The sequence below is a fragment of the Zootoca vivipara genome, chromosome 2 (assembly GCF_963506605.1).
Source record: "Zootoca vivipara chromosome 2, rZooViv1.1, whole genome shotgun sequence".
Taxonomy (NCBI): Eukaryota; Metazoa; Chordata; class Lepidosauria; order Squamata; family Lacertidae; genus Zootoca; species Zootoca vivipara.
In genome coordinates, this window is record NC_083277.1 from 61829978 (window position 1) to 61902066 (window position 72089).

Consider the following 72089-nt stretch of genomic DNA (forward strand, 5'->3'; position numbering starts at 1 on the left):
AGCAGCAAAACAATAGGAGCACTTGGAAAGATGAGCATCATGTTTTGTTTGCTCTAGGAATCTGTCGTTCTGCCATGTTAAACATTTCACTATAACATTGATTACTGAAATTCAAGAATATTCCACAGAGTTCTCCCAAGAGCCAAAACACAAAAGCTTTTAGTTGCATGAGAAACGGAGGATACAAACATTGTCTGAGATTGGAGAAATGGATTATTTGGAATATGAGGATTTTCTTGAAATCAATGCCTTATTATATAGAACTATATTTAGCTTCTGCTTCCTGTTGAACTGACAACAGTCTTGTCACAGTAGCTAGTTTGAAAGGTCTTGTCTAACAAAATAATAAATGTCAGGAGCACCAGTTAATTGCAGTTTTAGAAGCAGATGAGAGCAGGAGGGAAGGAGGTAAAAGGTCGATGCTAAGAGTTCATATACTTTCATCAATGACGTGTTGTGCCATTATGAGATTGTGTTAGAGCTGCATTAAATAATAGAAACTTTCTAATTGGTTTTCTATAATCCCTTCTTTCTTATTTTTGGTTGGGTTCATATTGGAAATTTGCAGGTGAATGTCACATTTTCTCAAATGGTAAAGACACTGTGCATTGAGCCTTCTAACAGCACCCCAGGGAGTCGCCTTCCTATCCATACAATTACAGATATACTCGGTACCATTCCTTTGCATATATGTGGAGGATTTGGCAGAGTATCTTTGTGAAGTCACTTGTCAGGAACAGAGCCAAGATACAATTCTGAGTAGAAATGTTATCTAGAAGCTATGCTTCGAGGAAACCCATTTTTAAACCCATTTTTAAAAAAGAAACAAAAATTCAATGCATATAAAGTAACTATATGCACCTGTACTTCAACAAAACTCTTTGCGGTATAGTTAGTCCTAAAGAAAACTGTCAACTCATGTTTACAGTTAAACTCCAAATAACATCAATTCATTCTATTTTTTTCAATTTTAATTCTTTATTCAAAATTTAAAAGATTACAGAAATAAAAAATACAACAAAACACACACACACACACAAAGAAACCTAAAGAACACAAGAAATAAGGTTCAAAAGAAAAAGAGTATTTGCATTCACTCCCTTAATACAAATCATACAATACAAAATTAAGCAGAAAAAAAGAATTCCATTCAGTAAAAACAACAACATACAAAAAACAAGAATCACATCCTATTATTTACAGCATGCTTCCCTCTGTATATTTGCTTTCCCTTGCTATACCTCCTGCACACATCAATTCATTCTAATCTGAATTGTTGTTGTTGTTTTTAGCTTGTTCTTCCCTACCAGATTCAAAGCAACTAAAATATGTTATACGGTACATATATAGCAGGTTTAATATCAAAATATTTTATATTAGCTGTTTGATATTAAGATGCAGTGGGTTATATCCAATGATGCCCAAATGGAATTTCACATGTGCAGTTGGACCTGCTTTCCTTGCCTCTCCTTAAATGTGGTCCAGGGGGTGTCCCTAAGATTTTGATGCTCTAAGGGGGGCTGTTGGGGAGAGAAGGAGGAAGTAATCCAAGAGAAAGTCTGTAGCATGAGTGAAATGCCAGCATAGGATTCAACTCTTTATATTATATTATTAAGTCATGTGATTGAATAAATCATTCTATCTTGCACAAAAGTAATTGTTTAAGTGATTGATTGATTGATTGATTGATTGATTATAGTTCTCAGCACAATGGTGCTTTAGAGCTGCACTGAATTTCAAATCATTTCATGGGTGCCTGCAGTTTCTCAACTCCATTCTACTGGTCTTTGGAAATGTCCAATTCCTAAAGGGGTGAATGGAAAAGAGGTTAGATGGTTTTGAAGGAAATGATGGGAGAAAAAAAAAAGGTCCTAATTATGTCTGCCTAAAAAGAAGTGCTATGGAACCTAGGGGTGGGGGAGAAATTCAATCCAGTTTGCATTTCAAAGTGTAGCTATCAAATTTTCTCTTTCCAAAACAATATGAGAACAAAAAGTGTCTATTAGGGGAAAGTGGCACTACAACACTGATGAAGTTTCATGAGTTGTTGTTTTTTTAAAAAAATGCAAATTATTACAAAAATGTGGGGAACTGTCTCCAAGACTGGAAAACGGAGAAACGTAGGGAACCGAGATTGACAAGATCATTCAGTCTCTAATGGAATCCCACCCCATTTCAAGCACTATAAATATCCATAGGAATGAGATGAGTGATTTCATGCAGCTGTAATGCAATTCAGAACTTATGCTCATTTAGCCCACGGTTAGTATTCTTTTAACTGAATACATACTTCAGCCATTATGCTAAACAAAATCATATTTCTTAGGAAGCTCACATTTCAGCGCAAATTATCCTTATGATTAACCAAGTCTAGACTGCCATTAATGAACCCAATCTAACTGCCATTTACTGAAGTTCTACAAGATGGAAAATTTCTAGGCATACAAGGCCACTATAGCCTAAAGGACAACCGGACTCTGTGAGCTGGAGGCTTATCTGGCAAGAGAAAATTAATTAGGAGCATGACTTTACTGCTCTTGTTCTATGCAGTCCACATGAGGCAAACCCTGGAAAGGGCTCTGTTGGCCGATTCTTTCAGAGTAGACTTTTCTCTGTTTGTAAATAATAAAGTCCAACATTAGTTAGAATCATCTATCCATCCATCCATATGGAATTTAGGCAGGCATGCACAACATGTGAGCTTCTCAGCTGAATGCAGCCACCCACTCTTACTTTGGATACTCAAGTAGCCTCTGTAGGATGACACACCTGTTACAAACTCAGGATGCTCCAACAGTCATACCTAGACCGAAAATGCTGGAATTGCCCATGCTATAGTAACATTGAGGGTAGATTATTGCAATGTGTTGCCCATGGACTGGCTTTTAAGACTGTCCAGAAGTTGCAACTTGTTCAAGACATGATAGCAAGGGTCTTTGCTGAGGTTTGATTCACAAAATCTGCTTCAGCAGTAGGATATAGCCTAGTTTCCACTTCAATGGATCAATCTGAAGTGCTGGTTGTTAACATAGGAAGCTGTACAGAGCTTGGGACTAGAATATCATCATCATCATCATCATCATCATCATCATCATCATCATATTTGGCTTTTCTTCAGGGGGAACTCACAGGAACTCAGTTTCGGCACCTCAGGTGGGTGCCATTGCCATTCTAAGAGAAAGAGGGAGGCGTTCATGCTGAGTTCTGGCACCTCTTTTTCTAGAAAAATAACTTCTTCTTCTTCTTCTTCTTCTTCTTCTTCTTCTTCTTCTTCTTCTTCTTCTTCTTCTTCTTCTTCTCCTCCTCCTCCTCCTCCTCCTCCTCCTCCTCCTCCTCCATTGAATTTATATACCACAGAGGGTGGCGCTGTGGGTTAAAACCACAGAGCCTAGGGCTTGCCGATCAGAAGGTTGGCAGTTCAAATCCCCGCAACGGGGTAAGCTCCCATTGCTCGGTCCTAGCTCCTGCCAACCTAGCAGTTCAAAAGCATGTCAAAGTGCAAGTAGATAAATAGGTACCGCTCTGGCGGGAAGTTAAACGGTGTTTCTGTGTGCTGCTCTGGTTCACCAGAAGTGACTTTGTCTTGCTGGACACTTAACCCAGAAGCTGTATGCCGGCTCCCTCGGCTAATAACGTGAGAAGAACGGCGCAACCCCAGAGTCGGTCATAACTGGGCCTAATGGTCAGGGGTCCCTTTAGCTTTACCTTTTTCCTATATCCGCAGGTTTCCACAAGATATGAAGTATTTCTTTATGAACCTCTCCATCCAAGGCACTGCTCCCCAAATGTTCCACCTTCTAAATCATCCTCTCTCCACATTGTGCCTCCTTCCAGATGTTTTTGTCAGGGGACCACCAGGGGTCAGTGGAGAGCCTGGTAGATCGGAGTGAAGGCTCTCGGATGCTGCCAGAGCCCCAGCACCTAGCGCCTGGCAGCTTCCTCCAGAAGTTGGGACTGAGGCTCAGGAGGAGATGCAAATCCTTAGGGATGTTGTGGAGATGGGAGCTCCAGAGGGAGAGTTGCAGAGGGCGGACCCAAGCACTCAAGAGGAGGAGGCTCCAGGAGCCCCAGCGCTGGTCCCTCAACTGACCAGCTCTAGTGGAGAGGGTGCTCCACCAGCACCCTCACCCCAACAGAGGAGGGGGGGAAAGAGGTGGGACCAACGGAGGAGGTTCAGGGTTCCCTGGGGGTTATGCTGGCGAAAATCATGAAGGGAGGCGCTTCTGGATTCTGAATCGGATTTGCTGTCATTTCCCTCGCATTAACCATACATTTAATACTCTGCACAGGATTGAGTTTCAAAACTTCCTTACAACACTTACAAGGAAGCAAGTCGCCAACTGAATTCAAGCGGCGAGGGCTAACTTCCAGGTAAACATGCCTTGGGTCTGACTGCGAGGAGGGAATGCAAAGTTCATCACATCAAAAGCTGTGACTCAGTGGAACACATCTTAACATTCTCATCTTGAGAAGAAAGCCTACCACCAGATCAATGTGATCACCCCATGCTTTCCTGACTTATTTGCTCCCCTCTGGAAAAAGCAACTTTCTGGACACCAGCTGAAGAGGTATGGGGCACAGCAGTTCAAACAAGGCTTCGGTTTCCTTCTATAAATTATGGCAGTCCTTTTCCTTAAGGAAAATATGAGCAGAATTGTAAATAGAATCTTCTTCAGGACTTCCCTCCTTAGAGATTTGGGCTCTCTCTATTCAGATTGATTATCTCACTGCTTCTTGTGTTGTTTCTCACTTCCACTTACTGTGGCTTCAGAGGCTACCACTGTTTGATGTGCTTTACCTCAGACATACCTTTGATGCGTTTTAAAAGCAAACACAACTATCGAAGAGGCCAAGGGAGGATTAGGAACAAGCAAGCTCACTGGGAACTGGAAGTGTTTGAACATCTCTCAAATTATTATTTGTCATTTCTTGGGTTCAGAACGGTCTGATTGAGTTCACGCACCTTTTCTCAATCATTTAAGCCAGTTTTGTACCAAAGGAAATCCAATCCTAGCCAGAATAACAGGATTCTTCCTTGAGCCCAGGTGCTGGCATGCATAGCATCCTTAGAAAATACGATTTCCAGGAGGGTTGCCATGTTAGTCTGCAGCAGAAAAACAACAACAAAGAATCTTGTGGTGTATAGAAGTTGCTATCGAGGAGAAACACAAATCACTCTTAAACTGCATTTATTTCAGTGAAAATTAAGAGTATAAATTGTTAGAGAGTTTTTGTGCTCTCTCTCTCTCTTTAAAAAACACTATTAGTTTCTTTTCACTTTATAACTTTCCAAGGAAGCAGGACACAGTCCTGACAGTAAATCTGTTTCTCTGTTCCTGGGCAGCAGATGGTTGACATACCATAAGCATAAAGGGAAAGGGATAAAGAGATACTACTTGTGGTTTCCTTATTCTGCATTGGGGATTGGCAACCTGTGGCCCTCCAAATGTTGTTGGATTACAGTTTATATACCCAAGCGATCACTGTGCTCTACAGAAGAGGGCCTCCTGTAGGTTCTGTCTTATCAGGTGACCTGTTCTGACAATATAGGAATTGGGTCTCGAGTGTGGTGGCCCCTATCCCATTACACATCAGTTAGGCAGCATCTCTATTGTCTCTTCAGCACCTATCACAGTTCAGATTTTTATCTCTGTTGATATCTGTATTGAATTTGGAATTGTTGTGATGTATGAAATTGCTTTTGTTGTGAATGTGTGCCTGCATATATTTTTTCTTGTCCCCTCTTTTATTTACTGTGGCATATCTTTGAGATATTTTATAGGAAGTGATCATAAATAGAATAAAGGATGTCTTGGCCAATTGCCACGCTGCCTAGAAGTTAATGGGAACTAGAGTCCAATGATTTCTAGAGGGCCACAATATCCTTAGCTATTAATGGCTAAGTTTTAGCAAGAAATATTCACCAGGTTTCTTTTCAACAGAAATAAGGAAGTAGTTGTGGACAGAAATTTTTTTAAAACATATTTGGTATTGTTTTCACCTGAAGGTTGCAGCTGATACACATTACCTATATTGATTACTGCTGCTGCGTAGATATCATTATTGTTATTGAGTAGTGATTAATAATAATGGTGATGGTGTGTATGTGTGTTTATGGGTATATCACCTTGAGATTGTTTGGGTAAGGCAACAAATAAATATTAAATAAACATATCAATAAAAGCAGGCTTTTACTAAATGGGAAAAAACCCACCTTCGGAAAATTAGTTCATTTGACAGAGATTACAGTGTGCCACATGCGGAGAGAAAGACTGAACAAGGTTCACTATGCCAATGTTACCTACAGAGGAAATAACACATTTAGTAAAGCACTTTCAAATCCAAAATTGCTGGGTTAAATCTCTGTGCATGACCCTTTCGGGGGGGGTAGCTGGCGCAAAGGCAGCCTCTGAGAACCTCCACAGTTTTGAAAACTGTGCAAATCAAGCAGCAGCATTAGGCTCCCAGCTTCCCACACAGTTCTAGAAAATCAGCTCTGAAAGCCAGTTCTGAAAATGCTGCTTCTGCCTCCGCCTTTGCCTCCTACAGAAAGTCTGGGTGACATATTAAGAGGCCTTGCTCCCAATTCATTTGCAGACTCCTGCACTTTGCAAATCTAACTCCACTTTCCACCCGTTTGAGCTAAGTGTGTGTGTTTGTGTGTGTTTTGAAAAGTGATGCTTTGTATTATTTGCACCAAGCATCTTCCTCTCTGTAAGAGAGAAAGACTGAATCATCAATCCAGCTCAGATCAAGTTAAAATGTTTATTTTCTCTTCGGTAGTTAAGCCAGCAAAGCTTCAGGCAGGGAAAAAAAATAATGTATTAGAACTATCTCATTGGTTTGGATAGGGGGCCTGTACGCACAGTAAACGACCACCCCTGCTTTCTTTTTATATTTTGATTGTAATGGGAATGTCAGCAAATGTATTCCCCACCCCATTCCCAGAATTGGATGAACTCCTTACGAGCAGATGAAGCCCGCCAGATTTCAGACAAATATGCTAGTATGGGCATTTCTAGAAACAGCAAGAAGGAGGCAGAGGTAGATGCGTGGTGGACCAGGCATGTTGGTTGGTGGTTACGGACCTGCATATCTCTATATGCATCGACTTGTTCGCTTGCTATGCTGAACGTAACAAGCTTGTACTGAGATCTGAAGACTTTCCCACTTCCCAAGCAGGTTTATTTCAAAGCTATCAAACCTTCAACAAACCAAGGGGCTGTGTTCTGAAATTGCAGAAGCCTTATTCAAGGCCATGTTTTTCAAAATTGGCTGAAAAGAACCAGCCCATGAGCCCAATTCCTTAGAGACTAGGTCTCAAAGCTCTTTTGCTGAAATATGAAAGCATGAGATATTGGAGCTGTTTTCTCAATGTAAAGTAGCCAACCCTGTGAGCTCTGGAACGTGCCTTTCATATCATAGAATGTAGAGGTCAACTGTTTGGTGAAAAACAGGGGAGAAAGAGACAGGAGGAAAAAGAATTCACACCCAGGGTGGTTTTGCATATTAGCTGGAAGGATGTTATAAAGGCCAATTACTCTGATTGAATTCTTAGCAGCTAAAGCAATAGAGAGCCTCCAGTGCTTGCATTTCATGCTTTTGTGAGTTTGCATTTGGAACAGAGTGTGTGTTTGCTATACTAGTTGTTTTTTTTCTATCATTTAGACATCTCAAGCTCATGACAAAGAGGCTCAGTCAGGTACCCTATTCCGAAATGTTGACTCAGTATACCTAACAGTTCAACTCAGCAGGTGTTTACTCAGAAGTATGTCCCACAGTATGGGAAGCGGGTGGCACTGTGGTCTAAACCACTGAGCTTCTTAGTCTTGCCGATCGGAAGGTCAGCAGTTCGGATCACTGCGATGGAGTGAGCTCCCATTGCTCTGTCGCAGCTTCTGCCAACCTAGCAGTTCAAAATCATGCCAGTGCAAGTAGATAAATAGGTACTGCTGCAGCAGGAAGGTAAACAGCGTTTCCGTGCATTCTGGTTTCTATCACGGTGTTTTGTTGCGCCAGAAGCGGTTTAGTCATGCTGGCTACATGACCCAGAAAGCTGTCTGCAGACAAACGCCGGCTCCCTTGGCCTGAAAGCGAGATGAGCACCACAACCCCATAGTTGCCTTTTACTGGACTTAACCATCCAGGGGTCCTTTACCTTATTCCCCCCCCCCAGTATTCAGTGAGGCTTACTCCCTAGTAAGCGTGGCTTTAAGAAAGAAGGTTGCAGCCTTATTTTCTGCATTCCGTGGTTCTTGTATTGAACACAAGGGAGTGATAATTCCAGCACTAGCTATAATTGAAAACAGGTGCTGTGGAAAATTACTCTCATCGCTCTGGTAATACATTGCAGTTCTCCTGACCTGTAAGATCATTGAGGGTTTCCATTCTGCCCAGCTGCCATTCTGTCTGGTTTGTGCGTGTCCATTCTGATTTGCAATGTCGCTGTCAGCGCTCATCGGCACCTTTCCTTAATGCTACCTGAAGGCCTTGCCGCACTTCTGTGCTGAAGATTTTCCTCACCTCTCAGCTGGGGCTGTCGCAGATCAAATGTCAAGAACAACTGGTACCATTGCATTTGACTGTGGCTGACCCAGAAAATGAAAAATTACAAAATGTGAGTGTTGGATCAGCTTCTATTGGAATGGTTGTATGCAAGTTTTGCTGTTTCGCTTGGCGAATGAAAATCTAGCTAGATTTCAGAGAGAGAGCAAAGGATGAATTAATACAAATGAAAAGAATGGACTAACAAAACCTTTAGCATTTCAAAAACAAAGATATTTCTGCATCTAGCAATGAAAACTTGACTCCTCCGTAAGCATAATTATTATTTTAATTTGCATTCGACAGGTGATCTTTGCAGATGCAAACACAAGCCTTGCCCAGGTTTATTTGTTTAAAGAGGAGGACCCAAGGCACCTGACTCATCTGTTGTCTTTGATAATCACTAAAGTCATGCATTTCAATTGCTAGGCACATTGTAGCAATATTGTACAAGTTTAGTATAATATCAAAGAGCTCAGAGGTATATGTTGTCATGCATAGGAACACTGAGCACTATGTTCAACTATGTGTGACTTACGACTCCCGTCTTTTAAAAAATTCATTCATTCGATTTATCAGCCCAATCAGAAGAGAACTCTGGGTGACATTCTGATTTTAAAAAACCCCAAACGGAAAATCACAATTAAAATAAGGCAATTCAATAAGTGGCAAATGAATTACAATAAAGGAGATTCTGGCTGAACATCATGAAGAACTTACTGACAGTAAGAGCTGTTCCACAATGGAATGGACTCCACCAGGACTTTTTGGAATCTCCTTCCTTTGAGGTTTGAAAGCAGAGAGTGGATGGCCACCTGTCATGGGATCTTTAGTTGAGATTCCTGTATTTCAGGGTGTTTCTCCAGATGACCCTTTAGGTCCCCTCCAACTCTACGATTCCATGATTCTGTGACAGGGATGGGGAGCCTGTAGCCCTCCAGCTGTTTCTGGACTCCTGCTCCCATTTGAATCATTCACCATGGACAATGGCCAGGAAAAGGATGTTCAAAATAACCTTTGTAAGAAAGAAAAAAACCCAGAAACTTTACTTTTGGGAATTATAGGGATAGAACAAACTAAATTGTATAGAAATTTATTCATGTATGCAACTACAGCGGCAAGAATGTTACTCGCCCAAAAATGGAAAGAAGAAGTCCCAGCAAAGGAAGAATAGATACAAAAACTTATGGAATATGCAGAAATGGTGAAACTTACCACAAGAATAAAAAAAATCCAGATAACAAACTTTTTACAAAAGAATAGAAATGGTTTATTGAATATTTACAGACAAACTGTAAACGGATAAAAATCTCTGGCAGGATTATTGTAATAACCTGCAGTCACAGAAGAGTACTGTACTGTATATGTTTGAAGAAGATACAAAATGAGTACATTAAGTTAATTTGGATATTCAGGTGATATTAAAAATAAATTTAAGGAACTCCAGAAAGAGGGGGAAGGAAGTTAAGTTTTACAATGTCAAAATGACTGTAAAATCAATGAAATGTATATATCTGAAACTTTTTTGTGTGTGTGTGTGGACACACAAAATGGCCAGGGCTGATAGGAGCTATAGTCCAGCATCTTCTAGAGAGCCCCGGGTTTCCCCACTCCTGAAATAAGACAGCAATGAAATCAAAGTAAAGCACTTCAAAAGATGAATCAAGAATTCAAAACATTGCAACAATTATACTTTACAACAGTGGGGCAGGGGAGGGAACCCACAGAGCTAGATATTGTGCTGAACTGCAACATAATTTGTAGCATAATATAAATTGTATTATTTTTTCCTCTGCAATATAATTTTAAAAGTTTAACACTTTCAGTGCAATACTGAAAAGTAAAGTCTATTGACGTAGCAAGGCTTACTCCCAGGTAAGTAGGTTCAGTATTGCAACCTGATTTATTTTGCTGCTATTGCTTTCCAGTTGAACATGGTGGACCTCAAAAGCTTGTATTGTATGGCAGTTCTCCACTATAAAAAGCAAGTGTTTTTAAAAAATGAAATAAGAAAACTAAAATATAATTACTTTCTGCCTTCTGTGTCCATTCTGCTGTATCCAATGAAGGAGGCTGTTCTCTGCAAAAGCTGCTGCCACAATCACCCACTTAGCTGAGTTTCCAAAGAGCTACAGAAATCCTCCCAGCCTCTTTTTTTTTTTTTTTGCCACTGCCAGCTAACACCGCTGTTCTTCTGGAACAATATCATTATTAGTGCTGACACTGGCAGAGATTCAAAAGGCTCTCCTTATGCTGCAGTGATAAAATGACGAGAGAATCCTAGCAAGTTGAAAATTCAGAACATTGTGGGTCTTCTGTTGTGTCAATGGGACTGCTCTTCACCCTTTCCGTGACCAGAAACTTAGATGGACTAAGGACTTTGCATAAACCTTTGGCATCTATCCCTGCTTCTTCACTGTAGTCACTGGGGCATGCACACTGCATCCATACAGAACTATAAACCCCCATGTATATTCAGGGAAGCCACCCAGTTCAAAGAACAAACTATCCTCTGCTGGGCTTCCTTACTCTGAAGTTAATAAATGAACTTCTGAGGGGTCCTAAAAAGAAAGTGGCAAAAAAAGAATGTGGCAAAAACCAGCCTTTTCATATACAGTACTGTATTAGCAATGAATGATGCATGAATTCCCTCCAAGCAACCTCTCCAGGAAGAACCTTCAGCAGTGGAATGTAAAGGCATACCTAGGCTTCCTTGTACCCTTAGCAAGCAGATGTCTCTTGCAGCCCCCTGCACTGTCCCTTGCACCCTTGGCAAGGAGCTAACACTTCTAATAGTGTAGCTGGCCAACTGGGGAGGGGCCTCTACAGGGCTTCTGTGACGGCCCACACCAACGACTGGAATCCTCTGCTGGGTGACCAGAGGAGCATGATATTGGGATTACACTCCTCCCGAGCTGCAGATTATTCCATGTCACATGTCTGTTTACATTCCAGCACAGATTGCTGGAGTCCGTGAGTGGAACTTCCGCTCTGTATTGCTTTTGTTTTCTCTCTCTCTCCGAGAAGAACGACAAGGAGAGAGGCCATGTTTTCCTTTGTCCTGATTTATGTATAATAAATGCGTAGCTTAGTATCGTGTCCACGCCTCGGGCCTGATTCTGTTGTGTGATTACACTGCTGAGTAATGTGTGCTCAAGCATGCACTACAGCTTGAGTCACAGACGCACGTCGCAAGCATAGCTGCCAAGTCTCCTGTTTTCCCCGGGAAATCCCCATTTTCCCAGCTGTTCCTAGCTGAAAAAACAGATTTTTTTGTTTTTTCCCGGTTTATTCTGGCGCGGTGGCCATTTTGGAACTGGGCAGAGCATGCTCAGAAGCGACTTTTGATGCTGCTCTGACCAGTTCCAAAATGGCTGCAGTGCGACTTCTGGCGCGGTGGCCATTTTGGAACTGGGCAAAGCAGCATCAAAAGTCACTTCTGAGCATGCTCCGCCCAGTTCCAAAATGGCGGCAGCGCTACTTCCGGTCTGCTATTTCTGGTCCGGTCCCTTATTTCTCTGACAGCAACTTGGCAGGTATGGTCGGAAGAGGATGACTGATGGATCTCCACAGTGGCAAGGCTGAGAGGGGAGACGCTCCGGCTGGGGCCCAGCCAGCTGGCTTTTCATCCCCCAGTTCCGACACATGTGTGCCTCGCCCAGCTGCCCCAAACAGCAGAGGAGCAGCCCGGGGAATGCAGGCAGGTGGGCTCCTAGCCAGAGTGGAGAGGCACCATTTATGCGCCTGCCTGGGCCCGCATCCTTGGCAGGGGCCAACCTGACCAACCCCTAGGTATGCCCCTGGTAGAATGTACTCCCTCAGAAGGTGGTGGAGGCCCACCTTCCTTGGAGGCTTTTAAGCAGAGGTTGGACTCTACCAGGCTTCTTCAACCTCAGCCCTCCAGATGTTTTGAGACTACAATTCCCCACCATCCCTGACCACTGGTCCTGCTAGCTAGGGATCATGGGAGTTGTAGGCCAAAAACATCTGGAGGGCCGAGGTTGAGGAAGCCTGGACTCTACCATTCTATGATTCTAAGTGGAAGTCCTGCAGCATCTGTGTAACTGTGAGGTTTTACAAAATAAAAAAATTCCTTCAGTAGCACCTTAAAGACCAACTAAGTTTTTATTTTGGTATGAGCTTTCGTGTGCATGCACACTTCTTCAGATACACTTGAAACAGAAGAGTCAGACCCTTATGTATATACAGAGGGTGGTGGGGGTGGGGTGGGAATGGGTGATGGGCTGATGGGAGTGGTAAACCTGTAGATGGCTGTTAACAACTGCTGATGACTGCAATTGGTCCTGTGGGGGAAAAGCAAGGGCTGAGGTGCTAAAGAAAGCTTGATCATGCATAATGAGATAAGAATCCAATGTCTTTGTTCATCCCAGGTGGCTCCATGGTTTTACATGTGCTAGAGTTTCCTTTGTGGGATCTCTCCCCCCATCCCACCATGCTTTATGTTGATTGTAGCAGTCACAAGGTTAGTTACGCAAAAATAGTACCATATGCTCGAGATCTGGTGTGCTTATTTATTTGAAAATGAGAAAACTAACAAGCAGCTGAAACCCGAAGGGTTAGGGATGGAAGTTGAATCTGGTTTGCATTTTAATGAGTCCCTGCCCGATTTGCACTTCCTGAAACATTATGTGAACTAAAATGCAGCTCTCTTTTAAAAGGATCAGCACAGTGCAAATGCCCTGGTGGAGCTTACCTGACACTCCTGTCAGTGCATTTGCACCATGCCAACTTCCCCACTCTCTTTCCCTGTAAGTAGCAGTGACTCAGCTGTTGAGAGGTCAGGTGAGTGGTAGAAAACCACCATGCCCTCTCTTACTCCCCATAGGCATCTCTGTCATTGTGGGGACAGAATGCTGGACTAGACAGGTCTTTTTTTCTGACCTCGCAGCACTCTTATGTTCTGGTGTGAAAGGACAGTTGTCCTCCTTTAAGTGAAGAAATACATATGAATACAAAATTAGCACGCCAATTCCAATGGCAAGTTATACATTCCTAGCTTTTGATCAAGCAATGCTCCCTTTCTTCATAAACAGGAAGTGCTCATGAACACACCTACAAACACACACAACTGGAAATCACTTTGGGTTTTAAACTATCCAGACTGGAGAAGCTGAAGGGACACTCAGGCATTCACAATCATATAGGGCAAGATGCGTTTTGCTGCCACTGTGATACCTTTGACTTTTAAAGGGCATCAGAAAAACACACAAAATGCAATGAAACTGACAATTCAAATAAACTTCCCTCAAATGTCCTTCCTCTCTATTGCAATCCCTCATGCTTTATTAAATCCCCAAATATGAGCTATTCAGGGGAATCTGATTATGAACCGAGCTGGTTGAATATTTCAGAATTCCTGCCAGCTCTTTGTTTGTATGCACAATCAAGCCCAAGCTTGGACTTTTCTCATGTGCTGGTTTTCAGCAAACACTCCAGCCTCTGAGTTTTAAAGGGCTGGATGTTTGCAGAAGCTAATTTCAAAGTGTCATGCATATTTGCAGAAACCTCATTTGAGATTTGCATATGTTCGCATTAGTCATAGACATGCCTGCAGACTCATCCAAATAGGCAGCTGCAGCGGTATCATGTGACTTGTCCAGCCACCTATAACTAACAGACTGCTCTGAGCTAGTCAATGTGCTTCAGCATATGCAAACGTCTCACACTGTCTTGGAAAGCCTACCCCAACCTGGTACCTTCCAGATGTTTGGGACTGTGCACCAACCTTGCCATCATGGCCAATGATGGGAGTCCAAGCCACCTGGAGGACACCAGGTTGAGGAAGGCTGTGGTGATAGCATAAGCTTCAAGGATGGCTTCCAATAGCTACTGGGTTCACTCGTCCATCTGCAGGAAGTAGGTGATAATAGACAGAGATAAAGGGTACTGGTTGATTTCATGCTTCATCAGAACATGGATCTGCTGTACTTGTTAGGCAGAGAGATAAACCTCTTAGCTGGCTTCAGACAAGAGAAGGCACAGACAATACACATCTTGCACTGTGTAGCATCCCCACCAGCACAACTATATTATAAATAGTCATGGTTCCTCCAAAGAATCATGGGAGCTGTAGTTTGTTAAGGGTGCTGAGAGTTGCTAGGAAACTCCCTATTTCCCACACAGAGCTATAATTCGCAGAGTTCCCTGGGGAAAAGGATTGCTTTTGTCAAACCACTCTTGAAATTGTAGCTCTTTGAGCAAAATACGGGGTCTCCTAGTAACTCTCAGCACCCTTAACAAACTACAGCTCCAAGAATTCTGTAGGGGGACGACATGGCTGCTTAAAGTGGCACTATAGTGCAGATGGGGTCCATGTTGTCTGTTCTCTTTCTCACACTTTCTCTAAAACAAAAAATAAAAAAGGCAGTTATAGTCCCTTATTTGTTGTTGTTTAGTCATTTAGTCGTGTCCGACTCTTTGTGACCCCATGGACCATAGCACACCAGGCACTCCTGTCTTCCACTGCCTCCCGCAGTTTGGTCAAACTCATGTTCGTAGCTTTGAGAACACTGTCCAGCCATCTCATCCTCTGTCGTCCCCTTCTCCTAGTGCCCTCCATCTTTCCCAACATCAGGGTCTTTTCCAGGGAGTCTTCTCTTCTCATGAAGTGGCCAAAGTATTGGAGCCTCAGCTTCAGAATCTGTCCTTCCAGTGAGCACTCAGGGCTGATTTCCTTAAGAATGGATAGGTTTGATCTTCTTGCAGTCCATGGGACTCTCAAGAGTCTCCTCCAGCACCATAATTCAAAAGCATCAATTCTTCGGTGATCAGCCTTCTTTATGGTCCAGCTCTCACTTCCACACATCACTACTGGGAAAACCATAGCTTTAACTATACGGACCTTTGTCGGCAAGGTGATGTCTCTGCTTTTTAAGATGCTGTCTAGGTTTGTCATTGCTTTTCTCCCAAGAAGCAGGCGTCTTTTAATTTTGTGACTGCTGTCACCATCTGCAGTGATCAAGGAGCCCAAGAAAGTAAAATCTCTCACTGCCTCCATTTCTTCTTCTTCTATTTGCCAGGAGGTGATGGGACCAGTGGCCATGATCTTAGTTTTTTTGATGTTGAGCTTGAGACCATCTTGTGCGCTCTCCTCTTTCACCCTCATTAAAAGGTTCTTTAATTCCTCCTCACTTTCTGCCATCAAGGTTGTGTCATCTGCATATCTGAGGTTGTTGATATTTCTTCCGGCAATCTTAATTCCAGTTTGGGATTCATCTAGTCCAGCCTTTCGCATGATGAATTCTGCATAAATAAGCAGGGAGACAATATACAACCTTGTCTTACTCCTTTCCCAATTTTGAACCAATCAGTTGTTCCATATCCAGTTCTAACTGTAGCCTATTGTCACACATAGAGATTTCTCAGGAGACAGATGAGGTGATCAGGCACTCAAAATTACTGAGCTTTATTCAGGGCTGCTAACAGGAAGCCAAAAGCTATCTACAAACTGCAGGTAATATTTGGCTATTTTTAAAGTCTTGTTTTAAAGTCCACATAGAAGGGCTCAGATCCAATCCCTGGAATTACATGCAATGTTAGTTTTACTAAGAGCTAACACATTGAAACTAATGGACGTAAGTTAGTCACATTTGTTGATTTCAATCAGACTACTCTGAAAGGGACTAGCATTGGAAATACAATCTTTGGGGTCTCCAGCTAGAATTGGGAATGCCCCCTGTTTGAAACCCTAGAGAGCCATTCTCAGTCAATGTAGACAATAGTGAGCAACATGGGCCAATGATCTAGATCTTGCGTAAATGAGATGTCTTTTCGTTTGGCCACTGAAGGATGGAATCCAATATAGAGCTGAAGTTAAGCATGGACTTACTCTATAAGGAGGCCCTTAAGTAGATGCTATTGAGTTTCCTTTAGGGAGTTCTGTGTGAGTAATGCAGAGCTTTAAAAGCTTCGACGGTGGGTGGGGGCAATCTATTGAGTGCTTTGAAACACTGTAGGTATTTGAGTAAGTATGTACTTGTTGTCAGTTATCCTATAAAGCAATAAGGGAAACTTAATGCACTTATAAAATTGTTAGCTGTAAATTATTCCCTCAGCTCTTCTTACAAATAAGTAATTTTAAAACTTCAGAATGGTCTAAACTGGGGAGGGTGGGGAGAGAGAAATGAAGACAAGATTAAATGAATTAAATTGGAAACAATTATTAACAAGAGAGATTGCATCTGAAAATTGACTAAAATATAAAGATCTATGGGTGCTGCGTACTGAGAAGCTAAGTATCAGCTTCAAGGACACTTTTAGATCTAAATATCTATTTAATTCTCCATTAGTACATTGATTGCTCCAATCCCCATAGGAGTTGAAATGAGAAAAATTATAAGAAGAAATGCATGTAAGGTTATTTCTTTACTACATTGGTGTTCTATTTCGGCACCACCAATGCAGTGTGATACTTAGACTTAAAGATATGTTTTGTAAGAAGGAAGTCCTAATACAGTGGTGCCTCGCTAGACGAAATTAATTCGTTCCACGGGTCTTTTCTTATAGCGAAAAATTCGTCTAGCGAATCCCATAGGAATGCATTGAATTTCTTTTGAATTTTTTTTTGCCCATAGGAACACATTAATTGAATTTCAATGCATTCTTATGGGAAACCGCGATTCGCTAGACGAATTTTTTGTAAAACGCATTCGTCTAGCGAGGCAACCTCCGCTCGAAAAATCCTTTCGTTAAGCGGAAATTTCGTTAAGCAGGGCATTCGTTAAGCAAGGCAGCACTGTAAATGGGAAGAAAACTGAGGAACGCTGCATGCACCTTTTCCAACGGTGGATCCTGATCTACTGCTAGATCTCTGGGTGATTGGCAGAAGTTTATGAGTTCCACTGCTGCTTACCAGGAAGTAGTGGGGGAATGGAGAGGCGCCAGCAAGACTGGCATGGTGCAAACACAATGGCAGAGACAATCAAGTGAGTGGCGCCACTCTATCCCACCATCATTTAATGCTACTGTCCCCACCCCGCAAGAGAAACCTCCACAGAATGATATTACAGTGGTACCTCTAGTTACGAACTTAATTCGTTCCGGAGGTCCGTTCTTAACCTGAAACTGTTCTTAACTAGAAGCGTGCTTTCGCTAATGGGGCCTCTTGCTGCCACTACGCCGCCGGCACATGATTTTCGTTCTCATCCTGGGGCAAAGTTCTCAACTCAAGGTAACTCTTCCAGGTTAGCGGAGTTTGTAACCTGAGCTGTTTGTAACTCAAGGTACCACTGTAAATGACAATGCAGTTTAATTCCTGGATCATTTGAGAGAGAGAAAATGATAGTTGCCAGCAGGTGGACACAAAGAGGAGCTCTGCTGCCACCAGCTGTGACACTGGCATATAAGTTTTCAGAAGAAAAAGAAAAGTAGCACCCTGCACCTTGGCTAAATCATCCCTGTCCTTCCCCAGCTTTTTCAGAAAGACCCCTCCTCAGATTTGCCACCTGAAGATACAATGGAGCATTTGGGGAGGGGCCATTTTTTTTATTCTGTTCTCGCTTTAACAGTCACGTGGCAGTCAGAAATTCCACTGGCGATGCTTTCCTCATCCTCATTCCTCAGAGATGCAGCATTGTTTCATCTGAATTTCTTGATAAGTGGTAGACTTCATTTCCTAATAATTTTTGCACTTCTGCCAGCCCTTGGGATTCATGCTGGTACCTCCCTCCGATTGGTTCCGTTTTGGCTGCAATCCTGTTGCCACTCACTAGCTGAGCTGCTGCTAGGAGTGATATCGGTTCACATAACCTCACGGAGGACTTTAGCAGCGTGAACTGGCCTGCAGTCAATAATCTAAAACACTGAGCACAAAAATTCGGAAATGTCCACTTTGAAAGTATAGTATGCTGCATGGAGCAGGTGTGGAGAATATTCGGCACCCCAGATGTTAGTGAACTACAGCTGCATCATCTCTGGCCATTGGCCATGTTTGCTGGGGCTGATGGGAAATGTAGTTCAGCAACATGTGGAGGTCCCCCGTGCCTGGTATAGAGCAATATATGGAAGGGTTTTCAGTGACTTCACAGGAGAGGGGATATGCCCTTAGTCACTGAATTTGTGCTCAGAAACTTGGGCTGGAATTCAGTGTCACACTATTTTGAATGCTTTGTCTGTGCAAGCATTGCAGCTTGCTAGATGGAATGATCCCTCTCTCCTTCCCCTGCACACTGTTCTGGGGGTTCTCCAAACCCTCCCCAAACCAATTTTGCATGAGGGGTGTGTGCAAGGGGGGATCCCCCATTACATAAGCAGAAGCCCTGCTGTCACAGTGGTGTGGTGGCTACTCTAGAGTAACGACTCCTCACAGCTCTGCATTTTATCCTTTTATTGGTGCAGTCTATTTACAGTGCTAAAACAGTGCTATATACAGGAGGTCAGTACATGTTGTCAGTCTGGCGCAGAACCTCCGAATGGAGATTCCTGCGTCTTTCTCCAGCAAAGTAGCCTGGGAATACTAAATCTCCTCCCTCGGAGCTTCTTACACAATTCCGGGGTGGCCGGGATCGGTCTTCTTCCCGCGGTTTCCCTGCTTCCCCCTTCCGTTCCCAAGCGGCACCGTGGCTCAGCTATCCTGCCTGAGCCCGGGCTTCTACTTCCTGATTCCCCACTTGAAACATCCCCCTCCCCGCTCCCACTTCCGCTGGGCGAGGAGCTCGTGTTCAAGATGGGAGGGGGCTGTCTATAGCTCCTGTCCCTCACACCTTCATTAGGGCTTCCACAGATGGGACACATTAGGTCAATCCCACCTTATGATTGCATTTAGACATGGCTAATATCCTGTCAGGGACATGGGTGGTGCTGTGGTCTAAACCACTGAGCCTCTTGGGGTTGCTGATTAGAAGGTCGGTGTTTCAAATCCCTGCGATGGGGTGAGCTCCTGTTGCTCTGCCCCAGCTCCTGCCAACCTAGCAGTTCGAAAACACGCCAAAAAGTGCAAGTAGATAAATAGGTACCGCTCCGGCAGGAAGGTAAATGGAATTTCCATTCGCTGCTCTGGTTCGCCAGAAGTGGCTTAGTCATGTTGGCCACATGACCTGGAAAAACTGTCTGTGGACAAAACACCGGCACCCTCGGCCTGTAAGGCGAGATGAGCGCCGCTACCCCAGAGTCATCTGTGACTGGACTTAACTGTCAGGGGTCCTTTACCTTTTTAATATCCTGTCAGGGGAAAAGGTGGTGTGTGTGTGTGTAAAATAAAAGGATGGCATCCAGAAAAACATCCCCAAGGTAGGAAAATGATTGAGCCTAGAACTTCAGCACAGTGCATGAAATGGGACACCACTGCTTTAGCACCGTCTTGGCTATGGCAGCATAGAAGCTCACTAGGACTGGGTTGAGCTGGAACTGCATGGCAACATGGCTGGTGGAAGGACCCAGTACTGCCCTCACTACCATGCATCCCTGCCCATCTCAGTGCCAGGGAACAGCAGCACCACTTCAGCTAAGTGGGGGGGGGGGGCTCAGCAGCAGCAGCAACCCCCTCTACAGGCTGCAACATAACATCTCAGGTACTTTCGAAATACCTGTATGACATTTTTCTTGCTGGTTCAGGAGATGGGAGAGTTGAAATCCTCCCTTCAGTCTACCTCACTTCCCAGACCTCATTGGTTTTGGTTAATTTGGTTGAATTTTTCTGATTGCAGATTCTATAGTTGTTACATTTTAATAACTACGACCTGTTGCCCATCTTTCTTGTCTTGAGTCTTCTTGGGTGTGTTGGCAAAGAGACATTTTTCTTGCAGTGAAGTAATCACCTTACCTGTGTACTTTTTGCAAAATAAACATTCACTTTTCAAAAGTGATTGTATACTTTTTTTCCTTTATGGAGATTAACTCTGTGTAGGGAAATAAGTCATTAATTATTGGAATTAATCTCAAAGGGGATTAATTTTGCAAATGTTGACTCAGATGACCTTCGCAAGGCTTTCGAAATGTGCTAATCTTCAGAAATCCATATCCAAAATAGTTTCCATTTATTTCCCAAAGTACCATTTCTTTTTTCTGCAACGCCAAAAGCAAAGGTCAAATCTGTGTGTGTAGCACTGTGTTTTTGGGGTTGGGTGGTAAAATTTAGAAACTAATGCTTGGCCACCTGCAGCATTAACATTATCTAACTGGAAACAGTTCCCTATCTTAGTTATTTATGTGGAATACTTATAATCAATTAAAACATAGCAAAATACCATAGTAATGCACAACAATAAAACAATAAAAATAAAACATGTATGTATAAAGCATGTATGTATGTGACCTGTCCAAAAGTCAAGTTATCATTCTGGGACAAGCTGCATTTTTTAAAAAACAACAACAACAACAACAACAACAACAACAACAACAGTTTTGTAGCATCTGATAAAATGTGTACTATATTGGAACATGTCTAACTTCAATGGGCAGTGTGTTCCACAGGGCAGGTGTTGTTGTGCTGGAGGACCTAGTTCTACTCTAAACTGAGAATGTGAACCTCTTTAGTTGAATCTTAATGAGTTTTTAAAAGGGTGACACAAGAACAAGGGCTTTGGATTCCAGAGCTACCATTCCTTCTATTTCTCATGATCAGGTTGTATAATTGCTTATGTACCCAAAATTCCACACCCCAAATACACCACACACAAAAGAAAGGCATCAGTAGGCTTGGGGAACCCCAAAGTTTGCAAGAGTACAAGAAACTCTTGGGGTGGGGGAATGAACCTCTTGAGGAAGGAATGTAAAAACAGCTCAGTGAGGACTAAGCATGCTCAGTCGCAGTAGTGGACAACATGGTGGGGCATTGCTGTTCACCTGACCCCCACTTGGTCACTTCTCCATGATTACTGGGAGATAGAAGGGGAATGGTGACATGGCAGGGAGGCTGGTGTGGTGAAATGCAGGAGCACTGGATCAGCTCCACACTGTGTTTGCACCACACCACATTATGTTTGCTGATGCCTCTCCTCTCCGCCTCTGTCTCCTGCTCAGTAGTCCTATTTGTATGTTCAAAGAAGAATGCATAAGGACATTAAGTGTGATAGGGCAGCCGTTTTGTGCATGCACCACCACCACGGTCCTCCCTGCTTCATCCTCAACTTTCCTGCATTGAATAGGAAGCTCTGAAGAGGACTTCTAAGTGTGTTCACCTGTCATGGGCCAGGAGTCAGCTTCACCTGCTGAACAGCAGCCTGAAGGGGGAGAACAAGGGGGGGGGAGTGACTCCAACTGCAGCTGATCAGCCTTCAAGGACACAGAGGAGAAAGCTCTGATGAGAAACAGCTCATTTCAGCCTTCTTAAGCAGAGCTTCCAGCAGCAATCTGATGCTGGTAAGAACACTTATTGTTCCTTGCTCCACCTTGCTATTTCCTGCTCATCTGAACCCTTAATCCCAAAATCATTGGATTCCCTGACCATGTGGACTGCTGTTTGCCTGACTCTTGGACTAGATCTGACTTTGGGTGCTGACTCTGCCTCCAGGCAAGTATCCCTCAGAGACTCTTCTGGTTGGCTGGTCTCCCACTCCACTGAGCTCAGCAATGAGACGACATCAACTCAGAACACGTAGATACAGGCAGGTAGCTGTGTTGGTCTGACGCAATCGAGAGAAAAAAATTGTCCAGTAGCAGCTTGGAGACCAACTAAGTTTGTTCTGGGTATAAGCTTTTGTGTGCATGCACACTTCTTCAGATACTGAGTACACATAGATGATTCCCTGCAACCTGAAATTCTGCATTATCAGGGCTCTCCATTCCAAGGACGCTTCTTGGTACTAAACATGGGAAGGCTGGGGCAGGAGGGGTGCGTGTGACTACTGCACATGGGAATGGTGGTGGTTTCCCTGCACACTTGCTGTTTACATGCATATTTCTGAATGCACAAAGAGGACTACTGTTGGTAAAAGTAACATTCTACACAATGTTCTGCTATAGGACCCACTTGTGATAATGTATTGTGCATCTTTTATCTGTCTATGATATTATCTGATGCCAGTCCAATCCCTACGCATGTTCATAGCTGTCAAGTTCTCCCTTTTTTAAAGGGAAATTCCCTTATGCTGAATAGGCTTCCGCACGAGAAAAGGGAAAACTTGACAGCTATGTGCATGTTTACTCAGAGGTAAGCCTCACTGTCTAGGGTTGCCAGACTCAATAGAGGACAGGACTTCTGTGCCTTTAATTGCCCTGCTCTCTTTTGAGTCTGGAAACCTTAAAGAGAAACCAGCAGAACCTTTGTTTAATTTCCAAGCAAAGGCTCTGCTGGTTTCTCTTTAAGGTTTCCAGACTCAAAAGAGAGCAGGGCAATTAAAGGCACAGAAGTCCTGTCCTCTATTGAGTCTGGCAACCTTACTCACTGTCCCATGGAAAGCTCCCCCACCCCTTGCAAGCATACTTAGGATTGTAGCCATCATAGTCTTCCTATTTCCTCCCCAGCCACTTGCTTCTCTCCTGAATTACAGTAACTTCAGTAGCAAGGGGTTGGGGGAAGGAATGCAAATTCTTAATTAAAAAAAAAAATAAGCATTTAAGTCTTGCCTCCCTCCCCCCCCCCGGCCTCCACCCCCACTGCTTTAAATCCCTGCACTGTATTTTGAAGACTAGCCTAGTCAGGAAATTGCAAAGCATTTAATATGAACATTTTCTCCTTCATAATGAGGGTTGAATGCCTTAAATGGCAGAACCATCTGTAAAAAAAAAAGAGAGAAAGAAAGAATATAATGGCTTTATGTAAAAATTATCCCATCTCCCAGTGGAGGTAGTTTTTGGCTTCAGCTGTTCATTTGTTTTCATCAATGCTCTTAGCAGTGGCTGAGTTAGATGCATCACTGTGATAAGTCCTTAAAGAGATGCATTAAATTACAGCTTCCTTGGCGATATCCTGAAGGTTCTTCCTGATATCAGAGTTTATCAAAATTTCTCTGCAGGTTCCCTGGTAGCTTTCTAGAAAGGAGAAAAATCCCCTGGAGTTAAAAATGGCGGAGGGTAGGGAAGGGTAATGGGGATACCTTAAGAGAGAGGGAAGAGCACCTACCTTTATTGCCACTACCAGAATTTAAGTTCAGTTTCCAAAGTGGCATGCACAAAGTAGCAGTATTCAGGCATCCATAAGTGGTTTGAGTAAATGTGTAAAAGGGAAAAGTGGGCCCTAGCATATGCTCTCCTTCCCCATCACCTTCCACTTGTTGAAGGTCAACTGACTACAGCAAACTGCGATTGTGGAATTCAAGCCACAAATGGAAAGGAATTCAAGCTGAAGGTGTTGATTTTTCTCTGGTGGCCAACATTTGTTGACTATTGAATTTGGTGCTGCCCTCTCTTGTCAGGCAGGGTGAACCCCCCTTTTTTTGTCTGAAATCATGGGAGATCAGGCCCAGGAAAGGCCAACCTCTGTGGCCTATTTGTTTTTTCTAAATGATTTTATTTTTACCTACACATTTATTAAATAAATAAAAAAACCCAGCAGGAAAAAAATGTAGCGGCCTTTGAATCAACCATTATTAGATGACCGCTGTGGGACACCACCAACAAACTTCGTAGCAGTACCTATCATGAGGTAGCTGACATGAAATTGTTGATATGAAACTGATAGCTATTTCATATATTAATTCTTATGAGAGTTTTCTCCATAAGGGAAAATGGTTTTGCTGATGGTGGTGTTTCTTTTCACTGTATTTGAATCAGTAAAGTTCAAGCTCTGTAGTATTGTAATTGGCTCATTTAGAAATAGCAAATGAGGGATGGGGAACTAGCGGCACACCAGGTGTTCTTGGGCTCCAACTTCTGTCAGCCCTCCTACCAACCCCAGCTAGGATGGCCAATTTCCCATCCTTATCATGGAACATTTGAAACCTTTTTGCATTATCTGGTTTATGACTCAGAAGAGAACAGTTGACATTCTGGGTGGAATTCAACAGCACACTGTGGTGAATATCTTGTCAGTGCAAGACTATAGAATATATAATCCTCCTCCTCACCCTGCCATAATGTTCTGTGGCTTCTCATAACCCCCCCAGCAAGCCAATTTTCTGGGGCTCGGGGGGGGGGGACACAGGAAGAGGAGTTGAAGGCCCCATAGCCCCATACACTTGTTTGGTGTAGCCTGCCCTCTGGATGCCCAGTGGACATTACTGGAGGGAAACTCAATGACATCTCATGGATTCTCTTACTCCCAGAAGAGGATGAAAGTATAATTCTAAAGCCTATATATATATATGTGTGTGTGTGTGTGTGTGTGTGTGTGTGTGTGTGTGTGTGTATATATATATATATATATATATATATATATATATATATATATATATCCAGCAATCTGATTACACTGTTTTGTTAATGTTTTTAGTTCATGTGCAGTTCTTTAAAATGAAATTTGCAGATAGCATTCAAGATTCACAACTGATTTTGACAATAAATGGATTTCATGAGCCATTTTCTTGCCTGCATGGTTTTGCTAATTTTAATTTAAAAAATACATATAATAGCGCAATCCTTTTTTCTTCCTACATTTGAGCAATCATTCCCATGGGATTCAGTGAGATTTGAGACCTCTTTCCAATTCTCCGGCTCTTGATGTGATCTGTTGAAAGTCATTTAGAATTAGCCTCTTTTCTCTTGCTGTGTTTTATTTCTTTTCTTCTTTCTTTTCTTCTTCCTTTGCACAACTCTTCACACAGATCTCAGTTGGGGGTTGGAGAAGCATCTTCAGAAGCAGACTGTAAAATTGCAATTTATTCCATGACAATGTGGATAACTGTCAACTTTAATAATTTACTCAGCACATTGCTGATTTGCTACATTACCCTCAGAATCATATTTTTTTCCTTCCTATGTGGGACAATTCAATTTTATGTGTCCCAGAGGAATGGACTATTGAGCTATGCTGCAAATACATGTAAATGGCATTTGGCAGCAACTACAATCTTACCGAAAAGTGGACAAAAACTGTATAATGTAAGAAATGATTATTTTAATAGTCTCAATCTTATCTATTTTTCAATGGGATAATGTGGGAACAAGAGACCTGTTCAGCTGTTACCCACTTATACAAAGTGCCCTCGCATTGTTAACTCCACTCATGATTTAACACTTGCAATTGTCCCCACTTCTTAGGTATTTGAGCAGTCATCTGCAAAGGAGTGTCTCCATCCATCCATCTAGTCTCTGTACAATCAGGGCACTAGGTGATCAGGAGTCAGTCACCTGATCATATGGAGAACTTAGGCATGTTCAGGTAAATGCTCATAGGCTCCTCTTTGCAGATGTCACACTGAATATGTGAACATCAAGTGGGTGGGGTCGGTGGAGTACACAGTGTCAGAACAGGGTCAATGACACAGTCCTGCTCTGCCTTCTCTAGGCACACAAAATGGACCTGAATAATGTCTTAAAAGGGTAAATGAGTTGGAGCGATCTATTTCTGTTTAAGCCAAGTCTGAGAACAATAACAAGATTGTAACAATCCATTCAGATGTAATTGCAGGATTTGGGGTCAACTGAACAACTTTTAGATTAGAAGGTGCTTAACACCTGTTATTTACGTGTCAAATTTGGGGAGGATTGTGAGGTTACTGAAATTGTGTCAAGACATTTGGAAAAGGAATAACCAAAGCTGGCAAGAACTCTCTCGATTGGTATAACACTGATTCACTGGCAGGTTTTCTCTTGAATGTCATTTTAAATAACACAATACTGTAATGAGGCTTGGGGTCCCTTAATGACCAACATTTTGTTTGTTTGTTTGCAGTACTAAAAGTTTATTTGGATCAGAGTCCATTTTGTCAGATACACCCACAGAATCTTGTACCAGAATAAATTTGTTAAGACTTTAAGATAGTAGAAGGTTGTTTGCTGGTTTTGCTGCAACACACCAATATGTGTACCTTTCTGAAAGTTGTCACCTTTTGACCACTGGCAGTGGTCTACAGTTGTTAAATTCAGAATTTAAACTTTTATGAATCCAAGGCGAACCTGGGATGGAGAATCCATTAAAATAACAGCAATTAAAATGAGCCCGTCAAAAAGCTTTCATACTAAACAGCAACACTCCTCTCTCCCCTTGTGATTCCCAGCAGTTGGCATTTCAAAGCATGCTGCCTCTGAAGACATTACTGTCCATCTTGAAAGATCTATCTAAAGCTGCTTTCTTTCTTTTTTCACACCTAAAACCTGCAGAGAAAAGAACCAGGTAAACAGACTACGTAACGTGTTTCTCTTTGTCCAGGACACAATTGAGAAAAGTTGTGTGTGCTCTCGCTGCTTTCTTCTTCACGGAATTGGGATGTTTGAGAGTGATCATGAAAGCAAAAGCTACAGCGTTTATTGTGGAACTAAATAATGATATTTATTTAGACATTCAGGATGAGGATAAAATGAATTGGATTTTTCCAGTTCACAGATCATATTGCCAGATTTATTTCTATGAGCAATTTATGGTTTGCTGTAGTCACATTTAAACATTCACATGAATCATGCTTTACATGTGCACATTTCCCCCTTTTTTTGTAGAGTCAAAACTTTGATGAGGATTAATTTTGCTATTTGTTGGCTTTATTCAATGGAATAATCTGAGTGTGAAATTAGACCATGTAAACATTGGCAGAAAAGCATCACATTGGTTTTAAATTTTATTTTTAGTGTTTAGATTGTTCTTTCCTGAATGACTTGGCCTAGTCAACAATTATTAGAGACACATAATTGCCAGTAATTTAGGGTGCAATGCTGAGAAGGGCAGGAGTCTCCAGGCTATATATAAGGTAGTAGTTGGCAGTTCAACCGCCATGAAGGTTGAAGTGATCTCCCCTAGATTTGGTGTTTCTCAGAGAGACCCCAAGCTTTCATCAAGGATTCTCTGAAAAGGCTCCAGAAAACTGAGCAAATTACAAGGCAAGCGAAGGGAACTTGCCCATCACTCGTGGTAAGAGATCAATTCACAAGCTCATATCTTTGCATCAAAATGAAATACAAAGTGGGTCATTTGGGAATAATTGTAATTGAAAGATTACACACATCATACTAGCTTATGGCGTCTTGGAAATGGTTATCTCACTGCACTGTAACAGAACATTTAATTAAACCAGTAATGGAGAGGAGACATGTTTAACTTTCATTTACATAATAGATCTAAATGTAGCCCGGCCTCTTGGAATGCTCACATAGCTGATAAATGGCAAGGCAAACTGGATGTTGAAATGCATGAAGGGGGCAGGAGAAAAATCAAGGAGACTAAAATGCTCACATCAAGACAGTTTGCTACTGTGGCTTTTCTAGCCTCACAAAAAGAGGAGCATATTACAGCCCACATTAGTTTGTCCTTCAGAAATAGGTTTGTCCTTCAGAAATAGGTTGCAATATGGCACCCGTGTCAGAAGTCCAGAGAGATCCAGGCCACTTCCAGCTCTTGAAGCCACTAGCCGTAATAAAAAATAAAAATTGCAACACACAAAAGCAAAATAAGGCACGGGGGGTGGGAGGTGGGTGAGCAGTCTGTTTAGCTAATCATCCGATCTGACTTCACATGCTTATCATGGCTTAATCTTGTGCCAGCACAATATATTTTAATATTTATGAACATTTTCAACTGTGTAATATGGCATAATCTATCAGTTAGCAAAAACATTACTTTTCCAAATCGCATCTTGTTTTCTTAAATCAGCACCTCTAAGCTGAAAAGCAAGTTGCAAAATTTATCAAATGTCCAAAAAATAACAAGTGCCTCAATTTGACCCCCCCCTTGAGTTTGAGGTCCTAGGCCACATGGCCTTACAACACCCCCCCCCCTCCCGTGCCTCTGATGGGCCCTGCCTGTGCTTTTTCAAAGAAAACCATAGGAAGGCTTGTTGAGTCATCCAAACCCAGCCTGTGGTAATTATGTTTGTTTCAAGAAAGTTTGTTCTTTGGTTTATTTCTGGCTTACTACTCATGCTTGTTTGAAGCAAACAAACTGTGGTGGGCTGTGGACAACGCAATGTCATGCCATCAGCCGTGTGTTTGGGGCAAGAGAGGGGGGGTTAGATAGGGACCCCCAGAGTATCGGGGGAAGGCACACTTCACAAACCCTGGAGGATTAGGCAAAAAATCCATTAGCCATTCCCTCTCCCAAGAACAGAATGATTCCTATGCTTACGCTCACTGATCTCAGTGGAGCTTCTGCATTGAACTGCAGCCTGAGTCCTCCTACTCAAAGCAATATGACGACAAAGCCAAGAGACATCTTTATCCCATGTTGTGGGCAGAAGCAGGGAGGCAGGAGGGGAGAGGCCTTCATTTCCATAAACTAAATTTCCAATATCTTTTCTGATATGCATGCTTGAAAATGGCAGAAGGAATTTGCCCGTGAAAATAGGATCTTTTTTGAATGGCTTGCAGCTCATCTGGACCCGGCTACACAGGACGGAAATTCAGTGAGCCTGCTGCCTTACTGCTTCATGCATATCCCTGTGCATATTCATGAGTGCATATTAACAAAATGACAAGCTCAGATGAACTGCTTTTCCCCTTCGTGAGCATATTCACCCATTAAAATATAATCTAATAAACACAGATACAAAAAGGGCTCTTAATGAAGGGGAAGATAAGAACTTTCTTTCCCCTGCCACCCTATCCCCCCACCCTACCCCTTGGAAACTGTAGATTGCTAATGGCCTTAAACAGGTGTTTAACCACCCACAGAGAAGCGGGATAGAGAGAGAGGAGTTTACAAATTTGCCTGCTGCCTAGTTTTGTTTTGGTTCTCTCTATAGCACTGGTGCTTTATTTGTTTGCATGCTTAGGGGAAAAAATATGAATTGGGTCAAGCTGCAACCCTGTGAAAAGGCCCTTGATATCATCCTGCTTGTATGGTCTTCCCCCTTCTCCATTAGAAGGTTTTTCATTTCTGGTGCATTTTTTAAAATGATGCCAGGAGCCTGAAATATACATGTTAACTGTTGAGGCTGAATGGTTAATATGGAGCTCTGAGGAACAGAGGAGTAGGTTTAAACAGAGGAGCTAGTTGTTTTTGATAGGGAAAAGAGAGATGGAAAGAAGGAAATGGGGTTGTGGCGGCTAGAGCTGTGTGCAAATGGCCTTTTGAAATTCTTCACCCTCTTTTCAAATACTAAATATTAAAACAACTTCTCTCTCTTCTGCAAGAATCTATCAGCTGGCAGCCACATAATATATATTCTATATATATTACTTATCTATAGTGCATGTACAGTGGAACCTCAGTTTATGAACACCTCGGTTTATGAATTTTCGGTTTACGAACGCCGTGGACCCATCTGGAACGGATTAATTCATTTTCCATTACTTTCAATGGGAAAGTTCGCTTCAGTTTATGAACGCTTCAGTTTATGAACAGACTTCCGGAACCAATTACACCCATGCTTCAGTTTATGAACGCTTCAGTTTAAGTACTCTGCGGACCCGTCTGGAACGGATTAATCCACTTTCCATTACTTTCAATGGGAAAGTTCACTTCAGTTTATGAACGCTTCAGTTTATGAACAGACTTCCGGAACCAATTGTGTTCATAAACCGAGGTACCACTGTACTAGTTTATGTGTGTGGATGAAAATTTTGTAATATTTACAACCAGTGCTTTTTTTTCTTTAAAAAATGTTTAGGGGTGCTCTCTCATTTTGACTCAAGAAACTCACCAGGAAAGGAAAGGAAGCCGCCATCGGAGGTGGTAACAACGAAAATGACCAGTCACCGTGCTAGATTCGAACTCCTACGTCACACATGAAACGCTCACTTCCCTCAGGAAACACCGTGACTGGAAATGAGGCCGCCATCGGGGCTAGCAACGGAACTGCTAGAGAAGAAACTTTGACTTTAAAATAGAATGGGAACCTTTTTCAATGTATCTACAGAAACAACAAAAAGAGATGGACTCATTGGCAGGTTTTGAATAAACATTCACAACTTTATTTAAGTAGAACATGAAGAAAGATGGTGTAACAACATGCATATTTATTCAACATGCAGAGGATAACATGTAATGAATAAACCAGAAAGGGAAGATGAAGGAAGTCAAAGGGAGGCGGGGGCGGATTGTAAAATATAAAAAAAATGGATGTGTGTCATTGCAATTTGTTAGAACAAAGAAATTCAATAAAAATCTATTTGAAAAAGAAAGAGAAGAAAGTTTTAAAAAAATCACAAAATGTTTAGGGGTATGCGTACCCCTGTGTCCCCCCCAGAAAAAAGCACCGATTACAAGAATTGGGACAAAAAAATGCATCTAATCATAGCAGGGGAGACTGCAACCTGTGTGCCGGCATAGTCTGCTGACAAGATGCTGAGTGTTGATGAGCAGTTTCAAGGCCCCTGCTGCTCTCTACTCATAGGATATTGTTATCTTTAAATTAGAGATGGACCAGGAAGCCTTTCAAAGAGAGGGTGGTCTTCCAGCATTCTGCCAAATAGTGGACTGGGATATGTAAAATAGAGCACATGGTCACGCAGACAACCACAACAGACATGTATTTGGAATTTTCAGGTTCATAGTCCTTTTTTGCCTGTAGTCATCCTGGCGCATTTAAGACTTAATTTATTTATTTATTTACTTTTGTTTTGTGTCTTGTCTTCTGAAAGAAAGGTGAATGTGATTAAAGGACCTGTCATCTTTATATTAATCTCAGGTTTTTTAAAAATGACACTTTATGTGAGTTTAGTCATCAATGAAGTAAGCAAGCCTGAACTGGTTTAATTTTCTAGATTTCCTAGGATATGTCAGTCACCAGTGTGAATGGTTCCCATTTGTTCAATAATTCTAATTTTGGTTACTCTGGTTTGTTTGGTTTTTTTTGTCAGGTTGGTGTTGGTTAAATGTTTAGTTGGGGTTGGTGGTTATTTTAATTTGGGTATAACTGTAAGCTGTTTATTATTGTTATTATTGGTTTCTATTGATTTATTGGTTTGTTTGTTGCTTGTATAGGATTTTTTGTTTTGTAATGTTTGATGTTTTGTTGTGTTTTTATATGTAAGCCACCCAGAGTAGCTGGGGAAACCGAGCCAGATGGGCGGGATATAAATTTAATAATAATAATAATAATAATGCTGTTGCTCAATACATCTGTGAAGGTTTATGTGGGTGTAGAAAAGTGTGGCCTGAGGTCATGATTTCAATTAACCATTTCACCAGCAGACAAAATTTAGCAAACCTGTGTATCATGGGTTTACTGATGGGAAAAGTAAGCCAAATAGCATGTGGCTATAAATGTAACTGAAGAGGCCCATACTGGGGGAGGAATTCACTATAGCACGGGTTTAAATTTATGATTGGAATGCTGGGAACAATTCGCATATTATGACAAGGGTAAAATCCCTGCTTCCTCCTATGGATATGTTATTTTGGCAGCCTTGACCAATTGGGGCTTCTCTGGAACATGTACCCATACCAAACCTATGAATATATACCCATATCATATATTATATCTTGAGCATAATACAGCCAGATACAATTTCATCTTACAAGGAAACCTGTGAAGTGGAGCTGTCAACATATCTGTACAATACTCAGAATCTCGGTGGGATCACAGAATGTCAGTTTTCCCCTATGTGGTTTCAACTGTTCTCAAGCTCATCCTACATGTTACACTGAATTCTGTGTTTCCTCCCTCTGTGGGTTTACTTTTTAAAAGCAGTATCAGCCTGGCTACACTGAGTCTGGATGGAAGAATGATGGCAGGTCCAAGGCTGAAAGCCCTTTCCCCCTTTGTCCATTGTCCAGCTCAAAATCACCTCCCCTCACTTTGGGGTAGGAGACATGTAGCCATCCGGATGAAATCTAACAACATCTGAAACCGGCCTTAAGCTGCTCATTAACCCATTGGGGGTGGGGGCAGCATAGAGTACACCATGTATTTATTTATTTATAAAAGTATTTATATACCACTATTCATATACTGTAATGCCGGAGTGGTGTACAACATCAAAACATGCAATGTTATTAAAACAGAACAAAACAACGATTAAAATGGCTGGCCTGTGTGTGTGTGGGGGGGGAGAGAGCTTCAAATTGCTGCATAGGCAATTGTTTTAAAAAGTCCTCAAGAGATGTCCCTGCTGGAAGAGTGTTCCACAGAATGGGACCAGCAATACTTAATACCCAACTGACTAGTGGTCAGCCAGGCCTCTGTACATGGCGGACAGCTGCCAGTGTTTCTCTGGATTATCTCAGTGAATGAGCAGAGATATTAGTGTTCAGGTGGTCTTTAAGATATCCTGGACCCAAATTGTCCAAGGCATTGTATATCATCACAACAGCCTTGACCTTAGCATGTAAGTAGCCAGTGCAGCTATCTTTGACATCTCTCCTCCTGGAGCTCAGGAAAGGTGATTTTGAGCTGGAGGAGGAAATGACAAGAAAGGGAAAAGATTAAGCAGTCACTCTCCATCCTCTGTTTTTGCTCTGCTTTGAATCAAAAGCTGGCTCAGAATGATTGAGGTTTTTTCAAAGGGGGTAGGGAGATAAACAAAGCAAGTGCAAGTCTGTGTAATGCATTGTTTGAACCTCACTCACTGGGATAGATAAATGTGCCCTTTTCTCATTTCCAAACGTGGCAGAGTGAATTCTAGTCCCCTCTTGTTTACTTTTGATTGCTTTGTCGTTAATGTAGCATAGAAGGATTTTATGTGCCATAGTTAATCAATGTAATTCTTTTGTTGCTATGGCAAACAACTCCAATTTTCTTCCATTCTGACAATTGTATTTTTATAGTCTTCTGCTCTCACAGAGATAAGCTTTCCTTGTATTTCACACAGATTCCAAGAATTACTTCATGGAACAGACACTGCCAACCTTTACATTAAGAGTGCATTCTGTTATTTGCAACTGCAATTTTCATGTTGCTGATGTCCGACTTATTTCTCTCCCGTGCGATTCATTTATTTGATACACCTTTTGCAATAATTTGCTGGTCGGTGCTGATCTCTTGCAGCAACGGAATAGTGTGCATTTATTTTAATTTCATGGCGCAGACAGAGTGATAATAAAACTAACCCCTTAGCTTTCCTTCTAGAGCAAGCACTAGCCACAAAACCTGCTGAAAAAGCTTCATGGTACCTGGATAACCAATGAGCACATATTTTCAACCTTAACCATTTGAAACAACTTGAGGAGGAGGAGGATCATAGTGGCTGAGCAGCAGTTCCTAGGTATCCAGCATTTTGAGACAGGGCTGGGAGGAACCCCTGTCTGAAATCCTGGAGGGATGCTGCAAGTCATCACAGTCAGTAGGAGCTTCCTGCAGCCAATCCGAAGCCGTGGCAGCATCTCGGAAGTTAGTCCCCGCACAGCGAGGCCTCCACTCCATGCCGGTTTAGCGCGGGAAATGACCAAGCGGGTGGCAGGGTCCACAAGGTTCACTGGCCAGATTAACAAGCCCGGTGGGCCGCATCCGGCCCCCGGGCCTTAGTTTGCCGACCCCTGACATAGAGGGATTACTATAAGGAAGATTTTAATGTTCATTAAATGTGTAGTGTGGTTGAAGGGTTTTGGGTCTGAATCAGGAACCAGGGTTTCAAACATCTAATTAGCCATGACTAGACATATGGTCACCAGATATGCTGTGGGGCCCAAGTCATTTTGAAGGGAGAAATTTGCCAATTGTATTATTGAGCTGAATTTGATCCTATCGTTCACATTGCCTGTATTGTATAATTCTGATTGTATGGCTTAGCCCCCCCCCCCCATATTCCGTGGATGCTTTTCTTCTTAAAATGCTTACCTCTTTGCCTCTCTGTGTGTCAAAATGTAATGTAAGCAAAAGGAACAGTGAGACAGCTTGCTATCATAGCCGAATAAGCTGGCCTTGTCTGGAACACAGAAAGAGAGGCAGAGAGAGGCTTATCAGTGATGATGCACTTCCAGCCTGACGCTGGAAGTTGCTAGCTTGATGCATAAACTAGCCTAACTGAAGGCTTATTGAAGGCTGAAGGCTTTGTTGAGTCAGCATGTGTTTATGAGAAGGACCGGACACAGGAAGATCCATATATGTATTTGTAACCTATGACCCTCTTGTGTGCGCACTCTTACAGAGTGGATTCCTGAGGAGGGGGGAAGGAGCCCAAGAAGTGTATAAGAATCTTTGCTAATTTGTCTTTTCTTTACTCTTGTAGTGAAGCTGATCACCAAGAGTCTCTCGATATCGAGATTAAAACTCTTTCTCTGGATTCAACCCTCGGTGTCGTTATTGACTGTCTTTGTCCCTGCCTGGGTGCAATTTAAGGACCCTTATTAGCAAATAAGGCTACAATTTCAGGTCCTCATATGCCTAAATTGAATAAGTAAAAACTGAGGTTGGAAAGTAGGGTATTCACCACTGGAAATTCCACTAACAATATTTGCCCAAATATTATAGAATGAATGAAATGTGGATTTTGAAGCCTTTATCACACCATGGCTTCCTCTCGGTAACAAGCAATCTATGCACAAACAATTTTTTTCCTGAATATTTGCATTTCTGCCTCAACAATGCCAATGCATTCAGGCATTCGCTTTTAAAAAGTCTTATTTGCCACAAAAAAAAAAAAAAACAACAACAACACAATATTGGTAGTCCATGTCTTTCAGATATAGATGTTCCAGTCATTTTCATTTTTAAAAAATGAGCTCAAAAACATGCAGTTGTTCAGAGGAGGCTACAGGAGTGCCAGGTTGGCCCCGAGACTGTGTGTGTCAGGCAGCATGCATGGCCCTGGCACCAAAATATGTGGGTGCCCTGCCCCTTTATGGAGAATTTTGTGGGTTCTCAGGCACCCAGGGCACCAGGGAGTTGGCACCTATGAGAGGCTATTGTGGAAACGCCTTTAAAGAGCCAGTACAGTGGACATTTGGAGTGCCAGTGGTGGTGGTGGTGGGGGATTTGGCAAAATTGGTTTCCAAAGCAGACCCACTTGATTTGATTCAGGCAAATCATGACCCAGAACAGATCACGGTCCACTTCAGAAAACCACACTGTTGCAGATTCATTTCCAAGGCAGTTTGAGGGCTGGATTGTGGCCTCTGTTCTTTTGAAAAATATTTGTGTGCTTTAGATATATACCATAGGTACCCCTGCAACCCGTAGTCTGGCGCTCCTAGCAACGCAGGGCTGCTTGCTGTCACTTGTTTTTATTGCAATAGAACAAATCCCTCTGGGCACGATGGGAATTGATGACATCACATCATGCTCAGGGGGAGTTGTAGGGGTTGGGGGGGAACATTGCTGCCCCAATGTAAATACTGGATTAGTCCAATATTAATTAACGATGATTAACCATTAATCTGTGCGTAATCCAATCACACACAGGCTGGAGCGGCTCTGCCACTACATGCTTTGAATGCAAGGCAGCAAGTCCCCCTGGGAGTGACAAGACTTGATAGCATTCTGTGTGGAAAAACCATATATGCACAAGGTCTTGTTCTCATGCAGAAGAGGGATGGAATGGACTTTAATGGGCCCCCCATTAAAGAGAGGCCAAGGTTAAAATGTCTGGTCAACCAAGAAGCCTGCTTTCACATCTTTCAGTTAACCTACCTCACAGGGTTGTTGTGAGTATAAAATGTGTGTTTAAAGGGAGAACTATGCGCATCATTTGGAGGAAAATTCAAAGAAAGTTGGGCTCTCAGTGTAAAAAATAAATGAAAGGCATCATTTGACAATTTCACATTGATGTTGTGATCACCTTTGACCGCTTACGTTAATCACACTTCCGGGGTATGAATAAAAAAATATTCAAGTACAAGTGGGAATCCCCCCCCAAAAAAAATCCTGCATATATTTTGTATACCTGCTTCCCCCCTTGCTATTTTATCCCAACAATCCATCTTCCCCTTTTCCCATAAATGAAACAGAACCTTTCCCTCCAGATTTTAAACAATGATTACACTGGCACAAACTGTTCTTCAGGATATTGGTTTGTGATGATACCTTGCTGCTTGTGTAAATATATATTTTATATATACTCGTGTCCAGGTGGACTTTTAAATTGACTCTAGCAAATACAAAAGAAATATTATGAAAAAGGATGCTCGCCAGTACTGGTGGGTTGTATAGATTTTAAGCTCTGTACTAAAGTGGACCTTTCCATTATGAGGGCACGTTATGTACTAATCTCACATCTGCAATCCTTGACAGACAATATTGATATGTATCACCTGACCTATGTCAACACCAATAAATCTGCTAGCTATCCAAAGGGTTTTTGGGTATTTTAACATATGAATCATATTATGTAGTTCAACTCAGTTAGACTGCTGTTTCCCGAAAGAAGGAAAACTGTGAGGAAGTGCAAGGGAAGTTCACAAAGTGAAGTTAAAGGGGTTATTCCCCACACCTTTGTGATATGTTTCTGCCTTCCTCTTATTATGATAACATGTTTTTAGGGTTTGTTGAACTGCTTATATATCTCTCCGACAGCTTTTTAGTATTTTTATTGTTAAATTCTTATTTAAATCCTAGGGGCTCTGTCCCTGCTCACTCCACTTGCCAACCCCTCTGGCATCTCCCCACATTAAGCCCCTAGATTCTAGAGCACGGGTAGGCAAACTAAGGTCCGGGGGCTGAATCCGGCCCAATCGCCTTCTCAATCTGGCCCACAGACAGTCCGGGAATCAGCGTGTTTTTACATGAGTAGAACCCCAGAGTCGTCCGCGACTGGACTTAACTGTCAGGGGTCCCTTTACCTTTATACAGTTATTATTTAGATTATGCTTAACTTTGTTTTCCGTCACTATGCTGTATAGACATTCTACATTTTCACTCGTATTTTGTTCTCTCTTGCAAAGCATGTGGGGCAGAGCCGCTCCAGCCTGTGCGTGGTTGGATTACTCACAGATTAATGGTTAATCATGGTTAATTAATATTGTTTTCTCTGATAGATTTCATATCTCTTTATTGTAGACATTCAAATTTCAGTCTGTAGAATAATAATAATAATAATAATAATAATAATAATAATAATAATAAACAACCCTTCATTGGATTATGATGAATGCTTGGTAACTGACCTTAAATGGAGCACACACACACCTTTGCACTGCACACCTTTGCACTGTGGTAAAGTGGGATGAGTTGATGTGCGTGTGGGACAGTTTTATGCTTTTTTTAATAACTCTCTAAATTGTTTGTTATTCTAAATTGTCTGTTACATTGAATTTCTTCAACATAGAAATTCTGTGAGTGGAGAAACTGACAGAAATGCCTATTTCTTTTTGTTTTCCCATTCATATCTTCCACTTCGTCGTACTTAAATTTGACAGTATATTTACTAGCCTTAAACAATTGCTGCTCTCTGAGCATAAACAACGGCAGTTAGTGCCCCCTCTCTGCTTTTCATGGCATTTCCATCTTAATTCCTTTGAATATTTTGCTCTCTTCCTTCTTGGTTTGCATGATGTTATATACTCCCCTATCAACTACAGGTATGTTGGATTTTTTGAATAGTCAAGTTACTTTAGAGCCGGTCTAATGTAAATACTGTCTGTTTAAGAGAAACAGGTGCAGGTGATTTCTGTTAATTGCCCACAGGCGTGGGCTCTGCTTCTTGTATATAAGGCTCTGCCAGAAAGCCTTCTGTATCTTTTAGTTAGATCTTTTCAGTTTGATTCATCTCTTAGTAGATCACTCTCTCAGTTGTTCTCAGTTTAAGAGATTCTTTAGTTGAATCTTAGTATGAGAGTTGCTTAGTTATAAAGCTAGTTTGCTGTTCATTCTTGGGTAGTTTAATGGGAGTTATGTGGGAGGTTTGGAATGGGTTGAAGGTTGGAATGTTGCTAAGAGAGAAAGCATTTATCTTTAGTTTAAAGTCACTTTAGAGTCAGTTTGTATTTCAGTTAAAGAAACCCAACCATTTATATTTTCATCTGCATACTTTTACAAGTGTGCAGCTAGTAAGGGGTTTCATATAAGGGAGATAATTCCCTACGCTCTTGGTGGTGTTTTCTTAGCCAGGTCAACTTCTGACTGCGTATACTCTGCGTGAAGCGTACTTTAAAGGGCCGCTGTAAAACTGGGATATATGATTTAGGTTAAGCAGGTTTCAATATCCAGTTTTCTCCAATATTATTCTTATATATATTATTTCTCAATAAACTATTGCTTGTTTTACTCTTCTGCACCATCCCCTCAGTATCTGAAATTGGTCTGTGGTTTAGAAGGTAGCCCTCTTACAACGGTTGGGCATGGTTAGCTTCCCAAAGGTTCTTCCCTGCACCTCACAATGTACAGTCTTTCAGTATACCCTGGTTGTTGCCATAATACTCTCTCTCCCCCATCTCTTTCTGTTATATTTGCAAATCTAACACACACACCTTTTACCTGTTTTTAAATGAGTTTTCTCCTTTCCCGAAAGGTTCCTTCACCGTCCCTCCATCACTAGATACTCATTTGCCTAGTATCCTCTTGATACCTTTGGGACAGCCAGCTTGTTCGCACTCAGGTCACAGGAAGAATGGTGATAAATAAATGGCTATGATTCAGAGGATGAACTAACAGCCTCCACATGTATCCATGTTTTTTCTTAGATAGACTGACAGAGAAAAAAGACTTTCATGTCTCATACTGTAAATGTGAATTCAAAGGGCAGATTCAAAAAAGTACAAAGTATGGCACTGAATATTTTGTGACTGGCTGAGTTTGAAAGCATTGTATTTTAGTCGATCACACATGCAAATCATATGTTGATACTGCATGCATGTGTGTACATGTGCAATAATTTCAGCAGAGACAGTCATTCGACTTCCCTGGAAATGCAAATTTTGGAGTGCTGGTATTAAAAGTTCCAAATTCTTGCTGCTTCAGGTTATAATCTGAACTGGAGAAGAATTTCTCAACCAACCCGCTTTCTTTGAGACAGACTCAACCAATTTTCCCAAACTACCTTCACTTCAAATCCCTCTTTCCAGTCAGTAAGCAGCCATGGGAAGAGAGAAGGGCCCATTTCACTGCCGCTCTCTCTGTCACCGAGAATACTGCACAACAAGACACCAGGATACAAGGCCCCATTATCCCTTGGCAAATGTAGATTCCCAAAGATTACTTGCACCCTGATGCACACCTGGGCAGCAAACCAGAGGCCAGAGGGGAGACTGGAAGAGACTTCCCCAAAGGTGTTTTATGCTTGCCAGGAGGCTGCGGTTGGTTGCACCAACCAGAGAAGTGATGTTTATGGGGGGAAAGGTTTGGGTACCAGTCACAGGTGGGATAAAAGAGGGCTGAGTGGGTGTTAGGGCAGGGCTTGGGATCTCAAAGAGGGAGGTTCAGGCTGGTTTGGAAATAAACTGAACTTCGTCCCAGTTATTTTGGAAGTAGCATGGCTTTTCCTCCCCCAAGGCATCCTGATGCAAGACAGGAAATGTTCTCCTTCCAAACAACTATGTGCCCATGTGCATTCATACTGCTGAAAAATGCATTGACTAGTGGACAAAGGAATCAAAGTCAGCTAGTTTGGCCATTGTTGCCAATGATTTAGAATGACAGGTTGTTATTATTTCATAAGATGGAACCATATTATGTATGAGCTTGGTGGTTTATTGCAGCGTGATTTATTATGCATGACATGCAAATCTCTCTTTACTTTTTTGTGGGAGGCAGGAATGCTACAATATAAGTGGAGGGAATAAATCAGGCAGTTCCAGAGGAAGTGATTTGCTTGGAACAATCTTAGAGCTGCTGGCAAGAAGCATTTTGCAGGAGCATGGCAATCAAAGCTCCATTCTAACCCAAGAGCTTTTTACATCAGGAGGGGCTGAAAGGCCCATGTCAGATGCCCATTCATTAGAAAGTTAGTGCTGACAAATGGAGCGAAGATGGGGGAAACGGCTAATGCTTTCATATATATTTTGTAAATGACAGTTTGATATGTGTTATGATTTTTTCCTTTTTTACCGTTTTAACGTTTTCTTGGGGTACCAAAAAAGCATCATAATTGGATAGCGTCATTTGCCTTTTGAAAACAGGATTGTGTTGCCAAAGGCTTAGACAATGCTCTCTTGAGAGGTTATAATCACTTAAGAACTGCATAGCACTGCCTTTTCACTTCTGGATAAAGAATGAGGGAAGAGGGTAGTTATAGGAGGACTTGCCCAAGATATTTTACTGCCTAAGACGAAGAGCAAGCAAACACCCTATCCCATTATATGTAGCGAATGCTGAGTGGACTGACAACTGTGATAGATAAAATAGACTTGTGTGATACTGTTTAGGATGTTGCTGCAATGTTAACATTTTCTTAAATATTTAGATTAAAGCATGGTCCAGTGATTTGAGTCCATTTAGTTAATGGAAAAAGACATCTTGCTTAAGTCTCTCATTGGAATGAATTGGAGTTTAAAATGCCTACATTTGGCTGAATTAGGCTCATGTCTTTGTTTTGAGCTTTTCCTTATTTAATACTTCAACCATGTTGGAATATAATTTTGGAATTTCCAGTATGCTTCTCACTTCACCAAAAGGGCATTTTTCCCGCCCCTTTCACCAAAATGGCATTTTTCCCGCCCCCGAAATCACAAGAAATTTATAAGTGATGACATTGTAAAAGGAATGCAGCAGTTAAAAAAAAGGGGGGGGAGAATCTTGGATAAATAGCCATTTTGGCTGTTGTCTTAAATCACATTGCATTTTCAATGCTTAAAGAAACCATTAAATTGCTGATATATTGAGAATACATCCTTGCCTGTGCAACAGCTCCTTGTCTAGTATCTGCAATTATGTACTAATTGCTCACCTACACCTCCGTATTCTGTTCCATGATGAACAAGTCTATTCATCTGTCTTTGCTCTACATTCTCTTACTGATTGGGAGAAAGACTCTGCAAAGTTCAAAGGGACCTTATTCTCACCAACAGAACAAACTTTCAATAAGGATTTGGGTATACAGTCTGCCTGCAGACTGTCTCGCCAGAGTGGTGCATGCTGCAGTTATCTCCCGCTTGGACTACTGCAATGCACTCTACATGGGGCTACCTTTGAAGGTGACCCGGAAACTACAACTAATCCAGAATGCGGCAGCTAGACTGGTGACTGGGAGCGGCCGCCGAGACCACATAACACCGGTCTTGAAAGATCTACATTGGCTCCCAGTACGTTTCTGAGCACAATTCAAAGTGTTGGTGCAGACCTTTAAAGCCCTAAATGGCTCGATCCAGTATACCTGAAGGATCATCTCCACCCCCATCATTCTGCCCGGACACTGAGGTCCAGTACCGAGGGCCTTCTGGCAATTCCCTCATTGTGAGAAGCCAAGTTGCAGGGAACCAGGCAGAGGGCCTTCTTGGTAGTGGCGCCTGCCCTGTGGAACACCCTCCCATCTGATATCAAAGAGAAAAACAGCTACCAGATTTTTAGAAGACATCTGAAGGCAGCCCTGTTTAGAGAGGCTTTTAATGTTTAATCGATTTTTTTATTTTATTTTTCTGTTGGAAGATGCCCAGAGTGGCTGGGGAAACCCAGCCAGATAGGCGGGGTATAAATAATAAAATTATTATTATTATTACTGGCAGGTATGCAACAATTAATTAGCTAGGATGTATCATGTGATTCCCATTGTGAATTGCTGCATTGGGTTGCAATAATGGATTTACCATATCTTCAACCTGTGTATAGATTTCTGATGTGAGATTGCAATGTTTTTGAGATTTTTCATACAGAGTCAATTTCAATGCAGTTTCCCTTGTAGTTGTCTCTAGAAGGTCTATGTTCTGATTCTCCAAATTCTTCTCCTTTTCCAGTTCTCCTTATTAATAAACTGGTGACTATTTTTACTCCCATTGACCCTATAATTGACTGGCCTGGACTTTCCATGTCCCACTCTTTCCTATGTTATTTCAGTTTCTAAGTCTGGGTCTGGCAAAAAAAAACACCAGCTATGTTCAAGGTGCCTCATGCTATTTGCCTGGGCCCAATGGTAAGTTTCACGAGGGTCATTTATAACCGCATCCCTTCGTCTAATATTTTTAACCCAATCAAAAGTTTTACGAACAACGTTTATCATAGTATAAGTCTGCTTACAAACGGGCACAGAATGAAAAACTGATCTTGCCAATTGTTTCTGGCCAATCATCAAAAAACAGTGTATAAATGTTCCGTGGGGGTGAGGAAAGGTCTCTGAGATTGCTGCCATGACAACAATTTTATCCTTTAAGCAGGCAGCTGGCAAGCAAGGAAGTTGAAGGTCAGAAAAATTCAGTTATCTTTAACACAAAAAAGAAAGTTCTGATCTTGAGGCCAATGGCTCTCACAATAATTACCACCTCCAGGTTCCAGGCATTCCTGTACAGTGGCTAAATCAAATTATTATAATGTGCTTGATTGGTGGTGGTATTTACTGTACTACATTAGAGTGTGATCTGGGTAATTATAGTTCAGATGTGAGTTCCCTTGTGCCGGTGAGAGAGACTCATCAGGGGAGTTCCATCCAGAGGCGTAGCAAGCCCAGGTGGTACCCAGTGCAGTTTTTTTTTTGGTCACCCGCTCATGCCACTTTGCCAGGGCGCTGGCAAAGCTCGGGAGCCACGGCTCCTGTCCGTCTGTCCCCTTCCCTCCCTCCCTCCCCAGCTCACTGTAAAGCGGCAAAGCAGGAGCCGCTTACAGTGAGCCAGGATGGGAAGGAGGCTGGGAGGGGGGGGCCAAGCTCGCCGCACGCAGCTCCCACTTTGCTGCTTTACAGCGAGCTGAGGAAGGAGGGAGGGGGAGCCGTGGCTCCTGTCTGCCCCTCCCTGGCTCGCTGTAAAGCAGCAAAGCAGGAGCCACTTACAGTGAGCTGGGGAGGGAGGGAGGCTGGGAGGGGCGGGATCCTCTGCTCGCAGCTGCAGCCGCGAATGGAGGATCCTCTACATTTTTTTTTATAATAAATTTTATTCCATTTTCCACTTTATCCAATTAAAATAATAAAAAACAATCTTTTATACAAAACATCTTATATTTTCATCTTACATCTTGCTCTGCCGAGCTACGACTTCCCCCCCTCCCTTCATGCGGGTTTCTTGTTAACTCCATTTTTGCAGTTCCTTTTTGACTTTTTTAATCAGTTCGTAGGATTTATTTCAATCCTGCAAGTGTTTTTAAAGATCTACAGTTTTTCTCCATATAATCCACATATTTACTCCAGTCATTTTGAAACCTCGTCTCCCCTTGGTCGCGGACCTTGCAAGTCAACCTAGTGAGTTCAGCATAATCCATCATTTTTGTCTGCCACTCCTCAATTGTTGGTAATTCCTGTAATTTCCATTTTTGGGCTAACAAAGTCCTAGCCGCGGTTGTCGCATACATAAACAATACTTGATCTTCTTTTCTAATCTCTCCTCCTATTATTCCTAACAAAAATGCTTCCGGTTTTTTTGGAAAAGTATATCTAAACATCTTTTTCAATTCATTATACAACATCTCCCAAAATCTTTTTACCTTGTCGCATGTCCACCACATATGATAAAATTCACCATCTCTCTCTTTACATTTCCAGCAAGTTTTGTCACTCATTCTATACATTTTAGCTAATTTAACTGGTGTTAAATACCATCTATACATCATCTTATACACATTTTCTTTCAAGGCAGTACATGCTGTAAATCTTAAAGTTTGATTCCATAATTTCAACCACGCGTCATATTCAATATTATGCCCAAAATCCTTTGCCCACTTAATCATCACTTCTTTTGTCAACTCATCTTTTGTGTACCACTCTAACAGCAAATTATACATTTTTGACAGAAGCTTTGTTTTGCCTTCTAGCACTTCTATTTGAAATTTGGACCTTTTGTCCTCAAAACCTATTTTCCTATCTTCCCTAAGAACATCATTTATTTGATGGTATTGTATCCATCCTGTTAAAACTCCTTTAATTTCTTCATAGGGTTTAAGTCTCCATCCTTTTTCAGTCCTTGTCAAGATTTCCTCGTACGTGGCCCACCTCCCCTCCATGTTTATTTTCTTAACTGTTAATACCTCTACTGGTGAGACCCACCATGGTTTTTTAGTCTCTAACAGCATTTTGTTTCTTTCCCACACCTCGTACAGAGATCTTCTTATCACATGGTTTGTAAACCCTGTATGAGACTTCTTTTTATCGTAACATAAATATGCATGCCATCCAAATCTATTATTAAAACCTTCCAGATCTAGCAGGTCCGTATTCTTTAGAGTTATCCACTCTTTTATCCAACACATACAAGACGCTTCGTAATAAAGTCTCAGGTCTGGCAGAGAGAATCTGCCTCTTTCTTTTCTGTCTACCAGAATTTTATGTTTTATTCTAGGCTTTTTCCCCTGCCAGACAAATCTTGACAAAATCTTCTGCCATTCTTGGAATTGTCTTGTACCCTTCACAACAGGTATAGTTTGAAATAAGAATAACATTTTAGGTAAAATATTCATCTTTATTGCTGCTATTCTTCCTAAGAATGACATATTCATACTAGTCCATCTTTCCAGGTCTTTCTTTATTTCTCTCCATACTGGTTCATAATTGTCACTATATAGATTAATATTCTTTGCTGTCATCCATATTCCGAGGTATTTTACTTTTTTTGCCACGTCGAAACCATATTTTAGCTGTAACTCCTGTTTTTCCTCTTTCGTCATATTCATTACCATAACCTTTGTTTTCTGTCTATTTAATTTAAATCCTGCCAGTTGGACAAATTTCTCAATTTCTTCTATAGCTTCTGCAACACTTTCCTTGGGATTTTCTAATGTTAAGACTAAATCGTCCGCAAAGGCTTTCACTTTGAATTGTTTTGCACCGACTTTGATTGGATCCTCTACATGTGGCAGCGGCAGCACGATGGCTGCTTGCTCGACCGTGGTGGGGCGCCGCCTTGTCACCCCTGGAGACATGCCATCGGGAGCGCACGACCCACCCCATCCCCCCATTGTGACGCTACTGGATCCAAGTATGGGATGCTACCATGGATGGGAGCAAGGAGGCAACTTTTGCTGATTCCTCTGGTCCCCAAAATTGTGCCCTTCAGGATAGTGCATGCAGGGACTGCAGGTGGAGGAGGAAGTAACACAAATCACACTGCCCTGGAAATATCCATTGGATCACAAGCACTTCCATGAATGGCAGGTATCTCAGGATCCTAGCTTACATTTTTTCTTATTTTATGAATGCTTGAGTAAAAAATAAATTAGACCAGGGTTTCCACAAGAGCAGAAATAAATAAATGGGGGCAATTTAGAAATGACCATGCAAAAATGACCCAAATCTATGCTGCTGTGAACATGCAGGTGAAGCTTCAGCAGATAGAGAGAACCAAAGTTCCTTCCAGAGTGAAGTTTATGGATCACAGCCAGTCTATTTGACTCAGAAAGGGGTAGCAGAAAAAAGGTTCGGGTGGCAAAGCAATAATATGAATGCCCCGTCACAACCACAATGCTGTATACAGTTCTCCACCATCAGCAAAACCAAGCCAAACCCTCATGTGATGCACATTTTGTATTGCTGTTTGAGACTGATGCGTTGTCCCTGTGGTCTCTTCAACATGAGCAAACTTTCAGTCCAGACTATCATCCTGAGCTGAAAATTGCAAGCGGGCCAAGAGTGAATTTTCTTCCGCTATGGTTGGTAAATGCATCCCATTGATTTTGTTACTTTGCAAAAAGGCAGTGAGGAAAGACGGATTAGAAGTCCAAGGAGGCAGCACAGCAATCTAAAATATTCCTATAGCTTGACACTTCTTTTGTTGAAGGATAAACTGCATGCCAGAGCAGGCTACAGCTGTAATTAATTTTGCATTCTGTCACTCTGCTCCCACCGTCAAGTGTCTTCAAGGTACATAAACACTATAAACACTAGCTGAGCTATGATCAATGCAGCTTTGATTAAATACTTAGGGACCTTTTAATAAAAAAGACCTTTTATGAGAGGCTTACCATATTGATCATGACAGAGATATAAATAACCAAAGCAAAGAGTGGAGGAAAACAAGAGCCACAATTTGCAAGACCAGACTTACTCTCTATCCTCTTTTACCCACTGTGCAGCTAAAGGTTATTGGGATTTGTAGCAACAAGCAATCATATTTGAGGGGAGAATGCATAATTTGTTCACGTAAATTGTTTTATTTGCAGCCTAACATCCTCTGAATATGTAGCTTTCCCTGATATAAAACTGAAAGGAATTTGCTCCCAGAAGTTCTTCTCAAAAATCTTTTTTGCAAATGTTGATATTGAATGTATTCTCCAAAGCTTATCTGAAGACCCATCTTCTCTGAATATTCCACATTCATTGCTGACATTTGATGTCTGATATTTTGTGTTTGGTGTTCGATAAACAGCCTGGTGCAGGGGTTGCCAACTTTGGGGGCCAGGGCAAACATCTGGAATTCTGAAGAAGTGTCATTGGTATCAGTCACAAGATGGCTGCTGTGAATGTGTGGCATAACACAAAATGGCTGTCTGTGGGCTGTGGCATAACAGAAAATGGATGCCACATCAAGGGACAGGAGCAGAAAATGGTTTTGGCATTCCTTCCCTCTCCCAAATCGGTGGGGGGGGGGGAAGTGCCTACATAAGCTACCACTGTGCTTGCTGTTCAGAATGGAAGCAAAGTTGGATGTCTAATCCTAGCAGCATCTAACAAAATGTGTGCATATTTAAGGAAATGTGCTCAACATAAGAGAGGATGAGCTAGTGAGAACAAGAACCAAGCAGGAAGAGCATAGTCTTTCATCCATTGTAGACTTTTGAGGGGACATTTACTGAGACCTAACATGGGGGTCATTTGAAGAGCTGGCAGGCACACTGGTGCCCACAAGTGCCGTGTTGGTGAGCCCTGGTCTAGTGAGTTGTCCACAATTAAGATTGTTTCAGAATAACTGGCTCCTCCTTCATCTACCTTTCACCAGACTGCTCAACATCTATCTTGCTGTGAAGAGAGAAGAGAGGAAACCTTGTCAAATAGTTTGATTGACAAAGCAGCATCACGAGAACAGGTCAGAACGTATTTTCCATTTAAGCAAATTGATTAGTCTGGAAGGAATCTACTGCAGACAACATTTCTGAATATGTGCATGCTTGATGTTTTCATTGATGTTTTCATTCAGATGCCTTTTTAATGGAACAGCCCTGCCCTTTCTTGTTAATTCTGATGATGCTGGCCTTATGGATGGAATGTGCAGTTTACAAGACTGGCCCAAAAAATCATGGTATTGTGTGAGCATTATAGTTATTGCATTCCCTCCTGAGCAGATTGATAGGGTTCCCTTGGTAATCCTTGGTATCCCTTGAAATTTCTGAAAGCTACAGCTCATTTACAGAAGCAATGAAAATGTAACAGAATGGCAAGTAAGGTTTTGATTTCTCCTGAAGTCTTCTTCAGGCTAGAAGTTCAGCCAACTGGATGAGGGGAGGGGGGCGGAAACCTCTAAGACAAATTGCAGACTTTGGCGGTTCAACACCATGCCCATCTTTCCCTTTAAGCCCCCACCCTACGCATTTTTTACCTCTAGCTCAAAGAAGTATTTTTGAGAATACAATAGATTGCTCACTATTTTGTGACACTTTCATTGGTTCTAGCCTATTATCCTTTTTGGGCTTACAATGACACTTCATAGCTCACCAGCAGTTCTTCAGAAAATCAGCAATAGCAGAAAAAATATTCCTTTAAGGCATCATAACCCCCATTACTCTGCTGATCTCCGCATTGCTCTGTCCAGTATCAGGACAGTACTAGATTTTTCTTCCAAAGCTGCTTATATGTGAGCAAGTCCCATGGAGGTGGAGCTTACTTCAACATAGACGTGTATAGGGTTGACTCAAAAGTAAGGCCTTATTTGCAGATGAGTGAATATAGGATTGCAGCTTAGGTCAGATTCTCAGTTAGTTGATGAGGCTGAGGAGTTCAGGCCGGTGCCCTGCATTGTTTGTCTTAATCCTAAAATATGGCCCATAATACAATTTGTTGCCATTCTGCAGTAGGTAAGTCACTATGGAAAGTGTTCCCTATAGGCTGAAAGTTGAAAACTGCTAATTTAAATGCTCATGAGGCAGGTCTCAGGATCAGTCAAGAAGTAATAGCTTTAAAAATAATTCTGTATTTTCCAGTTGATATACACATGGTTTATGGAGCTTTCATTACTTTCCTGTCGGCATATTTTACTGGTCTATAATATCGGTATATTACTGGAAATTCGTTTTTCTTCTGTTGCTGTATATATACAAAGAAACTGATATTTGCTGACATTTACCAATGAAAAACGAACCCTTCCCAGAGTGATTACACATAAACCATGTCTACTTTAAAGTACTTTTTCTTCCTCAGAAATGTTCAAAAACAGAATGACGTTTCAAAACATGTTTTGCGCCTGATTCATGGTTTCTTCTTGAAACTCTAATTTTACCTTGGTTTGGCAGCATAACCTGAGGATTTACTATGTGTGTGATCTACGTCCCTTCCCTTATCTTATGGCAACTTCTGTTGATTTTTTTTTAAAGACCCTTTTCTCCATTGTGCAGCTCTGAAGTTCTGGAATCTGCCTATTTTCATAAGGCAATCCAGCCTGCTTAGCAGTTTCGAAGTCCTACTGAAATCATTTTGTCTTCTGTTTCTGTCATAAATGCCATTTTTATGTGATGTGACCTATACAGAAGGCATTCTGTGTTCTTGTGACATCCAAAATCTTGGGATCTTCCTTAAATAGCATGCAGGGACATCATTTAAATACCATGTAGGAACATCTTATAAGCAATATGGTTCTGGAAGGGGTCTGAGTGCCAGATCATTGGCCCACTAGTTCATAAATTCTGAGCATAGGACTGGAAAAGCTGTGCAGTGCAAAGAACTTTGATCTATGGGTTATTCTGCCCACCTGTGAAACTTGACCTATGCCTGTGGGGACAGATAAAAAAACTGGATACATGGATCAAAATGCCTAATTCAGCTTAATACTGCTTGGCAGCAGATGTCCAGTGTCTCAAGAAACTCTACCAATGACCAAATAAAGTCATATTTTGTGGATCTTGCTTTAACTAGACCATGTGCCCACTCACTCTCTTCCAACATCTGTTGGTTGCAACATTCACATGCTCATTCACAGGCACATGCATGAAGATATATATGTAATTCATTTATGTATGTGTATGTATGGGACCCAGGTGGCACTGTGGGTTAAACCACTGAGCCTAGGGCTTGCTGATCAGAAGGTCAGTGGTTTGAATCCCTGTGACGGGGTGAGCTCCCATTGCTTGCCAACCTCCTCCCAGCTCCTGCCAACCTAACAGTTCGAAAGCACGTCAAAATGCAAGTAGATAAATAGGAACCACTACAGCGGGAAGGTAAACGGCGTTTCCATGTGCTGCTCTGGTTTGCCAGAAGCGGCTTTGTCATGCTGGCCACATGACCTGGAAGCTATACGCCGGCTCCCTTGGCCAATAATGTGAGATGAGCGTGCAACCCCAGAGTCGGTCACGACTGGACCTAATGGTCAGGGGTCCCTTTACCTTTTACCTTTATGTGTATGTATATATGAAAATACACATGCAGTTCATTTTCTTAAAACAGAAGGGCTTACAAATATAATCCTGAACTCTTTTTACTCTGCATGTTGATTGACTACAACAATCTGAGTTTATGGTGACCTTCAGGGCCATCTTGAGTGTGAGTCTGATGTTTGCGTCTGCTACTAGTGCCAACTGGTTATTTATCAGTTGCGGTTGTATAGAACCATAAATATTACGATAATGTAGCTGGGAGTGAATAGGCAGAAGTTGTTTTATACTCCCCACCTGGGTGACAACCTACTCTGGAATTGAAGTGGACCCCCTCAGGTGAAACATGGTGCAATTAACAAGTGATCCAGTGGATGTGAGGATGAGACCATTTGTGCTTCAGAAACAAGGAGGGTATCTTATATGTGTATGCTTGGCAGTGAACATTTGTACGTGGTCCACTGTACAGTGGTTTAGGTACAGTGGTTGGTTCATAGAGATAATTATGTATGACATATGATTGTAGTGGTTGGATGGAACAGGTGGTGAAGGAGACTAGGTGAGTGGATGCATTAATAGTGTATTTTTTGTTGGTCACAATGTTACATTTACATAATTTATTTATGATATTGTGTCCATGTACATGGATATTGTTTAAATATTTGTTTTTATGAGAATCATTTGACATTGTTTTTATTGTAATATATCTATATTGGTGGGTAGACAGATTGTTAGTAAGTGGTCTATAAATGAAAATAATACTAATACTAGTAATACATCCAGAATCACCTGTGCCAGGTGAACAATGTATTTTCCATTCTGCATGGGAGTAGTAGCAGCAGCTATTGCTGTTTTGGAAGAATGGGGTATTGGGGAAGGCAAGGACAATGTGAGTGCCACAAATAAGACCCAATGACGTAGTAAATTGGTCCTGTCTGAGAGTTCCTTAGTGGCTGCCAAAGCAAACCATTTAATGGATTACATGGCTCTGTCTGACAGCCCGTAATAATCAAGAGTTTCTTCTTCTGTACATGCAGCATTGACATATTAAAGGTAAAGGGACCCCTGACCATTAGGTGCAGTCATGACCGATTCTGAGGTTGCGGCGCTCAGCTGCCGTTATTGGCCGAAGGAGCCGGCGTACAGCTTCCAGGTCATGTGGCCAGCATGACAAAGCCGCTTCTGGCGAACCATAGCAGCACACGGAAACGCTGTTTACCTTCCCGCTGTAGCGGTTCCTATTTATCTACTTGCACTTTGATGTGCTTTCGAACTGCTAGGTTGGCAGGAGCTGGGACTGAGCAACGGAAGCTCACCCTGTCGCGGGGATTCGAACCGCCGACCTTCTGATTGGCAAGCCCTAGACTCTGTGGTTTAACCCACAGCGCCACCCGCGCCCCTCAGCGGGACATATTATCTCCCATCTAATTTGTTAATTATAATCTCCATTGATTTTAATGGAATACAACTATCAGAACATCAAGAAGAGCCTGCTGGATCAGGCCACCCAATGCACAAACAACCTGCTGCTATTCACCAATCTTCCTTTAGTATATTGGCAAACATGTGTTTGTTGGATCCATGCTTTATTTTATTTTTTTAAAAAAAATGCACATGAGTTATCCATCTTTTAAAATGTAACATATTGAGGCAATCCAAAAGGTAAGGAGGGAAGATGCTTGCTTCTCAATTCACCTTCAGTCAATAGTATATCCAATAGCTATTAAGGGCTCTGTTTGCTTTGGCAATAGAAATGCACATAATAGTTGCACTTGGTCTCCTGCTAGTCTTTACTTCTTCCCTTTGGGGAGGTCTCAGGGAAGCCTACAATTTTCAGTTCTCTCACTTGTTTATGCAGCCCACTTCTTCCTCTTTGGAATTCCATATCAGATTACATTTCCATGAACCAACCTACCTTTCCCACAACCTTCCTGCTATGTTTTCAAAATCTCACCGCACTTCTGGAAAAAGACTAACTGCGGTACTAGAGGGAAAGAAAAACAGCAATACAAAGGAGATGCCAAACGGCCTTAAATTACCCAGCAGGAGGGTGTCAGGAGTAGAGTTCTCAGTTCTTTGTCTCTTCTAGCATTCAATTTTTTTGGCAGAAGAGCTTGACACTCCAGTGTCAGTATAATGTGGAGCCATACTGGGAATCTATTTTGCAATGATAGCAGGGAGAACTCTACGCATCAGCGAGATGTGACAAATGTGTCCATCAATGTTTCCTGAACAATTCCTGCACATAATTAGTTGGGAATAAGACAGCATGACCACTGTATGTACTAAAAATCCACATTTGCAAGTTGATGCGCATCAACTTTAAAATGAAGAGGCATGGGGTAATGTTAGCTGAGTGGTTAATAAACATAACAACTGGCTGTTCAGCACACTTCCTGATCATTATGCATGTTGAGATATGCTTGTTCCAGAAGGCCTGTTGGAGATTATGTATATGGATTGGAAAATATCCTCTTCATAGACAGATTATGTGCACATTCCCCATGCAGCCAGGTGAATGTGCATAATTGCCAGTCATTATGCACATTAACTGCTCCACTGGGCCGAGCAGGCCGTCTACCTGGAGCTGGAGGCGCACGGCTTTGGAGTCACCGGGGGGATGGCGATACCCCACTACATAACATGCATGCGCAGTGTGGGCTTTTTACCTGGAGTTTGTAGCTGGAGGCGCGCAGCTTTGGAGGCGTGGGGGCGGCGATACCCCGCCACGTAACACGCATGCGTTGTTATGTAGCGACGTCGTCGTCGTCCCCGGGTGTATGGCAATTTACTGCCCTGGGTGTCATGGCGGTTCGCTACGCCACTGCCTAGAAATCCAACGTCTCACACTTATAGGCTGAATGCGTAGGAACTCATCATCAGCATATGCTTATGAGACACAGGACAACATACTTCATAAAATACCCAATTCTTTTACCAGGGGGCAAGAGCATGTGCTGGCAGCCAGAGTTGGTTCTCTTAGACCTCCAGTAGCTTTTGATATGACGAGTCATAGTTGATGGCCACCACTCTCACTGAAAAGAGACCAAAGGTTAGATTCCTGGAGTACTGATTTGTTTCTGTACATCCATAAGAAATTTATCCATCAGGCAGCATAATTCTCATTGGTATTTGGTAAGATCAGCAGATATTGGTCATGTGTAGGAAAATTATTTGATGTGAACAGCTGTACTGAAATAATTTCCTTTCTTGCTGTCTGTTTTGTGCATGTTGTTGTTGTTTAGTCGTTTAGTTGTGTCCGACTCTTCGTGACCCCATGGACCAGAGCATGCCAGGCACTCCTGTCTTCCACTGCCTCCCGCAGTTTGGTCAGACTCATGTTCATAGCTTCGAGAACACTGTCCAACTATCTCATCCTTGGTCGTCCCCTTCTCCTTGTGCCCTCAATCTTTCCCAACATCAGGGTTTTTCCCAGGGAGTCTTCTCTTCTCATGATGTGGCCAAAGTACTGGAGCCTCAGCTTCACGATCTGTCCTTCCAGTGAGCGCTCAGGGCTGATTTCCTTAAGAATGGATAGGTTTGATCTTCTTGCAGTCCATGGGACTCTCAAGAGTCTCCTCCAGCAGCATAATTCAAAATCATCAATTCTTCGGCGATCAGCCTTCTTCATGGTCCAGCTCTCATTTCCATACATCACTATTGGGAAAACCATAGATTTAACTATATGGACCTTTGTCGGCAAGGTGATGTCTCTGCTTTTGTGCATAGGTGTGTCTTAATGTCATCAGCTGCACTCTTTAGCCAGGAAAGAATTATACTGGCACAAAAGCGTCTTTGTACTGCCAATTCAAAATATTTGTTTTCTAGAGAGATAACACTTTTCTGCACCTGAAAGACAATAGCTATTTTGAAGTTTAAGAAACTGTGCATGGAAAGATGGTGGGTATTAATCTCAGAACAAATTAATCTTTAGACAATTTTCTCTGGGAAAAGAATTACGATTTTTTTCGCCCACAACAGTAGGCATTGTCTTTACTGTGAAATGAAGGAATGTGTAAGCTAGAAAAAGTTAGTGTCCTTGAAAGAAAAACTGGAGTTGCAATGTCCTGTTCTCTCATAACATTATCGCCCAACTCGAAAGACATTATCAAGATAATCTTGCTTTGTGGCTGCTTCTGTGTCAGACATTTCGATGACAAATTTGCAGATTGCCAAAAGCAAAGTGATGGATGAACTTCTAAAAGAAGCTATCTTCATTTGGGTCCTTCAGCCAGTAGTACTATTTTGAGTGTGAGCTAGTGATTTTAGTGCAAAACAGTACTTTCTTGTGCAGCATCTAGAACTTTGATATGATCATCAGGAAGTATGGTCAGGTGAGAGATAACATAAAGTTTCAGGTGAAGTAAGGACAAGCAATGGATATTGCTCAGTGCAGCTGTTCTAGAAGCTTAGATCATGTGATATCATCTGTCATGTGATATCACTGACTGATGATATCACATGATCTAAGTTTCCATTGTTTGTCCTCACTTCACTTGAAACTTTATATCGGCTCTCATCTGGCCATACTTCCTGATGATCATCTTAAATAGTTAGCCAAGAGTAGAAAGTCACCAACCTTATGCCTGCTTGTCAAAATGACTACTTACATTGCCCAGACACTGGAATAAATGCATATGACACCAAATACACATTGAATAAGAGCCACAGCATTATATCTCCCTAAATACCATAACTTTACAATTCTCAAAACATATTCAAGGCTTCCTGTACATTTTCATTTGTGTTGCAAGATTACTAGGGCAGGGCACCTCCCTTTCTTGTCTGGTTATGTTACCCTGTAAAATGTCAACGGCACAGTGTGCTGTATAAATAATGAAAAATAGTAATAATATTCCAGGCATTTATGGAACAGACATAATCACCTCTCTTCCACCAAGTTGACAACTCACATGTTTATTAAGTGCACAGTAAAAAAAAATGAAACAAATGCAATTTTGTCAATGTAGACAGCTTACACACAGAACATTTACTGTTGAATTGTCAGACTTTGACTGCATTTAGACAGCATTTTATTCTGTTTTCTTGACATTTCCTTACCCAATAATTTCCACATTTTATGTGATCTTTCACATGATAAATTAACTGCTGGAAAGATGGTGAAATGTTGTGGAAATTTAGTGCTAATTTTTGTATTATTTGCTTCCAGAGAAAATCTGTTCTCAGCACCACTAACACAGAAAATAATGGTAGCTTTGTGCTCTGATGTCCTGGGAGGTGTGCTTGTTTTCAAGGTGCAAAGATTCACAGTGTGACTGAGAAGTTGTCAAGTGTTATAGTGGGACACACTTGTTTTCTCCAGTGGGTAGGACCCAAACCAATGGCTTCAAGTTGCAAGAAAGGAGATTCCAACTAAAAATCAGGAGGAATTTTCTGATGGTAAGAGCTTTTGACAGTGAAATGGACTCCCTCAGAAGGTGGCGGACTCTCCTACCTTGGAGGTTTTTGAGCAGAGGTTGACTGACTACCTGTCATGAGAAAGGGGTTTTAATCATGATGAGGTACTGTACATGTTGCTGCCTAATTTATTATTGTGGAAATGGCTACAAACAATAAAGGATGCTTAGAGTTAATTCTTCATTCCAAGACATTAATGGGGGTCTGAGTTATTCTTGTTTTTTTCTGTAACCAACACAGAAGGGAGTTCTTTCCCATGCAAATTGTTGACCCAGGCAATCTTGCTTTCTAAGTGACCTAGAATGTCAATAAGCCATGTAAATGGGGGGAAATGGAACTTTAACAAGAAGCCATTAAACTCTGCCCATATTTGGTGAGGTGACAAAAATATTTCAAAGCTCTGCTTTAGCTTTTAGCTTCTTTTGGGACTGAGTAAATTTTTAAATGAACTGAGAACCATGTGGCAATCAACATTAGACAAACAACACCCAAGTATACGTTAATCAATAACTGCAATGAAGACAGTTACTTACTGTACGTTTGCAGAAGATGCACTTGTGTTATATGCCAAGGCTGGACGCAAGCCAGATTTGTTGCTTTCCAGTGTAAGATTCAGCTTTAATCTTACGAGCTAAGCAAAAAATGTCCAAGCCTACATAAAACATATGAAGTCTTGTAAACTGAATCAAGGAGCAAATGTGGGAGGGTGTTCCACAGGGTGTGTGGCACCCACTACCGAAAAGGCCCTCTGCCTGGTTCCCTGTAGCTTTGCTTCTCACAGTGAGGGAACCGCCAGAAGGCCCTCGGCGCTGGATCTAAGTGTCCGGGCTAAACGATGGGGGTGGAGATGCTCCTTCAGGTATACAGGACCGAGGTCGTTTACGGCTTTAAAGGTCAGCACCAACACTTTGAATTGTGCTTGGAAACATACTGGGAGCCAATGTAGGTCTCTTAGGTCCGGTGTTATGTGGTCTCGGCGGCCACTCCCAGTCACCAGTCTAGCTGCCGCATTCTGGATAAATTGCAGTTTCCGGGTCACCTTCAAAGGTAGCCCCACGTAGGGCGCATTGCAGTAGTCCAAGCGGGAGATAACTAGAGCATGCACCACTCTGGTGAGACAGTCTGCGGGCAGGTAGGGTCTCAGCCTGTGTACCAGATGGAGCTGATAGACAGCCAGCCAAATGGGCGGTGTATGTAAAAAATAAAATAAAATAAATAAAATAAAATAAAATATCATCTACTGCTGTGTTTTAACCAAAAAAAACAACAACAGAGCTCCACGGGCACCTTCCATGGGCCATATTTGAAAAGTGGGAGGTGTTGCCCACCTGTCAATCATCTGACATTACAAAAATGGTATGGTTACATGTCATATGGCAACAGAAAGGAGAGGAGCCAAGATTGAGTACAGGCCTCAGCACTATATTTCTTACATGTACTACTAGCCGACTGCTTGAAAATGAGAATCTGTTACAATAACAATATTAGCTTCCTATTGGCCATGAAGAAGACCTATGCAATTAGAGCTTTCCTTTTGCTACATCAGCTTCCAGTGCCAAAGAGGCAAGTCGCTCATCTTTTTTTTAAGTGGCTTGCCTCTTCAGAAATGGAAGCCGCTGCAAAGGAATAGGCAAAAGAAAGCTCCAACTTGTATGAATTGCTTCTGCATAAATGACTTCTTTGGATCACAGTCCTGGCTTGCAGTTTACAAATACAGCTTTGCTTTCATTTATCCCCTGAGAGGCCTAAATCATGTTACTTTTCTGCAGGGAAAGAACTGCCTGGGGTGACTGAGTGGGAAGGCTTTCTTCTGCACTTGCTTAAAGATTACTGAGTAGGAAAGAACAGACCTATCACCCCCTCAGAAAAAGGAGGGTGCTCATTTCTTTTCAGAACTCCACTTTTGCATTTGTTATCTGCCTTTTCTTTTCTCCAAGTGTGCTTCAGCCTTTGAGTGGTCTTTACTGAAGACAAATAACACTGTGCCTCTGAGGAGGAAAGGAAAAAGAAATAAGAGTTATATGCATAATGTAAGAATTTTGTTGTCTGCATTAAAAAGACCCCTGCAAATCAATCTACCACTAAATGAAACCAAACTAAAAAGAGGAGATAGCAAATACATTGTGTTTATATCACATCTCTCTTTTTCTTTGGGGGGGGGGGGGAGTGGTAATTTTGTTGCCAGAGGTACAGTAGCGAATGACACCCACAAGTGCATAGTACAACTAAATATTCACCAAATTTGCATTAAAAGAGCTTTTTTAAATCAGTATCTATACCAGGCATCCCCAAACTGCAGCCCTCCAGATGTTTTGGCCTACAACTCCCATGATCCCTAGCTAACAGGACCAGTGGTTGGGGAAGATGGGAATTGTAGTCCAAAACATCTGGAGGGCCGAAGTTTGGGGATGCCTGATCTATACCAAACATCATCTACACAATTTTTGTGCTGGCCTACTTTCTTATGTGGCCAAAGATTTGTTGTTGTTTGTTTGTTTTTGCAGGGGGACAAACCCAAATAACTGAAGTGAGGTCAGAACTGAATAAATCTGCTATAAGGCATAGAATAGCCTATGGAATTGTTCATTCTCCTCCATTTTTGCACGCTGTATTTACCTATGAGAAATTAGTTGTGCAGCCTGATCCTATGTCTATGTGGGAGGCTCAGGAGGAATGGCCAGGAAGAAGAGGTCGAGGAGCTTCCATCCTTGCCTCAGAGCATCTGTTGCCTGAGGCATCTGTCACCCTTTCCCAAAAAAGATGAAATCTCAGAGGTGCACAATACAAGGTTTATTTGGGTTCTGCTTCTCATATGCTCTTGTTTTCTTACGTTCCGTTCCCCTTCATCCCACCACCAGCTTCCCACCATCCAAAGTATTTACTCCACGTTATACTGTACATGCAAAATCTTCAAATAACCCAAAATATTTACACCACATGATAAGCAAAAACAAATTATCCTTTAACCAAAATATTTCTTTCAGTTTTTCAAGGGAACCCTAAATCTCCAATGATACATGATTTTTGAGTATTCACACAGCTAAGTGTTTACTGCACCAGAGCACAGTAAATAACACTTAAGAATGCTGCTTTTAATATACACACAGTGATCAGCGAATGAATGCAGTGCCAGCCAAACATATTAAATGCAATCAACTCTAGAATAATTTCCAGGAGAAACTGACGGTATGAAAAAATGGCGTTGCAAACTTGAGGCTGGATTTGTCAAGAAGCACAGCAGCTCCTGCTCCTAATGCTCTCACATCACCAGCATTAGCATAAAGTACCTGACGTACGAATCTGCTTTATGGATTTACATATTGATGTGGCAAGAGTTCAGAGAATTCTTTCAGATTCTCCAGCCCCTAACATGGATGTTAAATATCCCCCACAACTAATTTCCTCAAACAGCATTAATGTATCCTTTACAAAATCCTCATGCATTTTTAAAGTTCTTATGGACACTTATTATACAGTCTTTGTAACCCTAAAGGTAAAGGGACCTCTGACCATTATGTCCAGTTGTGACCAACTCTGGGGTTGCGGCGCTCATCTCGCTTTATTGGGTCATGTGGCCAGCATGACAAAGCTGCTTCTGGGGAACCAGAGCAGCACACAGAAATGGCGTTTACCTTCCCGCTGTAGTGGTACCTATTTATCTACTTGCACTTTGAGGTGCTGTCGAACTGCTAGGTTGGCAGGAGCTGGGACCGAGCAACGGGAGCTCACCCTGTCGCGGGGATTGGAACCGCCGACCTTCTGATCGGCAAGCCCTAGGCTCTGTGGTTTAACCCACAGCGCCACCCGCGTCCCTTTGTAACCCTACTCAGTGCCAAATTTTAACCTGTGCATATACCACTGTCATACCATACTTGGAATGTCTATGACAAGCTTGTGTCATGCCTTGAAACCATGGGGCTATTTTTTTTTTCCTTATGATGGTCATTGACCACAACAATGAAGACTTTATTTGAATCTATGAATAAATGCATTTGAAGGAAGAAAAATGTTAATACAAATAATAGTTGAGACTATCTAAGATTAGATCTTTAAATAAGAAATATAACACTCCAACAATAAATACAAGAGCTAATTTTGATGGCCCACTATTCCTCTGCACAGAGCAGGAATGGTTTGCCCCGTGGGATGGAGCCACAGCAATAGCCTTCTGACAGTGGTTCCTCTGCCACTTACTAAGAACAGGAGGGACCAGGTGATGAGGGGTTGAGGCATCAGATTGGCTCCGCTGGTGCACCCATGGAGCGCTGACCTTGCTCCTCTGCCCTTGCAGTAAGCAGCAGCAATACTGCCTTGAGGAGGTTATTCCTATCCCATTGGGTGAACCACTCCAGGTGCAGAGCTTTGGGGGCTCTAGTTAGCTCAGGAATGCAGGCATAAGGTGGCAGTGACATGCTTTTAGCAACCACTCCCTGGTAGCCCTTTAGCATCAATGTGGTGGCAGCATATATATTTTTACTCAGCAGTGGCTAGACCAAGGGAAATGCTGGACCAGAATTTGCTTCCTCCATGCAATTGCATCTCTAGGGATGTTCAGTAGAGGGGTGTGTGTGTGTGTGTGTGTGTGTGTGTGTGTGTGGACTAGTGAAAGTACTCAAGTTCTATTGTCTGTTTTTGGAGAAATCCACAATGTTTCAGCATCACCATGGTAAAGTCTTTAATTTTGGGGTTTTTTTGGATTAAGGGATATGTCGTGGGTGAACTTATGCCCAACCTTTCTTCCCAAAGCAGTGCAGCTTTCAACTCCTTAGATCCCAGGAATCAATACCTTAAATCTATATGTGGATTGCAAACAAGTTTCTCCAGCTAATTTATTACAGCATTCTAGACTGAAAGCAAATACTGCACAGTGTGTAGCTGAGCAACAATACAACCAAATGAACAGACATGATTGATCTGTTAAGCCACAGGTTCTTTTGCTGAGAACCTTTGGAATGTACCAGTAAGTAAGTAAGGCATTCATGCCTTTTTAAAATCAGATTGTGGGCATAATGGATGCACACACATTGCATGTGTGCTTACATGGGGTTGGGGTAAGATCCAAACTCATAGTGCAGCACCTACTCAGAAGTCATTACTTTTAAAAATATGCATTAATTTTAAAAATAAAAATAAAACAAATGCACTGTATCTGTTTTATTGATTTCAGTCATATAAATGAATGGGCGGCATTCAAACAAATGAGTTCCAAATGAAATCCTATTCTCTCTCATTCCTTTCTCATTTGTTAAATTCACTTCAATTGGAGTCCCACTAGAACAGCTTGTAAAGGTTACTGGAAGGGAGGAAGAGAGGCTGTTAGTGTTTCTATTTAAATTGCCTTTAAAATGGATAAACTTTATCCAATCTATCTGAAATTTGGCAAGCCAGTCCCTTTTAGGGTTAGTAGATTGCCTGACAGGATCATACCAACTGGATGGAAAACACCAAAGTAACAGGCAGCAAAATATCAGTTTGGTTTCCTGTTAAGACTTTAATAAAAATGAAAATGTTCCAAATGTTCCAAATCAGTTGTGAAGGTGAATGGAAAGCAAACAAATGAATAGCGAAACTTTTCATTAAACAACCAGCATTTTTTTTCTTGCACATCCCTATTAAATTTAATACTAGTCTGCAAGCTGACAATCTCGGACGGTCTGCGGGTCTACGAGACAGTCCTCCCCCACCCTGGGGTAATTACCCCCATATCAACCCTGAATTACCGGCATGCCTGAGGTCCAATCGTGTGGGAGTCAGCCATTTCTCACCGCCAGAAACAGGAAGCCTGTGATGAAAACAATTTTAATGATTCCATCAGAACAGCAAATGAAATTGATATACATAAAATCATAGAGTTGGAAGAGACCACAAGGGCCATCCAGTCCAACCCCTTGCCAAGCAGGAAACACCATCAAAGCATTCCTGACAGATGGCTGTCAAGCCTCTGCTTAAAGACCTCCCAAGAAGGAGACTCCACCACGCTCCTAGGCAGCAAATTCCACTGTCAAACAGCTCTTACTGTCAGGAACAGAAAATGAATCAACACTCGAGTTTGAAGACAAAACCACTTTAAAAAAATGAATGAAGCAATTCATTTAAGAATAAATAAATATGGAAAAGAGAAGAAAATAAAGTACTTAAATGCAAATATCAGAAAGTCAAACCAGTATATAACTAAGGCTGCAATCCTACCTGGAAGTAAACCCCACTGAGCTCAGTAGGGCCTATTTCTGAGCGGACACACATAGGATTGCACTGTAAAATTAATGTGCAGTCATTTCAATTAGACATCCTCTTCCATACCCAAAAAAAGAAAATAATCACAAATGATTCGTTAACACACATGAAGAAGTGAGTGAGAGGTTTGAGCGAGCTCTAATTTAATAGAGATTTCAGGATGATTCACTGAGCAGATGAAAAGGAGCATGAAGGTCATTCATATCCGGTGCCTAAATAAACTTTTATTGGAAATAAAGTGTCATCGTTCTGGTACAGTAGCTAGACTTTGGGATTCAGTTATGAAACTCTAGGCTCAAAATCCTGTTTGATTATTGAGCACACCAGGTAGGGAGTGAACCCTGGAAATCCTCTGGGCACTCTGCACCCGCGCTCATGCACTATAGTCTCTGAGCTACGAAACAGAAGCAAACCAATATCAAACTGCCCTTTTATGCAAAGTTGTGACATCTTTTATTTGAAGTTGGTGCAGGAAGAAAATGACTTCTGTGCAGGATTCTTAGAATGGAGGTGGTATGTCCCTGGAACACTGTCAGACGGTTAGCAGAAATTACGGCTTGTCAAATATAGACATGGTGATTTGAAATAATTGCACAAAAGGTCAGATTAGGAAGTCACAGAAGATATTACTCATCAGTCAAGGCATTTGCCTTTCACGGTTTGTATCATTTGAAAGCTGGCAAGGGTGTGTGAGAAACTATTCCAAGTGGTCCCCGTCATCAGATCTTAAGCAATATAAAGCCAATGCATTATTTGGAGCTGTGCATCTTTCATCAAATTGCAAATAATTTTCTACACCTGGGCCTAACAGATTTGACTTTTTGAGCAGGGAAGTGTAGACGAGAACTGGATGGTCTGAACAGTCACCTGGAAGAGGCGGGCAAAATGGCCACAGCTGACAACAGTAGGAATTGCATATTCTAATTTGCTCTAGAGCAGGGGTGTACGAAGGAGGGGGGGGCATCCGCCCCAGGTGTCACCCTGAGGGGAGGTGACAAAATGGCTGGCGGCACTCACCGCAGGGCCTGCAGCGCACCCGATCCATGTGTCTCGGCAGGGCAGGCCCTAAGGCAAGGCTGGGTGGCGCAATGCGCCAGGGCGCCGGGCCGCCAGGGGGGCACTGCGCTGCGTGCTGCCTCCGCCCGCCCATTGCGCTGAGAAACGGGGGGCGGCACTGGAGGGATCGTCGCACCACGGCGCCAGGGCGCCTGATATGCTTAAGACGGCCCTGCGTCTCAGGTGCCCGCAGGCTCCAGGCTGTCCACCCACTGCCTCCCCCCCCCAGTTGTAGGGTGGCTGAGGCCCAGTGGCGTGTGCCGTCTGTATTGGGTGCCGCACGTGCTGTCCATATGGACACCGCATGCGCCATCTGTGCTGGGCACTGCGTGTGCTGTCCATATTGGGCACCGCGCACGTCGTCCTTGCATCCATATTGTGTGCCCCCAGGAAGGTTCGCCCCGCCCCTTGTCACGCTGCACCAGGTGCCTGAGAGGCTTCCTCCGCCACCGCTCTAGAGAGGGTGTTTTCTTTCAAGGAAACAAGTGATAACCAAGACTTTTAAAAGTTATTCTCTTCTCTTCAGAATAAGGTATCCCACCCCACCCCACCCCACCCCCCAAAAACCCAAGTCCAACATCCTGAAAAAATGGATTTGTGAATAAAATGCATCAGATAGCATTTCATTCTCACAAAACCAGCCCTGTAGATGAGATGCCCCATTGAGATGGCATCTGGGAAGCCACTGTGGGAACATAGACCCACGTAAACCTAATGAGTAAAGGGACCCCTGACCATTAGGTCCAGTCGTGACCGACTCTGGGGTTGCGGCGCTCATCTCGCATTATTGGCCGAGGGAGCCGGCGTATAGCTTCCAGGTCATGTGGCCAGCATGACAAAGCCGTTTCTGGCGAACCAGAGCAGCGCAAGGAAACACCGTTTACCTTCCTGCTGGAGCAGTACCTATTTGTCTACTTGCACTTTGACGTGCTTTCAAACTGCTAGGTTAGCAGGAGCTGGGACTGAGCAATGGGAGCTCACCCCATTGCAGGGATTCAAACCGCCGACCTTCTGATTGGCAAGCTCTAGGCTCTGTGGTTTAACCCACAGTTACTAATACCATACTTTTATTTTATTTTTCTTGGAAGCAGCAGTTGGGTTTATTTGTGAGTATCTCTTGAATGTAATATTCTGTCATAATAATAGGGTGAAGGGGAGAGTTCCCTGTGGCTCGGGATCCGTCTGCCTCAGAAAATGTGTCTAGTCAGCATATATATATCTTTTTCCACTAAGCAGAAGACCTTGATAAGATGCAGTGTCGATTTCTATTCAGATATAGGGAGCTGGTGATGGAATACAGTGATACAGATGTCCCAAGTAATATGTGAACAAACTGTTCACCTAGATATTGAGAAAGATTTGGAAAAGTCGGAAGAAATTATTCAAATCAGATATGACAATGTGAACAAGCTCCCAAGTGAGTGGATGAAATACTCAAATGGAGTTTGGACATGTTAAAAACCAGAATGTCTTCTTGCTGGCTGCCGCAATATCTTGCTGCTAGGTCTTCATATTGGTGCAGAGACAAGGTGAATACCTAGTCTTCTTTATGCCTCTGCATAGACGGGTGATGATGCACCTGAGCCGTTAAATTGTTCACAAATCAGGTAAATAAAGCCTCCAGATTAATCAACAAGTGGGAAAGCACACAAACACAAACCACCAGCTTTTAATACTTTTAATTTCTTCCTAAAGGATATGGCTTTGTTTAGTTTGTTTGGAGTTTTTTTATAATAAAAAACATTATTAGTTTTCAATTACAATCCAATAATAACTTCATTATAACAATACCAATTCATAATGCAGTTACTACCGGTAATACCAATCATTCAAATACTGAATTATATAATTTAGGTGCCCCCCCATGTGCTATAATTGATTGAACAATTATTTTCTTTATTTCTGCATTCCAAAATCTTATTAATTTCAATTACATTCCGGTCATAATAACAATCCCTTATACAACAACTGCAATATTAATAACTTCTATTTGTGTTGACACGTTAACTTATTTATAAAACTACAAGGAAGGCACTCAAACTATATCTTTGTTCTTCCTGTATGTGGCAATTATTTTGTCCGTGGTGTTTCTTCCGGTCCTTGTAAAATGTTATGTCTATCTTTTCCCAGTTGTTGCTGTTATCCATCATGCCTTGGGCGAAGCTGGGTTTGTTTAGTTTTCATCCCATGTCAATAGCATCATCTTGAGAACATCCAGTTTTCATTCTTTTTTTATATTGATTGTTCCTCACATTATAATTGTGCATCCAGGCATTCAATGTATCACAGCCAGCATTAGTCATGTCTTTCATCTGATATCTGGTGATCTAGCAAATGTATGTAGGACAGTCATTTATATGAGCATTTTATTATGGTCCTGTTTCTTTATATTCTCGTCATCCTTGTGAGTACCAATGCAGAGGATAGATTTTTAAAAAAGAAAAAGAGGGGTCTTCTTATAAAGAGAAGTAGTTAAAAATGTAAAACCATTATTTCACACTGTTTCTGATAAGAAAAAGAGAAGTGCCCTTTGATGGGTACATTTCAAATCCTTTATTTTAATGGTTGCTGTGAAAATGTAATTGGCATTTTGACGGCCAAAGCAAGGAAAAGAGGCCACAATCAATAGAAATTGATCAGTAATTCTACAAGATCGCTTTGTGATTTGTTGTTGTTGTTGTTGTTGTTAAAGCATCATCCTGCCACACTCTGGATAATTGCTGTTCCATATTCAATCCTTCTGCTATGTTTACAGCTCATTAAAGAGAATCTCCAGAATCCCCTGACATTTTCTTCTTGTTTCCACTGATAGAAATAAAGAGAAATATAATATACTCCTGAGCTTTCAAGGCATTCTTATTCCAAAGCAGACTTTTCACCACAAAGGGGGAGGGAAATCTTTCCCCAAGCAAGTCTCTGAGTATTAAGAGAGTATTATGCATCATGACCACTGGCCATTCAGTTCTGACAGGGAGGCAAATCCAATATATATTATTATTATTAAATGATGACGATGACTCTCTAATCTTATGGTATACTTATAACTGACAGACGGGGAGCTCATCATATGGGCAACCTGATGTGCAACATATAATACTAATCCAAACGAGATCTTACCAGAATATAAGTAACTGTGGACAATCCATGCCAGTCCAGGACAGAGACTGTAGGAGATGCTCATGTCACCCAAGGCCACTTAAGCCTCCAAAGACAGGGCCAGATCTAGCAACACCCCCCCCCCCAGACTGCAAGTCTAGCCCAAACAAGGCCAATAGCCATGTTCCAGTATAGGCAAACTGTCCACCAACAGAGATGGATTTTTCTGCAAATCTTGATATAGAGCTTATTCACATGTACTTTAAAAAAAATCCATTTTGTTCCTTAATTTTGAAAAGAAGTGAGATCCACCCCCCAAGTTCCCAAGGGTCACCACCACCACATGCCAGAACAGCATGAAATGGGTCTCAGATGGCAACTGTGGGTAAAATCAAGGGCCAGGCACCCACCATGGTTTCATAGGGCCTCCCAGCTCTCTGGAACAGCTTTTGGGGGCTGAAGTGGGAAGGAGGGATAGCACAAGCCTTCTTCATGTACAATGCTGGATCCAACCCAATATAACTGACAACTGTCATTCCTGGGGAAAAAAGACCACCTTTGCCATTTCACCAGTGAGAGCCCACAGACATTAATATCCCGAGAACTTGGGCAAATGGTTAAAATATTATTTTAAATTGCTAGACAATGAATCCATCTCATAATCAATAATGCAACTTATCCGTTAATTAAGCGGCAAGAGTAGATTTCAAAAGTCATTAGACTTCAAATGCATGCAAGAAGTGGTGAAAATTGGATAGGCATCAGTTACAACTCATTTAAGACATCTCTGCATAATCAGGATTATATTAAACACATCAAATATAGGATGAAGGAACTTCCAGGACTCTTGGATTTGCTCATGTCCTCCGATCATATTTCTCATCACTGTGAAAATGCGCTTCTGACAGCAGTCTGCAAGATGCTGAAGCTGGTGCCAATTAGCATGGTTAATAAATGCTAATCTAAGGTTTTTATTTCACCATCTAGCTGAAATCTGATTAAACCCCCACATAAGCATTTTTAAAAAAAAGAAAAAGAAAAATTTGTTCGATAAATAGCAACATTTCCCCTCCATGTTGTGTGCGTTTTCTATAAGAACACAATCACTAGTGTGTAGCTGGTGTAATTTCTGAATCATTACAAGGTAATTGGGCTTATCACTTACATGCTAATTAAACCGCCACTGAATGCTCCATCTACAATCAATTGACATCAAATAAATATGTGGTACCCATCTTATTAAGGCTAACTGAATTGGATAAGACAAAGAATATGCTGTGGGCCTGGAGGCAGCAGGGGATGAATTGACAGAAGAAAGGAAGAAAGGAAATATTTGGTGGCTTCAAAGAGCCACCTCCTTATATTCACAATGGACTTCTAATGCAGAGATGGGGCTCAAAGAGCATTCTCAAGGGGGATAAAATGAGACAACCCCATGGTTAACATCCTGGGCTCCTTGGAGGGATGCAAGCATGATAATTAGGCAGATAGGATAGGATAATTGGATAATGGGGAAATAAATCTGACAATAATCTAATGTAGGACGAGCAGACATACAGTCATACAATGGGGATTCTCTTTCCTCTAGCCCCAACGCATCCAAAATCTGTGGGGCAGATATTGCGGCAGCAATAGTAAGGAGTAGAGTAACCAGAAGTCTTGTTGAAGAAATGGATTTCTGTTGTACAGTATACCTAGATGGACATCATTGGATGTCCCATTCCACAAAACTTTGTTGCAGGTTGGCATCTGTCTGTCTCAGGAGACCTTCTGGAGTAGATTTGGAATCTAGAATGTCCCATAATTTACTCCAGAACAATCACTCCACCCTGTATCTTAAATGTCAATTACTGGAACCTTTTTCTACTTCTCAGAAGTAACGCCATTAGGAGAAGTGTTGTTGTTTTTTAACAACAACAACAGCAACAACAATTCCTCCCATGTTCCAAACCTCCATGGCAAGGAGAGACCACAGAAATACATACTTCCTAGCAGTGGAGGTATTCCCAGTCAGTATTTTGCCAGAAAGCAGTGGTCACTGGTTGCATTCTAGAAATGTTTCCATGCCACTGCAAGCCCACTTCTGTTTCCCAGGGGATGAAATTCACCCTCTAGGAGTGACATAGTTTTTTTCATAAAACAAGTGACATTTCATGATAATAACATGAAGCAGTTGGGTATGTGTGAGCCCTCTGGACCACCAGCTGAACAGCTGTTAAGTGAGGTTATGCATGTTCCAAATTGGGTGAAAATCCTTACCGTACATGCACTTGCTGTTCTTCATCCAACAAGGAAAATGTTGTCGTTATTGTTTTGATTTATATACCTTCCCAAAGGAACCAGGGGAACAGACAAACACAGCAGTCATATGCATAGGATCCTGCTTCCACTTGTGTGTGGCTCAAGCTCGAACAAGGTAACAGAACTTGAAGGTAGAGCAACAGGAAATGGTATCTCTGGAAAAGGGTCAAATCAGGGTAACAAAAGCTTAGGTTTCAAATTATGCAATCAATATATTGCATGGTTGTTGTTGTTGTTCTTTGGTCTTCAAAAGCCACAAGGATGATAGCTTTCCCAGATTGCTGTGGGTCCCACTTGCCATAGAAAACTGCATGGTTAAACCAGGCTTTTTAGTAATTAAATAACTGCATATATGTTCTAAAAAAAAATCTTGTAAGGGTTCTTCTTTGAAGACTTAGACTAAAGTTTCTTTGTCACCTTCAGCAACTTTTGGGAGCAACTTTTAAATACATCATCTAAGCCTCCTGACCCCATTATCTAAGAGGCAGTCAGCACAACTACTAATTTCATCCATGGAAACATAATTATAAAGAGAAGGATTATAATAAGATAATGGGAGAGAGAAATAATTTCTTTCCCTTTGTTCTTCCATAAGCAAGAAAGTGCCAGATCTTTTTTGAAAATCAAAGAGACAATGAGAACCCCAACCCCTTCTTTTTAATTCTGGGCAATTCTTTTCTTTTCAAAAGCTATCACTGATTTTTTTCAGTGTGTGTGTGTGTGTGTGCGCGCACACACACACAAATCCACAACTCATTAAACTCAATAGGAAAGTGCTCTTTATTTTAATGTTGATGAATAGGATTGTTACATGCACCCCAATGTCTTGAGTGGCTGAGAGACTTCAGAGTGCCATGCTAGCATTTACCTTGGTTTCAGTCTTCTTGGAATAAAAGTAACTGGAGACCATGGTGTCTTTTTGATTTGTGCTTCTATTTAGACATATATTTGGGCTGAGCATAAGATGGAAGGGTTCGGAGTGCCAACACACCAACAGAACTCATTCCCTCATTAGGTTTTGGGGTGTGTGTGTGTACAACACAGTCAGGCCTGTGTCTCCACAACTTCAAATGCGACAAGACAAAACTGTCCCTTGGCCTACTGTTTTCTTACCAGCAGTGGCCAGTGAAGTGGGGGCACCTGGCTTCCTGATGGTAAGGTGTCAGGAAGGTGGTGGTAAAAGAAACTCTGACTTTGTGTTGCCGTAATGTAGTCTATGGGGACATGGGTGGCATTGTGGGTTAAACCACAGAGCCTAGGGCTTGCCGATCAGAAGGTCAGTGGTTCAAATCCCCGCGACGGGGTGAGCTCCCATTGCTCGGTCCCTGCTCCTGCCAACCTAGCAGTTCGAAAGCACGTCAAAGTGCAAGTAGATTTCCGTGTGCTGCTCTGGTTCGCCAGAAGCGGCTTTGTCATGCTGGCCACATGACCCGGAAGCTGTAAGCCGGCTCCCTCAGCCAATAGAGCGAGATGAGCGCCGCAACCCCAGAGTTGGTCACGACTGGACCTAATGGTCAGGGGGTCTCTGTAGTCTACAGTGCAAAGATAGCACCCACATCGGTTGCTTTGGCAGTTTTGCCTCTGGGTCCTTCCCATTTCTGGCATGCAGTCGGGGCTGGCACCAGACATTTCGGCACCTGAGGCAAACTGCCAGGAAAGAAGCAGTGAGTGAATATCTACATTGGAAACAAGGGGAGAACCAAATCAACTGTAGCCCATGTGTCATGAATGAGCCAGCTCCCAGTGATGGTTTGCAGCCAGCTCCCAGTGAAGGTTTGCAACCAGCTGAAGAAAGCAGCCAGGAACAGAGAGGGTTTACTGTCAGGCAGGATGAGCATCGGCTAGTGCCAACTCCCTCACCCCTTGGAATGCCGGTTGATAAGGGAATGCCTGAGAGTGGGCCGGAACCCAGCCAACGCTCTCGAGAAGTGCAAACTGGTGCAAACAGAGAAGGAAACAGTTTGTCAGAATGGGAAGAGATTGGAGCTGAGCCAATTCCTCCTAAGAGTAGGCTAAGGGGAGGGCTGTTAGACTGGAAACAAAGCAAGAGGTGCAAAGTGAGAAAGTTCAATATCTTCTGTAACCGGAAGGGGTCTTCATAAGGGTCATCGTGATTGATGATGCCAGGAGGCTGTGTCTGAGCCATACGGCGCTATCTGTTGTTTTGACAATAAATCATCATTTTTAATTAACTATGTTTACTGTGTGATCAAGCCGGGGACTGGACTCCTGACACCATGGTTGAAGTAGGAATCAAAGGCCATCACAAGGGGGAAAGTGACATGCTGTGAATCACTCCAGGTGGGTACAGACCCCAGGAGACCCCAGAGGGCAGCCTAGCCCATTTCCTCCCTAGGGGGAGGAGGAGACCAGCAGTGCCTTCTATTCATCAAGAGGGTGCTGTGAAGGCAGTGGTGGGGCTGCTGGGAAATGGGGAGGTCTGACCTCCTAGGAGCGCATCGTAGCCATTGCTGCTACCTTGGAAGATGGTTCGGTTGCCCCTTGTCTCATTGGTGGGCTGGCCCTGCCTGCAGCACCCAGAAGGAAATGTGGTCCTCAATATATATGTGTAAGAAGATTCCTCACTCATGGTCTATACTGGCTGGAGATGCTGGGAATTGAACCGAACCTTTTGCAAGCAAAGCATGAGCCATGGTCATCAGCACTCAGCAGGAACCATAGAATCATATAGTTGGAAGGGACCCCCCAGGGTCATCTAGTCCAACCCCCTGCAATGCTGGAATCTCGGCCATCCTACCTCTGCTTAAAAACCTCCAATGAAGGAGAGTTCACAACTTCCCGAGGGAGACCGTTCCACTTTTGAAACTGTGTGCTCCTCAGATCTTAATGTCACAAGTCACAACTTCCAAACAACACAAAAGGATTTTCAAGCCAATGGATGGTGAGTTCATAAGAAATAAGTTGATCTGGTCCCTTTGTGCCATTCACCCATTTTTTTGTGTGTCGTTTGGTGCATCTGAAGATGATTTTATATCTTAATTCCAAGAACCTATTAGTAGCACAGTACTGATTTTATTTGTGTCCTGAATTAGTTTTAATTGTCTCTCCAGTTTTAATCTTACGAGATTAAATTGGTCTTTTACAAATGTGCTTGCTTAGTTGTCTACTCATGAAGCTCCTAAAATGTCAGTGCCATATGGGTACTATATAAAAAAGAGGCATTGCTTCTCTTCCTTGGTCTTGTTATTAAGGGTATATATTATGGCATAATTGTACAACATAAAAACCCTTATGAAAGGGGTAGACAAAATGAAGCAGGCTCCTTTCCTCTGCTTAGTTTTGTTCAGAATTTGTTTCCATTAATATTGTATTTTCTTTATTTATAGAAGACACTCCCATATGGTTGTCAGAGCAGGACATAAATATAGTGTTGAGCTGAAAGAAGGATAATATTCCTGGGTATTTTCTTTGGTTTTGAAAAGTACGATGATTAAGAGCAGAGAGACCTGGGTTCACATCCACCTCATCCTTGGGCAAGTCACTCTCTATCTCTCCCATTCTAGCCTCCCTCACAGGGTTGTTGTGGAGACAATGAAGGAGGGAAGAGAGTCATATGTTATGCTTTCTTGAGCTCTTTTGAGTATGGATGGGATATAAATATAGTAAAATGAATAAATGAAATTTAAAGATAATATTTTTGAAAGGGGTCAAAAGTATCCATGTATTCAGGAATTGCTGATCCCAGTGAATTGACCTTCACTGATGTTGTGAGATCATCAAATCAGATAGGCTGCCTGGCTTCAGAAGAATAAGAAGAGCAGCCAAGGTAGCATATAGACTGGGAAAACAATAGCAGCAAACAGGACCCCATTTTCAGAAATTAGGGAAGCGATGGGGACTCATGGGAAAGTTTATGTCAAAGCTGGAGAATTTAACATCCTCCAGATTTACTGGACTACATCTCCCATAATCCCTGACACTTTAGCTGTGGTTCATGGGAGCTAGAGTATAACAACACCCCTAATTTACAGGTTTGGGAAGAAATTTGCAACCCAGAAAATCATGAAAATGGAAAATGAGATAACATTTGGCAAAGCCTTA